General features: G+C 37.9%; 1 protein-coding gene across 3 annotated transcripts; it reads right to left on the reverse strand.

Moving 5' to 3' along the window:
- Nucleotides 1–24,475: 24,475 nt before the first annotated feature.
- LOC103973012 (7-hydroxymethyl chlorophyll a reductase, chloroplastic) lies at nt 24,476–59,564 on the reverse strand. 3 transcript variants are annotated; one of them, XM_065148946.1, is made up of 20 exons: nt 59,430–59,564; nt 59,266–59,356; nt 59,082–59,166; nt 57,028–57,136; nt 56,459–56,543; nt 56,324–56,365; nt 56,087–56,165; nt 55,691–55,742; nt 55,529–55,591; nt 55,210–55,307; nt 54,981–55,016; nt 54,828–54,889; nt 53,770–53,797; nt 53,274–53,353; nt 52,870–52,939; nt 52,710–52,767; nt 52,461–52,522; nt 52,279–52,373; nt 52,101–52,205; nt 24,476–24,693 (listed from the first exon to the last, which is right to left on the reverse strand). In XM_065148946.1, exons 1-19 carry the CDS (start codon nt 59,500–59,502, stop codon nt 52,112–52,114), a joined length of 1,362 nt encoding a protein of 453 aa, XP_065005018.1. In that variant the 5' UTR covers nt 59,503–59,564; the 3' UTR covers nt 24,476–24,693; nt 52,101–52,111. The 3 variants fall into 3 exon arrangements, with proteins under 3 accessions (XP_065005018.1, XP_009385745.2, XP_018676791.2); XM_009387470.3 differs by lacking the exon at nt 24,476–24,693 and having other exon boundaries at nt 51,883–52,202; XM_018821246.2 differs by lacking the exon at nt 24,476–24,693 and having other exon boundaries at nt 51,883–52,205.
- Nucleotides 59,565–72,089: the final 12,525 nt, after the last annotated feature.

Consider the following 72,089-nt stretch of genomic DNA (forward strand, 5'->3'; position numbering starts at 1 on the left):
CACGACCAGACTAGCCATAAAAATTGTAGATTTTCTACTAAGTGCATCAGCTACAACATTGGCTTTGCTCGGGTGATAACGAATGACACAATCATAATCCTTCCGAAGTTCTATCCATCTTCGCTGCCTCATGTTTAACTCTTTCTGAGTGAAAATATATTTTAAACTCTTGTGATCAGTAAAGATTTCAAATTATCGACCATACAAATAATGTCTCCAAATCTTTAGAGCAAAAATAATTGCTGCAAATTCCAAATCATGAGTTGGATAATTCAATTCATAACCCTTTAGTTGCCTAGAAGCATAAGCAATTACTCTCCCTTCTTGCATCAAAACACATCCAAGGCCCTTTCTTGAAGCATCAGTATAAACTACAAATCCCTCACTATCACTTGGAATAGTGAAAATAGGGGCACTAGTCAATCTTCTTTTTAACTCTTGAAAACTTTGCTCACAATCATCACCCCATACAAATTTCACATTCTTTTTAGTGAGGTTGGTGAGAGGTTGAGCGATTCGAGAAAATCCCTCCACAAATCTCCTGTAATAACCTGCCATGCCTAAGAAGCTTCTAACTTATGTTACATTTGATGGTACATTCCATTCAACTACAGCTTCCACTTTCTTTGGATCAACAGATATACCCTTCCCTGAAATCACATGGCCTAAGAAAGCAACTTCATTCAACCAAAATTCACATTTGCTGAACTTTGCATACAACTTCTTTTCTCTTAGTATGGACAATACATTTCTCAAGTGTTCCTCATGCTCCTGATTACTCCTTGAATACACCAATATGTCATCAATGAATACAATTACACAGTCGTCCAAGAGCGGTTGAAATATCTTATTCATTAGTTCCATAAAAGCGGCAGGGGCATTAGTCAAACCAAAAGGCATCACCAAGAATTCATAGAGACCATATCGAGTTCTAAAAGCTGTTTTTGGAATATCCCCCTCCTTGATCTTCAACTGATAGTAACCTGACCTCAGATCAATCTTAGAGAATACTTGTGCACCCTACAGTTGATCAAACAAATCATCAATTCTGGGTATGGGATACTTGTTTTTTATGGTCACCTGATTCAACTGTCTATAATCAATACAAAGCCATAATGTTCCATCCTTCTTCTTCACTAATAATACCGGAGCACCCCACGATGAAACGCTGGGTCGTATGAAGCCCTTATCTAATAATTCTTATAGTTGCTTCTTTAATTCCTCTAGCTCGAGTGGTGCCATTCTGTAGGGAGGCTTAGATATTGGGGTTGTACTGGGGACCAGATCAATAACAAATTCACCCTCTCTATCTAGAGGTAAACCAGGCAAGTCATCTGGGAATACATCAGGGAATTCTTTAACCACTGAAATTTCATCTAGATGGGTTTCCTGATTTGAATGCTCCTTTACACACACCATATAACAAAGAAAACCCTTCTGCATAAAACGATAAGCTTAAAGTGCTGATATCATGCAAGGAGGCAAATCTTGCCTAATGCCCTCAAAGTAAAATATAGACTGTTCTGGTATGCAGAAAGTAATTATTTTTGTGTAACAATCAATACTAGCATGATACAAAGATAGCCAATCCATGCCAAGTATAATATCAAAACCCTGGATCTCTAGAAGAATCAAATCAGCAAGGAGTTCGTGTTCTCCAATAGATATCAAACAAGATGGGTAAACCGAGTTAGTTGCCAAAGAATCCCTAATAGTAGTTGTTACATATAACATATAATCCAGGGGTCTAGGTAGAATATCCAAGTGACAAGCGAAGTATTGTGAAACAAATGATAAGTTGGAACCGGGATCAAACAAAACCTTTGCATTTCTTTTAGAAACATAAAGAATACATTCAACCACAGATTTTGAAGCTTTAGAATCTTGTTCAGTGATAGTATACACTCTAGCATAGGTTGAGGGTCTAAGAGGCAGTGGCTCTTTCTTCCTGTTCAGTGGGCAATCACTTACTTGATGATCTAACTTTCCACAAGCAAAACAGGCTCCAATCGTCCGAAAACACTGACTTGTCTCATGATTCAATCCACATTTTGCACATGATTGTGTGCTCCGCAGTGGTTTACCTTTCTCAAATCTAGATGTCTTGATCCTCTTATTACTAGCTTCATATTAAATTTCTCTCTTGCTTTTGCTAGTAAATTTGTCCTTTTTGTTCTTGCACATGATTTCTTGAATTTCCTCCAAGTCTCTTTCAATTTTCAAAGCTCTTTCTACCGTATCCGCATATGTTTGTAGTTTTAAAGCTGACATTCGACTTCTTATCGCTGGTCGTAATACCCTTTCAAACCTTCTTGCTTTTCTAGATTCATCATCAGTCATATGTGTGGCAAACCTGGAGAGCTCAGTGAATTTAGATTCATACTTTGTAACCGTCATAATTCCCTGGATAAGATTCAAGAACTCCAATTCTTTTTGCTCTCTCATACAATCTGGAAAATATTTATCGTTAAACTTTTCTTTGAATAACTTCCATGTCATTGGCTCATCTTTGATTTCAAAAATCCTCTTAATCATTCTCCACCAGTATTCAGCTTCTCCTTCCAGCATGAAGGTAGCAAGAGAAACTTTCTGATCATCAGGGTAATTTAAGACATCAAATATTTTCTCTATCTGCATCATCCATCGTTCTACCACCATTGGATCAGACTCACCACTAAAACTGGGAGGACTAAGCTTCTTAAACTGTTCAATTCCCAACCCCGTCTGATTTGATGTCCCTATTCCATCATTTCTTCCTTGTTGACCATGTTGTTGTTGTTGTTGCATCACTTGTGCCATAGTCTCCAAAGTCGGCATGATACCACTCAATTGATCAGTAGTAGATGCAACAGGAGAACCAGATGATCTCATCATCCTTGCTTCCTAAAACATCAAAAGAAAATTTTATTTGATCAATCTCTAAATGAAAGTCAATAAACCTCAATTTTTCTTTTTCATCAAGTACATAAAAAAATATTCTTAGTGATTCTCAAATCATGCTCTAATACCACCTTTGTCATGCCCCTCAAAATATCGATAATATTAAAGATTTTTCAACACAAATCCATCCAGGATCCAATCACACATTTGAGGTCACTAAGAAAATATTCAAATCAAAACTCACCTCTATAATCTACAAATTTATAAACCCTGTGCAATTCATAAACATACAACACATCGCTCGATGATTCATAAAATCTAAACCCAACTCACCAAAATAATAACTACAACATAAATTCACAAGTATGGGAGTCTATACAGTCACAAAACCAACATTTACCATAAGTTCATATCATTACACAAATTAAACTTAACATTCCAGAATCCTAGACACGAGAGGTCCTTTAAACTTATACAAAATCCACAAGTTTAGATTCATCGTCAACATTTCATTAGATGCAAAGTGTGCTTATACAACAAAAACATATATACTAATAAAGATATGCCCAAAATCTTTTAGCTTTCCACTGCCTCAGCCCAACCTTAACATTTAAGCGAGCGACAAGCTATCCTGAAAAATTTATATAACAGCGGGGTGAGCATATAAAGCTCAGCAAGTGACTAACATATCCATGGTAAAAGAGGGCAATTTCCAAACAAATAAGGTTTCAAAATGCAAGGCAGAATATAATAATTCATAGACGTAATCTCATTAGGGCAGAATCACAAATGTCAACTCAATCAAACATATTTGGTTCATAACAGATGGAGCATAGAGTAATTGGAGCATATCAATAGCATATAAAATGTTCCGGAGCATATCAATAACCTATGGAACATTTCAAAGCATATCAATAACAAATGAAACATTTTGGAGCATATCAAAGGCGTACGAAATGTTTCGAAGCATATCAATAACAAATGAAACATTTTGGAGCATATCAAAAGCGTACGAAATGTTTCGAAGCATATCAATGATAAATGAAACATTTCGGAACATATCAATGGCGTATGGACCATTTCGGAGCATTTCAAAGATGAATATGAAACAGAAGCTCAAATGTCAAATTTGACGTTGCATTCATATCATTCATATCCAAAGCATGTATAGAAACACATAACCAAAGCTCTGGATACCCTATCAAGCATACAAAAGGTGAAGTGGGACCATAACATAATATGGTACGTCCATTTCTGAATGACAACCAAACATAAGTCTCCTACGTTTGGGAGGTCCATCCACCCACGTCTGAGTGAAGTAATAGGGGCCGACAGAGCATCTCAGGCTCTATGCATAACTCCCTTCACCATTTCTGGTGAAGGTTCACAATATCCCACAAACACCATAGTACAAAAGCATAGTATGAACAATGAATAGCACATATTGGAAGCACACGCGGAACAACAAAACGTACATGTGCCTTTACGAGTCAATACGAAGTAAGAAATAATCTTTCACAATTATATTCAGATTTGAAAGGAAATGAAAGCAAGGCCACACATGGAATCCAAGCAATCACATACAACTCAATTCAAATAAGAAGGTTAGATGAATTCGATATCCAAAGGAATGAAACTAGAATAGGCACACATCAAAAACAAATGTGGAACAATGGGTTATACATGTGCCTATATAAGTCAATGTGATATAGCATAAACGTTACACAATATGTTCAGGAATGGAAATAATTTATAGACAAGAGCAAACGAGAATTCAAACATTAATATAAGCCACAATTGAGTGAAGGGAACTGAACAAAATATATTTCCAAACGAACGAAAACAGAAGATGCGAAATCGATCAAAGCTCGATTTCTGACAGAATTCGAGAGGCTCATTGGATAAATATTTAAGATCGTCAATTATGCTCCAATACCCGCAAGAAGGCTATTATTGAAAGATATACCAATCTATTTTCTGATGAAATAAACTTCGTACGAATCATGGTCTCCAACAATGAGTTACCTTTGATTTGGTAACACAAGGTCAAAAACAAAATCACTGTTTTGCAGAATTCATAGGGTCGGATTCAACAGATAAGAGGATAGGTATTTGAATTCCAAATTTTTCAATCTATGTGTCAAAAGAAAGGACCACGAGTCTAGTTTCGAATGAAGTCAGTTTAGTAAAAATCAGAATTTCCAACAAGGACTTATAAGTAATTTAGTATTGAAAGGTCAGAAATTTTGATCCCTGTTCTGCAGCATATATAGGCTCATTTGAAACAGACGTTTAGGTAAGTATTCAGTATCCAAATTCTACAAACTGAGTGTCAAAAGAAAGATATAAGAGTCTAATTTCAAACGAGCTACGTCCTGCCTGAATCCACATTTGGTGCTAAAAATTATATCTGAAACATTGTATAGGGGTCAGTTTACCGAAAAAATTCTAGATCCTTGGTTTTTTGTCCAAAGAGAGAAATATCAGGTTCTAAGTAGAAATCTTTCATAATCAATATAAGAATAGAGACTAATACTTCTGTAGGATGGGGTTAGAACACTTGCCCTTGAGAATTATGACCCCAATTGAGATGATTTGAGATAAAAACCTCAAAGCCCCAATTTTTTTCTTCTTCTTCTTCCCCCTTTTTTTTTCTTCCTCTTCTTCTTTCTTTCTTTCTCTGTTCATCCACGTAGCTTCCTTCTCTGGTTCCTTAAGAACGAAGGCAGAGAGGCTTAAACGGTGGGATTTGTATTTTTGTGCATTTTGTAGTTTAGTCCTTGTATTATTATATTTACGATTAGGTCCTCAGGGTTTACATATAGTTCCTCAGAATTTTTTTTTCTTTTTGAACAAATCCCCCAAATCTTATGAATAAGTTCTCAGATTCTTATTTTTATTATTTTATCAAATTTAAAATAGATACTTACATTACAACTAGAAAAATATACGAAAATTCAGAAACGAGGGATGTTACACTCTCCCCCCCTTAAAAGAAAATTTTAGTTCTCTAAATTTATCATACCTCTATCGATGAAAAGATGAGGATAAACATTTTTCATTTCCTCCTCTAGCTCCCAGGTTGTTTCCTCTCCAGAATGATGTCTCCAAATTACTTGCACCAGAGTGATGACCCGATTCCTTAGGATCTTTTCCTTCTTATCAACAATTTGAGTGGGCTCTTCCACATAAGATAAATCTTTTTCAATCTCCATCTGCTCATACTCAATATAATATGAGAAGGATCAGGTATATACTTCCTAATCATCGAAACATAAAATATATTATGGATATGGCACAATGCTGGTGGCAAGGCAATCCTATAAGCGACAGAACCAACCCTCTCAAGAACCTCAAAAGGTCTAATAAATCTTGGGCTTAACTTTCTTTTCTTCCCAAACCTAACATTGCCTTTGGAAGGGGAGACCTTTAAGAATACAAAATCTTCTATTTCAAACTCAATATCTCGTCTTCTATTGTCAGCATAAGTCTTTTGACGACTCTAAGCAGTTTTTAACATTTTCCTTATAACTTGAATTTTCTCGGTAGTTTCTTGCACTTTGTCCGGTGCTAACAACTTTCTGTCACCAACATCCTCCTAACATATAGGTGTTATGCACTTTCGCCCATATAAAGCTTCATAAGGAGCCATCTGAATACTTGAATGATAACTATTATTATAAGTGAACTCAATAAGTGAAATATCTTTATCCCATTCACCTTTCCAATCCATAACATAGGCTCTAAGCAAATCCTCAAGTGTTTGAATTGTTCTTTCTGACTGACCATCAGTCTGAGGATGATATGCAGTACTAAACTTGACTTTAGTGCCCATAGATTCTTGTAATCTTCTCCAGAATCTAGAGAAAAATCTGGAGTCTCTATCAGAGATAATCTCCTTTGGAATACCATGAAGTCTTACTATTTCATTGACATATAAATATGCAAGTCTATCAAGCGAATAAGTCATATTAATCGGGAGGAAATGTGCAGATTTTGTTAACCTATCAATGATAACCCAAATAGCATTATGCTTTTTAGAGGTTCTGGGTAGTCCTGAAATAAAATCCATAGTAATTCATTCCCATTTCCATTTAGGAATATCTAAAGGTTGCAACAACCCTCCAGGTCTTTGGTGTTCTACTTTGATCTACTGACAAGTCAAACATTTTGAAACATACATTGCAATTTCATTCTTCATGCCTCCCACCAATAAAGACTTTGAAGATTTCTATACATCTTAGTGCTCCTAGGATGCATGGTGTACTTTGAAGTATGACTTTCCTTTAGGATTCGATTCTTGATATCTGGTTCATTTGGTACACATACTCTCTCCCCAAATCTCAATAGGCCATCCTTTGAAACTTGAAATTTTGGCTTCAATTCCTTTTCTACTTCATTCCTCAAGTAGATTAAATGTGGATCTCGTAATTGTCCTTCCTTAATTTGTTGAATAAGATCAGATTGCACTTGAATGGAGGCCATCAATATCATCGAGTCTTGCTCTTTCCTCAAAGCTTTCAAATCAAAATTTTCTTATAATAACTTCCATTGCTTCACGACCAGACTATCCATAAAACTTGTAGATTTTCTACTAAGTGCATCAACGACAACATTGGCTTTGCCCGGGTGATAACGGATGGCACAATTATAATCCTTCAGAAGTTCTATCAATCTTCGCTGCCTCATGTTTAACTCTTTCTGAGTGAAAATATATTTTAAACTCTTGTGATCAGTAAAGATTTCAAATTGTCGACCATACAAATAATGTCTCCAAATTTTTAGAGCAAAAATAATTGCTGCCAATTCCAAATCATGAGTTGGATAATTCAATTCATAACCCTTTAGTTGCCTAGAAGCATAAGTAATTACTCTCCCTTCCTACATCAAAACACATCCAAGGCCCTTTCTTGAAGCATCAGTATAAACTACAAATCCCTCACTACCACTTGGAATAGTGAGAATAAGGGCACTAGTCAATCTTCTTTTTAACTCTTGAAAACTTTGCTCACAATCATCACCCCATACAAATTTCACATTCTTTTTAGTGAGGTTGGTGAGAGGTTGAGTGATTCGAGAAAATCCCTCCACAAATCTCCTGTAATAACCTGCCATACCCAAGAAGCTTCTAACTTATGTTACATTTGTTGGTACATCCCATTCAACTTCAGCTTCCACTTTCTTTGGATCAATAGATATACCCTTCCCTGAAATCACATGGCCTAAGAAAGCAACTTCATTCAACCAAAATTCACATTTGCTGAACTTTGCATACAACTTCTTTTCTCTTAGTATGGACAATACATTTCTCAAGTGTTCCTCATGCTCCTGATTACTCCTTGAATACACCAATATGTCATCAATGAATACAATTACACAGTCGTCCAAGAGAGGTTGAAATATCCTATTCATTAGTTCCATAAAAGCTGCAGGGGCATTAGTCCAACCAAAAGGCATCACCAAGAATTCATAGTGACCATATCGAGTTCTAAAAGCTGTTTTTGGAATATCCCCCTCCTTGATCTTCAACTGATAGTAACCTGACCTCAGATCAATATTAGAGAATACTTGTGCACCTTGCAGTTGATCAAACAAATCATCAATTCTGGGTATGGGATACTTGTTTTTTATGGTCACCTGATTCAACTGTCTATAATCAATACAAAGCCTTAATGTTCCATCCTTCTTTTTCACTAATAATACCGGAGCACCCCACGGTGAAACGCTGGGTCGTATGAAGCCCTTATCTATTAATAATTGTAGTTGCTTCTTTAATTCCTCTAGCTCGAGTGGTGCCATTCTGTAGGAAGGCTTAGATATTGGGGTTGTATTGGGGACCAGATCAATAACAAATTTACCCTCTCTATCTAGAGGTAAACTAGGAAAGTCATCTAGGAATACATCACGGAACTCTTTGACCACTGAAATTTCCTCTAGATGGGTTTCCTGATTTGAATGCTCCTTTACACACACCATATAACAAAGACAACCCTTATGTATAAAACGATAAGCTTGAATTGCTGATATCAAGCAAGGAGGCAAATCATGCCTAATGCCCTCAAAGTAAAATATAAACTGATCTGGTATGCAGAAAGTAATTATTTTTGTGTAGCAATCAATACTAGCATGATACGAAGATAGCCAATCCATGCCAAGTATAATATCAAAACCCTGGATCTCTAGAAGAATCAAATCAGCAAGGAGTTCGTGTTCTCCAATAGAGATCAAACAAGATGGGTAAACCAAGTTAGTTGCCAAAGAATCCCCAACAGCAGTTGTTATATATAACATATAATCCAGTGGTCTCGGTAGAATATCCAAGTGACAAGCGAAGTATTGTGAAACAAATGATAAGTTGGAACCGGGATCCAACAAAACCTTTGCATTTCTTTTAGAAACATAAAGAATACCTTCAACCACAGATTTAGAAGCTTTAGAATCTTGTTCAGTGATAGCATACACTCTAGCATAGGTTGAGGGTCTAGGAGGCAGTGGCTCTTTCTTCCTGTTCAGTGGGCAATCTCTTACTTGATGATCTAACTTTCCACAAGCAAAACAGGCTCCAGTTGTCCGAAAACACTAACTTGTATCATGATTCAATCCACATTTTGTACATGATTGAGTGCTCCGCAGTGGTTTACCTTTCTCAAATTTAGATGTGTTGATCATCTTGTTACTAGCTTCATATTCTATTTCTCTCTTGCTTTTGCTAGTAAATTTGTCCTTTTTGTTTTTGCCCGAGATAGTACCTTGATAGTGGATGCTCAAGGCATATGACCGGAGATCCATCTCAATTCTCTAAGCTCACTAGCATAGACGAAGGCTATGTCACCTTCGGAGATGTTTAAAGCAACCATAGGTAACAAATCCAACTTCTTTATTGAAGATGTTTTGTTAGTTGATGGTTTAAAGCATAACCTATTGAGCATTAGTCAATTATGTGATAAAGGATATATTGTTAGATTCGAATCTAATGCTTGCATCATTGAAAAATCATACAAAAACACGTCTATGATTACATTAAAACAAAATAACGTATACACTATTGACATCAATGATTTGTGTAATGAAATGTGTTTTTCGGTTTTGAATGAGGATGCTTGGCTATGGCATAGAAGATTAGGTCATGCTGGCATGAAACTAATCACCCAAATATCATCTAAAGAACTTGTAAGAGGAATTCCTCATATCAAGTTCATCAAAGATAATGTATGTGATGCTTGCCAATTAGGTAAACAAATTAAGGGTAGTTTCAAATCTAAGAATCAAATAAGCACCTCTAAGCCCTTACAATTGATCCATATGGACTTGTTCGGACCAATCTCTACATCAAGCCTAGGAGGTAGCAAATACGTCTTCGTTATTGTGGATGACTATAGCAGATACACATGGACTTACTTCTTAAAATAGAAAAATGAATGCTTTAGATATTTTACTAAGTTTTGTAAACTTGTTCAAAATGAGAAGGGTTCTATGATTTCGTCAATTAGAAGTGATCACGGTGGTGAATTTCAAAACCATGATTTCCAAGAATTTTGTGAACTCAATGGATACAACTATAATTTCTCTACTCCAAGAAATCCTCAACAAAATGGAGTAGTAGAAAGAAAAAATCGAAATTTACAAGAAATGGCAAGAACCATGTTGAATGAACACAGCCTACCCAAATATTTTTGGGCCGAAGCCGTAAACACTGCATGCTATATTTTAAATAGAGTTCTAGTAAGACCCTTACTCACCAAAACTCCCTATGAGTTATGGAACAATAAAAAACCCAATGTTTCATATTTTAAAGTCTTTGGGTGTAAGTGTTTTATCTTGAATGAAAAAGATAACTTAGGAAAATTTGATGCTAAATCCGATGAAGGAATCTTTCTTGGTTATTCTTCGATTTCTAAAGTTTTTTGTATCTTCAACAAAAGAACTTTAATTATTGAAGAATCCATTCATGTTGTTTTCAATGAGATTTCCGAAATCAGGAAAAACGAACGATTTTGATGATGATGTTAATTTTGATTCCTTGAATTTAAATGAAACCCCATCTCCAACTAGCAACTTGGATGCATCCACTTCCGAAACATCCTTACCCAAGGATTGGAAGTATATAGATGCTCATCCTAAGGAGCTAATCTTAGGAGACACATCAAAGGGGGTTCAAACACGTTCTTCTCTTAAAAATTTTGGTGCCAACGCCGCTTTTCTCTCCCAAATTGAACCCAAATGTGTTGACGAAGCCATGAAAGATGATTCATGGATTATCACAATGCAAGATGAATTAAATCAATTTGAGAGAAATGAGGTGTGGAAGCTTGTTCCTAGGCCAAATGACCATTTAGTTATTGGTACTAAATGGGTTTTTAGAAACAAGCAAGATGAATATGGTATCGTGGTTAGAAACAAGGCTAGATTAGTGGTCAAAGGTTTCAACCAAGAAGAATGTATCGATTACGAAGAAACCTTCGCTCCTATGGCTCGATTAGAAGTCATAAGGATGCTCCTTACCTACGCTAGTCGCAATAATTTAATTTGTTTCAAATGGATGTTAAAAGCGCTTTTCTTAATGGCTTTATTTCCAAAAACGTCTATGTTGAACAACTTCCTGGATTTGAAAATAATAGCCTCCTTAATCATGTGTTTAGATTAACTAAAGCTCTCTATGGTTTAAAACAAGCTCCGAGGGCTTAGTATGAGAGACTTAGTTCTTTTCTTATTGAAAATAATTCCACAAAAGGAAAGGTTGATACTACATTGTTCATCAAGAATTTTGAAAATAATTTTCTCATTGTTCAGATTTATGTTGATGATATTATCTTTGGTTCTACGAATGAATCTCTTTGTGAATCTTTTGCTAAAACTATGAGTCTTTAATTCGAAATGAGTTTAATGGGAGAATTAACATTCTTCTTAGGCTTACAAATCAAACAACTAAGCAATGACATCTTTATTAGTCAAACTAAATATGCTATGAATTTGCTAAAAAAGTTTAATATGAATAACTCAAAAGCTATTAACACTCCTATGAGCACCTCCACTAAGTTTGAAATTGATGAAAGTGGAGAAAGCTTCGATCAAAAAACTTATAGGGGCATGATAGGAAGTTTACTTTACCTCATTACAACTAGACCAGATATCATGTTCAGTGTAGGACTTTGTGATATATTTCAATCAAACCCTAAGATATCTCATCTCAAAGTATTTAAAAGAATACTTAGATATCTTAATGGTACCACAAATCTAGGATTATAGTGCCCAAAATCAGAGAATCTTGAGTTAATTGCTTATGCTGATGCAGACTTTGCTGGTTGTAGACTAGATAGAAAAAGCACATCAGGAACATATCAATTTTTAGGACATGCCCTTGTTTCCTGGTCATCTAAGAAACAAAACTCGGTTGTACTATCAACAACCGAAGCTGAATATATTGCAGCAAGTGCATGCTGTGCACAAGTTGTATGGATGAAAAACACCTTAGAAGATTATAAAGTTAATCTTAAAAATATTCTCATTAAATGTGATAACACAAGTGCAATATACTTAACGAAGAATCCTATACAACACTCAAGAACAAAACATATTGATATTAGACATCACTTTATACAAGATCATGTTACTAATCATGATGTAATCATAGAGTTCATTGATACTAAACATTAACTAGCTGATATTTTTACAAAACCTCTAAGTGAAGAACAATTTGATTTCATAATAAGAGAATTAGGAATGTTGATGTGTCCGAATACATAAACTAGTTAAAATTATTTTTCAGACTTTATTGAATGATCAAATCACTTGATTGCCATTACATGCCTAAATAACATGTTGGAAATTAAGTGTTGAATACAAATATTTTCATAACAATAAGCATGTTTTGTCTTCATGATTGTATTTGAAAATCTATAACATAGTCTTGTCCGAATGCATGAAAGTGTTAATTTCATTTTCGGAGTCGCTTAACAATTGGTATCCTAACAATCGAATTTTCTCACACACTTATTATATGAAAAATATTTTTCTGAAATGGATTTGATGAAATGATTCCTGCTTATAAATTCCATCTTGAAATATGGATGATAGTGTTTTTACTTGCAAAGATTTGTTTCACATACATATCTTGATCCTTGTAAAAATGAAGCATGATTTAATCTCTCATCGATTTTAACTTCACTCAAGTAAACTCACAAATAGCTGGTATCACAAATGGCCTTCCTCCTTCATGCAAAACGATTATAACAAATAAAAAGGAAGAAGTATTCAAAGCGATCTACATATCATGCTTTCCTTTATATGCTTGTATAATTAATTTCCTATCACTCACTATTGGAAAATAACATAGTAAAGACATGAACAATTATCACACTTATGCTCAAAATTTGCTTATATTATTCTCCTGGTATCACAATTACCACACTTTTTGTTGATGACAAAGAGGGAGAAATATATGAGTATTAATGTCATGCTTGCATCACCAAGAGATATATGAATAGATGCTATGATTGCTAAAATTTGCATTATGCCTTGTTAGTATCGTGTCAAGATATCAAACAAAAAACTTCCATCATAATTTTACGTATTGATATCTTACCATGTGATGAAATGCAATACTTGCTAAAACATTTGAAATGTGTGCATCATGTAATGATTTCAAAATCTTACTTCGAAGTTTTACATGTTGATATCTTACAATATGATGAATTGCTACTATTACCATCATTCAAACTTGTAATGTAAAATTTGAAAATGAATGTCAAGTCTTGACATCATCTTCAGAGAGATACATCATGATGGGAATCATGATGCGAGTATTGATAAGTTTAAATGATTTTAACTTAAAGGTTTTGAATTCAAGAATGACTTATCTCAAGTATGACATATAGACAGGGGGAGTTAAGGTTAACTCCATTATCAATTGATTGTCATCATCATAAAGGGGGAAATTGTTGAATCTCGGATTTTGATGATGAAGTCAATTGTCATTTGTTATCTAATCTATATGTTGAGATAAGTGTGCAGGATTAACTACGATGAAAGTAAGATATGCAGCAAGAGTTGCGCCGGAGTCAAGACAATGATCACGTTGGGAGTTCGAGAGTTCGATGGAAGTTCGGACAGTCGTCGGAGGTTCTGCGGAAACAAATCTGAGAAGTCCATGAGCTTGCCAAAGAAGCTCGTCGGAACTCGCCAAGTGGATCGTCGCAAGTCCAGGAGTTTGTCGGAAGTCCGTAGGAGCATCACCGAGGGTTCATCGGATGATCGACGGAAGTTCGTCGGAAGCTCACCGGAAGAAACGATTGACGCACCGGAGCAAGTTACAGTAAATGTCTAAGGGAATATTGTTGAATCTCGGATTTTGATGATGAAGTCAATTGTCATTTGTTATCTAATCTATGTGTTGAGATAAGTGTGCAGGATTAACTACGATGAGAGTAAGACAAGCAGCAGGTGTTGCGCCGGAGTCAAGATCATGATCACGTTGGGAGTTCGAGAGTTCGACGGAAGTTCGGACGGTCGTCGGAGGTTCAGCGAGAATAGATCCGAGAAGTCCAGAAGCTTGCCAAGCGAAGCTCGTCGGAACTCGCCAAGTGGATCGTCGCAAAGTCCAGGAGTATGCCGAATGTCCGCAGAAGGATCACCGAGGGTTTATCGGATGATCGACGGAAGTTCGCCGGAAACTCGCCGGAAGAAGCGATTGACGCATCGGAGCATAGCTGCAGAAGTTGTCTTAGAGTTAATCGTAGTTAGCACGATGATTAAGCTTGAAAATGGGAGGTGATCCCATTAGCTTAATCTTGGGGCAATTGGGCCCCTGAAAAGATTCAAATTGGGTCGAATGGAGCGAACCATTCGGACCCTGATTGCACCAGGCGGTGCAACCGCCTAGGACAGGAGGTGCAACCGCCTGGGCTGCGGGACTGGGCGGTGCAACCGCCCAGGCCATGTCTTCCAGCAAGACTGGGCGGTGCAACCGCCCCAGCCAAGAGGTGCTACCGCCCAGGGCTCTGTCTCCAAGCGAGACTGGGCGGTGCAACCTCCTCTGTCAAGAGGTAGCACCGCCAGAGCTCAAGTTTCGAGCTCTGCCAAGAGGTGCAACCACCGAGCTCGGTCTTCGAGCTCTGGCAGAGAGGTGCAACCTCTTTGGACAGAAGATGCATCGCCTGAGCTCGGTCTTCGAGCTCTGGCAGAGAGGTGCAACCACCTCTGGCAGAGAGGTGCATCAGCCTGAGCTCAGTTTCGAGCTCTGCCAGGTGATGCAACCACCGAGCTCAGACTTCGAGCTCTGCCAGGCGATGCAACCACTGAGCTCAGTCTTCGAGCTCTGGCAGAGAGGTGCAATCGCCTGAGCTCAGTCTTCGAGCTCTGCCAGGCGGTGCCACCTCTCCAGTCAAGAGGTGCAACCGCCTGATCCCGGAATTCCGGGATTTGATCGTTTTGAGCTCCAAATTTGAATTGGGTTGGGGCCTATAAATACCCCACCCATTCAACACTGAATCGACAATAGATCCACACCGAATTCTTGATCTTTTCAGTGATTCTAAGAGCTCAAATTTGTGTAAAGTCCTAAAGTTCTCCTCCTTCTGTTCTTCAAGTCTTGAGTTGTAAAGAGAGGAGAGAAAGGATCTGTAAAGGTTGTCTCCTGAGCCTGTCAAAAGGAGAGAAACTGTAAAAGGGCAGTTAGCCTTCGCCCATTGAAGGAAGGCAGCTAGTTGACGTCGGTGACCTCGTCGAAGGAGGAAGCCAAAAGTGGAGTAGGTCAAGACTGACCGAACCACTCTAAATCTCTGGTTTGCTTTTACCTTGAGCACTTTATCATTACTGCAAACCTCCTACATTGCTACTGCCCTCTGCGCCTTTACGAACGAGTTTCTAAGCTCTGATCTTTCAGAATCTGCATTCAAACGTAAATCGTGTTTTCGTACGATCTTCACACTGCAGTTTACGCTTACATTCGGATTCCATTTATAACTGCAAATTGCTTTCTACGTAAAACACTTTTCAAGGTTCAAAACTGCTTTTAGACGCAAAACTACATTTAGACGTAAAATTACGTTTAGACATAAAACTGCGTTTAGACGCAAAACTGCGTTTAGACGCAAAACTGCGTTTAGACGCAAAACTGCGTTTAGACGCAAAACTGCGTTTAGACGCAAAACTGCGTTTAGACGTAAAACTGCGTTTTAACGTAAAACTGCGTTTGAACGTAAAACTGCGTTTAGACGTAAAACTGCGTTTAGACGCAAACTGCGCTTAGACGCAAACTGTGCTTTGACGCAAACTGCGCTTAGACGCAAACTGTGTTTAGACGCAAACTGTGTTTAGACGCAAACTGTGTTTAGACGCAAACTGCGCTTAGACGCAAAACTGCGCTTAGACGCAAACTGCACTGTGATTCTGCTTTTATATCGAAATCACTTTTTATCGGACGAACGCAGCTTTAGCTTTTAAATTGCTGTAAGATTTCCGCTGCACTAATTCACCCCCCCCCTCTTAGTGCTCTCGATCCTAACAATTGGTATCAGAGCAAGGTTAACTCTCTAAAGGATTAAAACCCAAGAGAGATGGCTTACGCCGGAAACCAAGAGGGGCATTCTATTACACGTCCACCCATGTTCAGTGGAACGGACTACACCTACTGGAAGACCCGAATGAGGATCTTTCTTATTTCTATGGATTTTGAACTGTGGAACCTTGTTGAAAATGGATTTTCAAAATCTTCTCTTCCAATGATCGATTGGAACGATTCGGAGAAGAAGGCTTTCGCTCTTAATGCAAAGGCTATGAATGCCTTATTTTGCGCACTTGATAAAAACGAGTTTAATCGTGTTTCAACTTGCGAAACTGCATTTGATATTTGGCACACACTTGAAGTGACCCACGAGGGCACAAGTAGAGTGAAAGAGTCAAAAATCAATCTGTTGCTGCATTCTTTTGAACTTTTTCGAATGAAACCGAGTGAAACCATTGGCGACATGTTTACCCGTTTCACGGATGTTGTCAACAGTCTAAAAGGACTCGGAAAAAGTTTTTCGGATTTCGAACTCGTAAATAAAGTACTAAGATCCCTTCCTAAAAGTTGGGATCCTAAAGTCACTGCCATTCAAGAGGCAAAAGATCTGCGCAACTTCCCTCTTGAAGAACTAATCGGGTCATTAATGACCTACGAAATGACTTGCAAAGCTCATGAAGAGCAAGAAGACATCCTTCCAAAGAACAGGAAGGATATGGCACTTAAAACTTCTGAATGCCACTTGAGAGAAAACTCAAGTGATGAGGACTGTGATGATGACTTAGCACTTTTGACAAAAAAGTTTAAGAAATTCTTCAAAAGAAACAAGTTTAAAAACGATGTGAAAAACAAACTTGAATCCAAGAAGGACCAAGTGATCTGCTACGAATGTAAAAAGCCGGGACACTACAAGAATGATTGTCCCCAAGTCAAAAGAAGAACATCAAAGAAGAAGGCTCTTCAAGCAACATGGGATGACTCGAGCGCATCTGAAGAAGAGGAGTCCAACACCGAGCAAGTTGCTCATTACGCCTTAATGGCTATCGGAGAGGAGGTAACGGATTTATTAGATGCTGATTTATCTTTCGATGAATTATCAAATGCCTTCCATGATTTATTTGATGAATGCAAAGTTATAAATAGAAAATACAAATTGCTAAAAAAGGTACATGATAGTCTTACTTGTGATTTTAATAAGTTAAAAATCGAATATCATGATAGTTTAAATTCATGTATAAAATGTCATGATCTAGAAATCTGTCAAAAAGAAAACTTGCTACTTAAGGACACCTTGAAGAAATTCGAGGTTGGTAGCAAGTCATTAAACATGATCCTTACAAACAAGGGTCATGCTCCCAAAAGAAGTGGGATTGGATTTGTGAGGAGTCCTCACCGAAATCCAACTACCTTTGTAAAAGGCCCCATCTTACATGTTAGAAGCAAATGCAACTTTTGTTGCAAGTTTGGTCACAAGACACATTATTGTCCATTCAGGAAATTGAGTCCAAACAAATTGATATGGGTTCCTAAAGGAACCATGACAAATTCTATGCAACATGATAAAAAATGTAGATCTATTTGTGAGGAACCCAAAAGCAAATGGGTACCTAAACATCATCCTTTCTTGTAGAAAACTAAACCATCGCAAGCTAGGAGCAAGAGATGGTACCTTGACAGTGGATGCTCAAGGCATATGACCGGAGATTCATCCCAATTCTCTAAGCTCTCTAGCATAAACGAAGGATATGTCACCTTCGGAGACAACAACAAGGGTAAAATCATTGGCAAAGGAACCATAGGTAACAAATCCAACTTTTCTATTGAAGATGTTTTGCTAGTTGATGGTCTAAAACATAACCTCCTAAGCATTAGTCAATTATGTGATAAAGGATATATCATCAAATTTGAATCTAATGCTTGCGTCATTGAAAAACCTCACAAAAACATATCTATGATTGCTTTAAAACAAAATAACGTATACACTATTGACATCGATGATTTATGTAATGAAACATGTTTTTCTGCTTTAAATGAGAATGCTTGGATATGGCACAGAAGATTAGGTCATGCTAGCATGAAGCTAATCACTCAAATATCATCCAAAGAACTTGTAAGAGGAATTCCTCATATCAAGTTCATCAAAGATAATGTATGTGATGCCTGCCAATTAGGTAAACAAATTAAGAGTAGCTTCAAATCTAAAAATCAAGTAAGCACCTCTAGGCCCTTACAATTGATCCATATGGACTTGTTCGGACCCATCTCCACATCAAGCCTAGGAGGTAGCAAATACGCTTTCGTCATCATAGATGACTATAGCAGATACACATGGACTTACTTTTTAAAACAGAAAAGTGAATGCCTTAGATCTTTTACCAAGTTTTGCAAACTCATTCAGAATGAGAAAGGTTCTATGATTTCGTCAATTAGAAGTGATCATGGTGGTGAATTTCAAAACCATGATTTCCAAGAATTTTGTGAACTCAATGGATACAACCATAATTTCTCTACTCCTAGAAACCCTCAACAAAATGGAGTTGTAGAAAGAAAAAATCGAAATTTACAAGAAATGGCAAGAACCATGTTAAATGAACATAACCTACCCAAATATTTTTGGGCCGAAGCCGTAAATACTACATGCTATATCTTAAATAGAGTTCTAGTGAGACCTCTACTAACCAAAACTCCCTATGAGTTATGGAACAATAAAAAACCCAACGTTTCATATTTCAAAGTCTTTGGGTGTAAGTGTTTTATCTTGAATGAAAAAGACAACTTAGGAAAATTTGATGCTAAATCCGATGAAGGAATCTTTCTTGGTTATTCTACAGTTTCTAAAGCCTTTCGTATCTTTAATAAAAGAACTCTAATTATTGAAGAATCCATTCATGTTGTTTTCAATGAGACTTCTGAAATCACGAAAAATGATCTTGACGATGATGTTAATTTTGATTCTTTAAATTTAAACGAGACCCCGTCTCCAACTAGCAACTTGGATGCATCCACTTCTCAGATTTCCTTACCCAAGGATTGGAAGTATATAGATGCTCATCCTAAGGAGCTAATCTTAGGAGACACATCAAAGGGAGTTCAAACACGATCTTCTCTTACAACCTTTTGTGCAAATACCGCCTTTCACTCCCAAATTGAACCCAAATGCGTTGATGAAGCCATGAAAGATGATTCATGGATTATCGCAATGCAAGAAGAATTAAATCAATTTGAAAGAAATGGAGTGTGGAAGCTTGTTCCTAGGCCAAATGACCATCTAGTTATTGGTACTAAATGGGTCTTCAGAAACAAGCAAAATGAAAATGGTATCGTGGTTAGAAACAAGGCTAGATTAGTGGCCAAAGGTTTCAACCAAGAAGAAGGTATCGATTACGAAGAAACCTTCGCTCCCGTGGCACGATTGGAAGCCATAAGGATGCTCCTTGCCTACGCTAGCAGTAATAATTTTAAGTTGTTTCAAATGGATGTTAAAAGCGCCTTTCTTAATGGCTTTATTTCCGAAGAAGTCTATGTTGAACAACCTCCTGGATTTGAAAATAATAGTCTCCCTAATCATGTGTTTAGATTAACTAAAGCTCTCTATGGTTTAAAACAAGCTCCTAGGGCTTGGTATGAGAGACTTAGTTCTTTTCTTATTGAAAATAATTTCATAAAAGGCAAGGTTGATACTACATTATTCATCAAGAACTTTGAAAACAATTTTCTCATTGTTCAAATTTATGTTGATGATATTATCTTTGGTTCTACAAATGAATCTCTTTGTGAATCCTTTGCGAAAACTATGAGTCATGAATTCGAAATGAGTCTAATGGGAGAGTTAACATTCTTCTTAGGCCTACAAATCAAACAACTAAGCAATGGCATCTTTATTAGTCAAACCAAATATGCTGTGAGTTTGCTAAAGAAGTTCAAAATGAATAATTCAAAAGCCATTGACACTCCTATGAGCACCTCCACTAAGTTAGAAATTGATGAGAATGGAGAAAGCTTCGATCAAAAAACCTATAGGGGTATGATAGGAAGTTTACTTTACCTCACTACCACCAGACCAGACATCATGTTCAGTGTAAGACTTTGTGCTAGATTTCAATCAGACCCTAAGATATCTCATCTCAAAGCTGTCAAAAGAATACTCAGATATCTTAATGGAACTACCAATCTAGGATAATGGTACCCAAAATCAGAAAATTTTGAATTAACAGCTTATGCTGATGCGGACTTCGCTGGCTGTAGACTAGACAGAAAAAGCACATCAGGATCATGTCAATTTTTAGGACATGCCCTTGTATCCTGGTCATCTAAGAAACAAAACTCGGTTGCTCTATCAACAACCGAAGCTGAATACATTGCAGCAAGTGCATGCTGTGCACAAGTTGTATGGATGAAAAACACTTTAGAAGATTACAAAGTAAATCTTAAAGATATTCCCATTAAATGTGATAACACGAGTGCAATATGCTTAACTAAAAATCCTATACAACACTCAAGAACAAAACACATTGATATTAGACATCACTTTATACGAGATCATGTCACTAATCATGATGTAACCATAGAGTTTATTGATACCAAACATCAACTAGCTGATATCTTTACAAAACCCCTATGTGAAGAACAATTTGATTACATAAGAAGAGAATTAGGAATGTTGATGTGTCCGAATACTTAAACTAGTTAAAATTATTTTTCGGATGTTATTACATGCCTTGACAACGCTTGATCAAATAATATGTTGCAAATTATGTGACAAATATTTTTAACCAAATGCATGTAAGAAGTTCATTTTTCGGTTTGTATGCTAAAAATGGGATGTACCTGTACATTCTTATGAAAACTTTTTGAAAAATGACTTTCCTCCTTCAAGCAACAAACAATAAAGAGATATTCAAAGAATTATATGTGTCATGACTTCCTTTATATGCTTGATAATGCTATCATGCTTTTTGTTGATGACAAAGGGGGAGAAACATATGAATTGATAAACACTATGTCATAGCTGAACTGCCATAATCATGTCTATGCCATAGTTGCAAATACTTGAGTGATGCTATAAACAATGTTATAGTTATGCCATCCTTGCATCACCAAGAGATATGTGAACATGCGCTATAGTTTGCATCATGTCTTGATTTGATATTCTATATTGTAAAGAAAATGCAAACTTGCTAGAAAATCTCAAAAGTGTGCATCATGTAAAAAGTTCTTCGTAGCTTTATATGATTACATGATGAATAGTTACAAACACTATCATACAAACTTAATGATGTATGTCATGCCTTGACATCATTCTTGAAGAGATACATCATGATGGGCATCATAATGGGAGCATTGATAAGTTTAACTGATCTAACTTATCAATACGTCACTTGAATTCTTAGGTCTTGAATTCAAGGTTGACTTATCTCAACTATGGCATATAGATAGGGGGAGTTAAGGACAACTCCTTTATCAATTGATTGTCATCATCAAAAAGGGGGAGATTGTTGAATCTCGGATTTTGATGATGAAGTCAATTGTCATTTGTTATCTAATCTATGTGTTGAGATAAGTGTGCAGGATTAACTACGATCACGTTGCTACTGCCCTCTACGCCTTTACGAACGAGTTTCTAAGCTCTGATCTTTCAGAATCTGCATTCAAACGTAAATCGTGTTTTCGTACGATCTTCACACTGCAGTTTACGCTTACATTCGGATTCCATTTATAACTGCAAATTTCTTTCTACGTAAAACGCTTTTCAAGGTTCAAAACTGCTTTTAGACGCAAAACTACATTTAAACGTAAAATTACGTTTAGACGTAAAACTGCGTTTAGACGCAAAACTGCGTTTAGACGTAAAACTACGTTTAGACGCAAAACTGCGTTTAGACGCAAAACTGCGTTTAGACGTAAAACTGCGTTTAGACGTAAAACTGCGTTTTAACGTAAAACTGCGTTTGAACGCAAAACTGCGTTTAGACGCAAAACTGCGTTTAGACGCAAACTGCGCTTAGACGCAAACTGTGCTTTGACGCAAACTGCGCTTAGACGCAAACTGTGTTTAGACGCAAACTATGTTTAGACGCAAACTGTGTTTAGACGCAAACTGCGCTTAGACGCAAAACTGCGCTTAGACGCAAACTGCACTGTGATTCTGCTTTTATATCGAAATCACTTTTTATCGGACGAACGCAGCTTTAGCTTTTAAATTGCTGTAAGATTTCCGCTGCACTAATTCACCCCCCCCTCTTAGTGCTCTCGATCCTAACAAATATCGTAGTTAGCACAATGATTAAGTTGGAAATGGGAGGTGATCCCATTAACTTAATCTTGGGGCAATTGGGCCCCTGAAAAACCCAAATTGGGCCGAATGGATCAACCCATTCGGACCCTGATTTCTGCCAAGCGGTTGAACCGCCCAAGCCAAGCGGTGGCACCGCCTTGGCTCAATCTCCGAGCGAGACTAGGCGGTGCAACCGCCCCAGCCATGAGGTGGCACCGCTTGGGCTCGGTCTCCGAGCTCTGGTTGAGCGGTGCAACCGCCTTAGTCAAGCGGTGGCACCGCCTGAGCTCGGTCTTCGAGCTCTGGCAGGAGGTGCAACCGCCCCTGACAGGAGGTGGCACCGCCCAGAGGCTCAGTCTTCGAGCTCTGCCAAGCGGTGCAACCGCCTCAGTCAGGCGGTGCAACCGCCAGATCCCGGAATTCCGGGAATTGACAATTTTGAGCTCCAAATTCAAACTGGGTTAGGGCCTATAAATACCCCACCCTTTCAGCACTAAAAGGGCACTCAAAACACACCGAAATCCTGATCTTATTCTATGATTCTTAGAGCTCAAAATTGTTGTAAAGGCCAAAAGTTCTTCTCCCTATTTTCTTCCAAGTTTTGATCTTTAAAGAGAGGAGAGAAAATTCTGTAAGGGTTGTCTCCTAAGCCCGTCAAAAGGAGTGAAACTGTAAAAGGGTGGTTGGCCTTCGCCTATTGAAAAAAGGCCTCTAGTTAACGTCGGTGACCTCATCGGTGGAGGAAGCCAAAAGTGGAGTAGGTCAAGATTGACCGAACCACTCTAAATCTCGGTTTGCATTTACTTTGAGCATCTTATCCTTACTGCAAATCTCCTCAAAAGCTTACTGCTTTCTGCGCATATACGATCGGGTTTCAAGCTTTGCACTTTCCGAATCGGCGTTTAGACGTAAATCAGTTTTATCGTACGAACATCATATTTCAGTTTGCGTTTACGTTTTGATTTCAATCATAACTGCAAACTGCCTTTATATCCTTACTTTAACTGCATCTCGCTTAATCAAGTGATTTATGAACCAGCATTTAGACGTAAATCAGTTTTTTCGTACGAATATCATATTTCAGTTTGCGCCTACTAACTGATTTGAACCATAACTGCAAACTGCATTTATATCTTTGCTGTATCTCCTTTAATCAAAAGTTAAAATGATTTACGAATAAGGCTTTCTTACCGAAATCACTTATATCGAACGAACGTAGTTTTTTTAATCGTAGAAGGTTTTCTGCTGCATCAATTCACCCCCCCCCCCCCTCTTAGTGCTCTTGATCCTAACAAGTGGCGATGCCACTGCCTGACCATCCAAGTGCTGGGCGGTGCTACCACCCAGTCCAGCGGTACCACCGCCCGATCCTCGGGTCATTAGATGGGCTTCAAATCTAGCCCAAACCAGGATTATCCATTAATCCTAACCCTAATTACATGCAAACTATGCAACTAAAAACATAGTCCTAAGTAAGTTTTTAACCGGCAAACGTCGAGTCTTCTTCTAGCGAGCTTTCTGGCGATCTTCCGGCGGACATCCGATACACCCTCTGTCACGCCCCTCAAATAATATCGATGATTTTAAAATATTCATCACAAACCAATCCAGGATCCAAGCTAACATTTGAGGACACTGAAAAACATTCTATCAAATTCACATATATAAAACCTGTGCAGTTTATAATCATATATCACATCACTCGATAATTCACATTTATAACAACCCAAGCCAACTTAACAAACATGAATAACATTTATAAATCCACAAGCTAAGTAATTTATACAATCAGAACTCCAACCATTTACCACAAGTTCATATCGTCGTAAATTAGACTTGACATTTCGAAATTCCAAATAAGAGAGATCGTCAACACTTTTACAAGGTATATCCATTTCGGTTCATCGACAACATTTCATTAGATACAAAATATGCTTATACAACAATAACATAATAACCAACAAGACTTGCCCATAATTCTGAATAGCTCTCCACTGCCTTAGCCCAATTCAAACATCTCAAAGAGTGACAAGCTGACCTGAAAGATTTATATAACAACGAAGTGAGCTAAAAATAGCTCAGTAAGTGACAAAGCATATTCAGAACAAAAGGAACGGTTTCAAACAAGTAAGTTATCATAATGGAAGGCAGAATACAAGAATTCTCAAGGATACCATCTCATTAGATACAAAATCATATCTGTCATGTCATTCAAAACCTATTCGGTTCATAACAGATGAAGCATAGAGTAATTGGAGTATATCAACAACATACGAGATGTTTCAGAGTATATCAATTGCAAATATGACATTTCAGAACATATCAGTTCATAGCAAATGGAGCATAGAGTAATTGGAGCATATCAATAGCGTACGAGATGTGCCGAAGCATATCAATGGCAAATAGGACATTTCAGAACATATCAGTTCATAGCAAATGGAGCACAGAGTAATTGGAGCATACCAATAGCGTATAAAATGTTCCGGATCATATCAATGACAAATGGAACATTTCGGAACATATCAATGGTATGTGAAGCATTTTGAAGTATATCAATGGCATAGGAAATATTTTGGAGCATATCAAACAAAATACGAAACAGAAGCTCAGACGTCGTACCCTAGCATAGTGCATGTGAGGTTTAACTCAATGGTGGCTCCACGCCGTGATGAGTTCTCGACTCCATCCACGGGTAGCCCTTTCCTACTCGAGCCCTCTCACCCTACCCAAGTGCTAGGTTGGCTCTGAATTTCATATCAAACTGATAGATGGTGAAGTGGGATTCCAAACATAATATGGTCCATCCATTTCTGAATGACCACCAAACATAATCTAGAGCATCGCGGGCTCTAAGCACATACCCTTTACCATTTCTGGCAAAGGTCCAAATAATCCCACAAACACCAGAGTACAAAAGGGTATTGTGAACAATAAATTGGGACATATCGGAAGCACATGCGGAACAATGAAATGTACATGTGCCTTTATGAGTCATTACGATGCAAACATAATCCTTTACAAATGTATTCAGATTTGAAAGGAAATGAAAGGAAGTGTATACAAGGATTCCAAGCAATCACATATAGCTCAATTCAAATAAGAATGTTAGATGAAATCAATTTCCAAATGAATAAAACCAGAATATGTGAAATCGACCAAAGCTCGATTTCTGGCAGAATTCAAGAGGCACATTGAACAAATGATTCAAACTATCAATCGTGCTCCAATATACTCAATAAAGCTATCAAAAGAAAGGTTTATGAGTCTATATTTCGATCAAATAAGTTTTGTCTAAATCAAAGGTCAATACATGAAGTTATAATCATAACAAGGTAGAAATGTCAGAATCTCAAAAGTTGCACAGATTCAGATCGATATGCCTAGACAAGAGATATATCAAATGCAAGGCTAGAACAATTCAAAGTTCCTCATATTCAAATCAAATGTAGAGATAAAATTACAGTAAGGAAAGATCAGGACATTCGCAATAGGAAAGATTAGAATGCTTGCAATAGGAAGGATCGGAACACTTGCAATAGGAAAGATAAGAACACTTGCACAAGGAAGATCATAATACTTGCAATAAGAAAAATTAGAACAATTACAGGAGAAACGATCGGGAAACTTGCCTTTTGAAGGTTTTGATCCAAAGATTCGAAAAGGTGTACGCTCGAATCCTTTTTCTACTTTTCCTCCGTCCCCTCCTTGTTTCGTTTTGTGCACTCATTTTCTTTCTTTCTTCGCAACTACACCACGTGTCGAACATCAAGGCACAGTCACATGCTCTCTCTTACTCTCATTCCTTCTTTTTCTTTCCCAAACACAACTGCCACAACCACCACCGCTGCCGCTGCCACAGTCGCAGCCCCTTCCACCGCACTACCTTCCTTCCTCCCTTCTCTCGTTCCTTCTTTTTCTTTCCCAAACACAGCTGCCGCAGACGTAGCCACCACCACCACAGTCGTAATCACGGCCACAGCCCCCTTTTTTTTCCCTTTCCTTTCTTTCTCTTTCCCAAAAGCAGCTACTGCAGCCACCACCGCTGCCGTAGCTACCGCAGCCAACGTCGCAGCCGCAGCCACAGTCGCAGCCACGGCCGCAGCCACCATAGCCGCAGCCTCTTCTTCCTCCCCTGCTCTGTTTCCTCTCTTTCCATCCAGCTACAGCTGCCACTGCCGCAGCTGCCTCCCCTTCTCCTCTTCCTCTCTTCTTCCCTTTTCCTTTCTCTTCTTCTTCCTTTCCTTCTCTTCTTTCCCAACTGCACTGCTGCAGTCGCAGCCTCAGACACGGCCGTAGCCTCTTCTTCCTCCCCTGCTCATCTTACTCTCCTTCTTCTCTTCCAGCTGCAGCTGCCATCGCCGCAGCCGCAGCCCCTTCTTCCCCTTCTCTTCTTCCTCTCCTTCCTTTCTTCTTCTTCTCTTCTTCCTCACCTTCTCTTCCTCTCCTTCTCTTCCAGCTGCAGCTGCCACCACCGCAGCCGCAGCTCCTCCTTTCCCTTCTCTTCTTCTTCTCCTCTTCTTCTTCCCTCCTCCTCCCCGGCGTCACACACACCCTCTCCTCTGTTTCCTCTACAGGAAACAGAGGTATCACAACCTCTTCTCCTGCTTCCTCTTCTTCTTCTCTTCCTCTTCCTTTTCTTCTCCTCTTCGAACGCCCCACACCTCTCCTCTGTTTCCACTTGCAGGAAACAGAGGTGCTGCAGCCCTAGCTGCTGCCACCTCTCGCTCCTCTCCCTCTTCCCTTTCTTTTCCCTTTTCTTCTCCTTCTTCCTTCTCCTACCTTTCTTCTTCTTCTCTTCTTCCTCACCTTCTCTTCCTCTCCTTCTCTTCCAGCCGCAGCTGCCACCGCCGCAGCCGCAGCTCCTCCTTTCCCTTCTCTTCTTCTCCTCTTCTTCTTCCCTCCTCCTCCCCGGCGTCACACACACCCTCTCCTCTGTTTCCTCTGCAGGAAACAGAGGTATCACAACCTCTTCTTCTTCTCTTCCTCTTCTTCTTCTTCTCCTCTTCGAACGCCCCACACCTCTCCTCTGTTTCCACCTGCAGGAAATAGAGGTGCTGTAGCCCTAGTTGCTGCCACCTCTCGCTCCTCTCCCTCTTCCCTCTCTTTTCCCTCTTCTTCTCCTTCTTCCTTCTCCTACCTTTCTTCTTCTTCTCTTCTTCCTCACCTTCTCTTCCTCTCCTTCTCTTCTAGCCGCAGCTGCCACCGCCGCAACCGCAGCTCCTCCTTTCCCTTCTCTTCTTCTCCTCTTCTTCTTCCCTCCTCCTCCCCGGCGTCACACACACCCTCTCCTCTGTTTCCTCTACAGGAAACAGAGGTATCACAACCTCTTCTTCTTCTTCTCCTCTTCGAACGCCCCACACCTCTCCTCTGTTTCCACCTACAGGAAACAGAGATGCTGCAGCCCTAGCTGCTGCCACCTCTCGCTCCTCTCCCACTTCCCTCTCTTTTTCTTCTTCTTCTATTCTTCTCTTTTCCCTCTTCTTCCTCCTCTCTTCTTTTCCCTCTTCTTCTTCTTTTCTTCTTCTCCTCTTCTTCCTTTCTCCTCCCCAACGCCCCACAGCTCCTCGCTGCAGCCCTTGCCGCAGCCACCTCCTCTTTTCTTCTTCTTCTTCTTCTTCTTCTTCTTCTTCTTCTTCTTATTCTTATTCTCTTCTTCCTCTCTTCTTTTCCCTCTTCTTCTTCTTTTCTTCTCCCTCTACTTCTCTTCTTCTTCTCCCCACGCCCCACAACTCCTCTCTCTGTTTCGGGAACAGAGAACGTGGGAGGCAGTGGGATAAAACCGAAATATTCGATTTTCTTTATCTTTTTCTTTTTTCAACTTAACAGTTTAGTCCTTGAAATTTCTATATTTACATATAGGTCCTCTAATTTACATATAAATCTTTATTAATAAATTTTCAAAAGTGAGGGATATTACACCCTCAGATTTCTTTCAGCGGACTCCTAGTAGGCTCCCGATCTTGTGGTGAGTTCAACGAGTAGCCGAGCCTTCTCGGTGATCTCCACGAACCTCTGATGATCTCTTCGGCGGACTTCCGAAAACTCCAACAAGTCTCTGATTTCTTCTCGGTTGGTTCCAGTAGCATCTCCGACAAATCTTCGGACTCTCGAACACCCATCGAACTTGACTCGGTAGACTTGCTTTATGTCTTCAAGCTACCGTATTTAATCCTGCACATGTAAAATAAAAGTTCGATCTAGACAATTACTCCTATGCAGTTAATCAAGTTGTCCGGCATGTCATTGGTCCCTCGATGCTTCATCCGATTCTTCGGCGCATTGTCCTCTCTTGCGGCCTATTGCCCAATCGGCCAGTTAACTCTGCAATTCCGACATCCTTGACGCAATACCCACTCTTCTTGGCCCGATGCCCGAATCCATGGCCCGAAGCCTTCTGTCAATACGTTGAATGATCTAATGGCCCGACGTCCAATCTTCTGACATATTCCTGTTGAATCTCGGATTTTGATGATGAAGTCAATTGTCATTTGTTATCTAATCTATGTGTTGAGATAAGTGTGCAGGATTAACTACGATGAGATTAAGACAAGCAGCAGGAGTTGCCCCGGAGTCAAGATCATGATCACATTGGGAGTTCGAGAGTTCGACGGAAGTTCGGACGGTCGTCGGAGGTTCAGAGAGAACAGATCCGAGAAGTCCAGAAGCTTGCCAAGCGAAGCTCGTCGGAACTCGCCAAGTGGATCGTCGCAAAGTCCAGGAGTATGCCGGATGTCCGCAGAAGGATCACCGAGGGTCATCGGTTGATCGACGGAAGTTGGCCGGAAACTCGCCGGAAGAAGCGATTGACGCATCGGAGCAAGCTGCAGAAGTTGTCTTAGAGATAATCGTAGTTAGCACGATGATTAAGCATGAAAATGGGAGGTAATCCCATTAGCTTAATCTTGGGGCAATTGGGCCCCTGAAAAGATTCAAAGTGGGTCGAATGGAGTGAACCATTCGGACCCTGATTGCACCAGGAGGTGCAACCGCCCCAGCCAGGAGGTGCAACCGCCTGGGCTGAGGGGTTGAGAGGTGCAACCGCCCCAGCCAGGAGGTGCAACCGCCTGGGCTGAGGGGTTGAGAGGTGCAACCGCCCCAGCCAGGAGGTGCAACCGCCTGGGCTGAGGGGCTGGGAGGTGCAACCGCCCCAGCCAGGAGGTGCAACCGCCAGGGTTGCAAGGCTGGGAGGTGCAACCGCTCCAGCCAAGAGGTTGCACCGCCAAAGCTCAAGTTCCGAGCTCTGCCAGGCGATGCAACCACCAAGCTCAGTCTTCGAGCTTTGGCAGTGTGGTGCATCAGCCTGAGCTCAGTCTCGAGCTTTGCCAGGTGATGAATTCACCAAGCTCAGTCTTCGAGCTATGGCAGAATGGTGCATCAGCTTGAGCTCAGTTTGGAGCTCTGCCAAGTGATGCAACCACCAAGCTCAGATTTCGAGCTCTGCCAGGTGATGCAACCACCAAGCTCAGTCTTCGAGCTCTGCCAGGTGATGCAACCATCGAGCTCAGTCTTCGAGCTCTGGCAGAGAAGAAGCAATCGGCAGAGCTCAGTCTTCGAGCTCTGCTAGGCGGTGCCACCTCTCCAGTTGAGAGGTGCAACCGCCTGATCCCAGAAATTCTGGGATTAGATCGATTTGATCGTTTTGAGCTCGAATTTTGAATTGGGTTGGGGCCTATAAATACCCCACCCATTCAGCACTGAAAAGACACAGACCTATACCGAAATTGTGATCTTTTCTGTGATTCTAAAGAGCTCAAAAGTGTTGTAAAGCCTTGAGTCTCCTCCTTCTGTTCTTCAAGTTTTCAACTGTAAAGTGAGGAGAGAAAGGTCTGTAAAGGTTGTCTCCTAAGCCTGTCAAAAGGAGAGAAACTGTAAGAGGGAAGTTTGGCCTTCGCCCATTGAAGGAAGGCAGCTAGTTGACGTCGGCAACCTCATCGGTGGAGGAAGCCAAAAGTGGAGTAGGTCAAGGCTGACCGAACCACTCTAAATCTCTGGTTTGCGTTTATTTTCGAGCACTTTATCATTACTGCAAACCTCCCTCATCACTACTGCTCTCTGCGCTTTCACGAACAAGTTCTAAGTGCTGTTCTTCCAAATCTGCATTCAGACGTAAACTTGTATTTTCGTACATTACAGTTTACGTTTACGTTTGATTCTGCAGAACTGTTTTCCGCGCTTTTACGAACGAGCTTCCTTGCAGTTTACGCTTACATTTTAATCCTATTAATAACTGCAATCTGTCCTCTACGATTTTACGAACGAGTTTCAACATTTAGACGTAAAACTGCATTCGGACGTAAATCGGCTTTCTTCGCTCAATCATCAGATTTCAGTTTACGTTTACGTCTTGATTTCAACTGCATACTGCCTTCTGCGAATATACAAACGAGTTTCAAAGTTTAGACGTAAATCTGCGTCTAGACGTAAAACTGCGTTTAGACGTAAAACTGCGTTTAGACGTAAATCTGCGTTTAGACGTAAAACTGCGTTTAGACGTAAAACTGCGTTTAAACGTAAATCTGCGTTTAGACGTAAAACTACGTTTAGACGTAAAACTGCGTTTAGACGTAAATCTGCGTTTAGACGTAAATCTGCATTTAGACGCAAAACTGCGCTTAGACGCAAAACTGCGCTTAGACGCAATCTGCGCTTAGACGCAAAACTGCGCTTAGACGCAATCTGCGCTTAGACGCAAACTGCACTTAGATACAAACTGAGAATTTGCTTTTGCATCATAATCGTTTTTGAACGAACGCAGCTTTTTGTTTTTAAATTATTATAAGATTTCCGCTGCACTAATTCACCCCCCCCCTCTTAGTGCTCTTGATCCTAACAATTGGTATCAGAGCCCGGTTAACTCTCTAAAGGATTAAAACCCAAGAGAGATGGCATACGCCGGAAACCAAGAGGGGCATTCGATTACACGTCCACCCATGTTCAGTGGAACGGACTACACTTACTGGAAGACCCGAATGAGGATCTTTCTTATTTCTATGGATTTTGAACTATGGAACCTTGTTGAAAATGGATTTTCAAAATCTTCTCTTCCAATGATCGATTGGAACGATTTGGAAAAGAAGGCTTTCGCTCTTAATGCAAAGGCTATGAATGCCTTATTTTGCGCACTAGATAAAAACGAATTTAATCGTGTTTCAACTTGCGAAACTGCTTTTGATATTTGGCACACACTTGAAGTGACCCACGAGGGCACAAGTAGAGTGAAAGAGTCAAAAATCAATCTGTTGCTGCATTCTTTTGAACTTTTTCGAATGAAACCGAGTGAAACCATTGGCGACATGTTTACCCGTTTCACGGATGTCGTCAACGGTTTAAAAGGTCTCGGAAAGAGCTTTTCGGATTTTGAGCTTGTTAATAAGATACTAAGATCCCTTCCTAAGAGTTGGGATCCTAAAGTCACCGCCATTCAAGAGGCAAAAGATCTGCAAAATTTCCCTCTTGAAGAACTAATCGGGTCATTAATGACCTACGAAATGACCTGCAAAGCTCATGAAGAGCAAGAAGACATCCTTCCAAAGAACAGGAAGGATATGGCACTTAAAACTTCTGAATGCCACTTGAGAGAAAACTCAAGTGATGAGGATTGTGACGATGACTTGGCACTGTTGACAAGAAAGTTTAAAAAATTCTTCAAAAGAAACAAGTTTAAAAACGATGTGAAAAATAAACTTGAACCTAAGAAGGACCAAGTGATCTGCTATGAATGTAAAAAGCCGGGACACTACAAAAGTGATTGTCCCCAAGTCAAGAAAATAACAACAAAGAAGAAGGCGCTCCAAGCAACATGGGATGATTCGAGCGCATCCGAGGAAGAAGAATCCAACACCGAGCAAGTTGCTCATTACGCCTTTATGGCCATCGAAGGGGAGGTAACGGATTTATTAGATGCTGATTTATCTTTCGATGAATTATTAAATGCCTTCCATGATTTATTTGATGAATGCAAAGTTATAAATAGAAAATATAAGTTGCTAAAAAGGGTACATGATAATCTTACTTGTGAGTTTGATAAGTTAAAAGTCGAACATCATGATAGTTTAAACTCATGTATCAAATGTCATGATTTAGAAACTATACAAAAAGAAAACTTGCTGCTTAAGGACACCTTGAAGAAATTCGAGGTTGGTAGCAAGTCATTAAACATGATCCTTACAAACAAGGGTCATGCTCCCAAAAGAAGTGGGATTGGATTTGTGAGGAGTCCTCACCGAAATCCAACTACCTTTGTAAAAGGCCCCATCTTACACGTTCAACACCAAACCAAGTGCAACTTTTGTTGCAAATCTGGACACAAGACACATTGTTGTCCATTCAAGAAAATAAGTCCAAACAAATTAATTTGGGTTCCTAAAGGAACCATGATAAACTCTATGCAACATGATAGAAAATATAGATCTGTTTATGAGACACCCAAAAGCAAATGGGTTCCTAAAGATCATCCGTTCCTATAAAAACATTAAAAGTCTAGGCCGGAGCAAGAAATAATATTCTGCTCCTTGACTCTCAATGGTCATAAAATCAAAAAGGAACTCGCAACGCTTAAGTAACAAGCGGAAGCTATGAAATCACAAATACGATACAATTAGAAACATATGATATCCAAATTCACATACCCCTGATCTTCAAAACCTGTTCATCTACGAATCAATTCTTGTAGAAACTAAACATGTCATAAAAGGGACACCAAACAAACATTCGTATACACCTTAAAAGATCTATCTTACAAAGAGCTTCTTCCTTAAATGAAAATTCATACGAAATCATGTAACAAACATCAATTGCTCTGAAACTCTCCTCAAGGCAAAGGCTCCCTAAATCAAAACATCCTAAAATGCTCACCTGCTGCAGGCGGTGGCACCTCTCCAGCTGGCGGTTGCACCTCCAGCCTTCACGGGTTGCCAGAGGTTGCACCGCTCCAGCCAGAGGTGCAACCGCCAGCAGCTCTGCCCCCTTAAAATCACGCTAGGGTCGGCTAAGGAACCGACCCCAACTCACCCCCATTCCCTCCTCTACTCTTCCAAGACTCCTCCATTCCCACTTCACTCCTCTAAGCCTTCCAAATACCTCCCATTTCGGAGCAAAACATCAAGAATCCTTCCTTCTCTTGAAGATTTCACAAAGGTATTCTCTAAGAAGCTCTTAAATTCTGTTTTGTTCTTCATTTTCTTTAGCTCATCATCATCCCTTTAAAACAGCAGTAGTAATGGGATCTAGAAGATCCTCAAGGGACAAGGGAAAGAGGAGAGTAGTAGAAGAGTTTGATCTCACTCTTTTTGATTCCAAAAACCATGCTGAAAAATTTCTCTCCTTCGAACTAAGAAGCATCAATAAGGGAAAATATGTAGATCTGAATGAACTAAGAGATGTAGAGACTATCCATTGGTTTGCAAACCTAAATCTACTTCCCATTTTGCAGATCAACGAACCCATTTATCCTAGACTAGTTCGATTGTTTTACAACAACATGCAAAAAGATGATGAAGAAAGGATATCAACCTATCTCTTAGGACAACACATTTCAATCACTGATAGATTCATTTGTGATATAATAGGTATCCCCATGAAAAGCATAGGACTTTACTTCAAAGGATCATGGGATGAAAATACTATTGGAACATCTTACGTTGACGCCTTAGGAACAATCCTTGCCAATCCTAACATAGAATCTATTTCTAAAAGTTGTGAACATCTAATGCCTTTTAACACTAAGATACTTCATCATATCATGACTAGTATAATTCTTCCTAAGAAATATCATCATGATGAAGTGAGTCAATTGGAATTAGGAATTATGTACCTAATTATGAAAGAACGTGACATTTGTCTTGGCTATCTGATCCAACAAAACATGTTGGAATTATCTACAAAAGATATGATGCTCCCATATGGTGGAATTATTACTAGAATAATGAAAGCTTACGACATTCAAATACCACTAGAAGAAGAAGTAATGAAATCAGATAGATACAGCATAATAAACAAAAATCTACTTCACCGACTGAGATGTCACTATAGAAACGGTAACTGGGTAAGAATGCCTAGAAGAACTAATCCCCCTGAACCTGAACCTGAACCAGAGCCGGAAACCCCAGTCTTTATGAGTACCCACTCTCCTCCAATCTGTCCCTTTGAGGAAACACATCCGGTTGAGCAAACTCACACATCATCCATCGAAGATATCGGGATTCGGATGGACCGATTTGAGCAACGACAAGAACGGCTTGAACTTCGACAAGATCAAATCCTAACCGAGCTACAACAAATCCATCGACAATTTGACTCTTTATTTAAGCACTTTAATCTTCCACCTCATGAATAAGCTTGTATAAACATCTGATGTTTTTGATATGACATGTTGTAAACTCCTTATGTTATTCATGAAGGACTTTGTCTTTATGGTTACCTGATATGCTACCCTGATATGGTTATCTTTTTCTGTGTAAGCATATTTGCAAACATCTCTCGTTGTTTATCTCGTTTTTGCACTAAAACTAAAAAAGGTTTAAAAGCCTATGCCTTGAAAATATGAAGCAACATACCAATGTAAGTTGATAAATCAGCAGTATGACATTGATATGGTTGCTATTGCTAATATGATTGCTATCATGCCATGTATCAAACAAAAATTTGCATCATACGAGCTGATATCTTACCATGTGATGCAATGCTACACTTGCTGAAATAAAAATCCTGCTATGCAATATGATATAATGCTGCACTTGAAATAATTGTGTTACTACATCAAAATTATTTTTCGGATGCTATTACATGCCTTGACAACGTTTGATCAAATAACATGTTGCAAATTATGTGACAAATATTTTTAACCAAATGCATGTAAGAAGTTCATTTTTCGGGTTGTATGCTAAAAATGGGATGTTCCCGTACACTCTTATGAAAACTCCTTGGAAAATGACTTTTCCTCCGTCAAGCAAAAACAATAAAGTGATATATGTGTCATGACTTTCTTTATATGCTTGATCATGCTATCATGCTTTTTGTTGATGACAAAGGGGGAGAAAAATATGAATTGATAAACACTATGTCATAGCTGAACTGCCATAATCATATCTATGTCATAGTTACAAATACTTGGTGATGCCAGAAAAATATGAATTGATAAACACTATGTCATAGCTGAACTGCCATAATCATATCTATGTCATAGTTGCAAATACATGTGTGATGCCATAAACAATGTTATGCCATCCTTGCATCACCAAGAGATATGTGAACATGTACTATAGTTTGCATCATATCTTGATTTGATATTGTGAAGAAAATGCAAACTTACTAGCAAATCTCAAATGTAAGCATCATGTAAGAAGTCCTTCGTTGCTTTATATGATTACATGATGAATGGTTACAAACACTATCATACAAACTTGTTGATGTATGTCATGCCTTGACATAATTCTTGAAGAGATACATCATGATAGGCATCATGATGGGAGCATTGATAAGTTTAACTGATCTAACTTATCAATGCGTCACTTGAATTCTTAGATCTTGAATTCAAGGTTGACTTATCTCAACTATGGCATATAGATAGGGGGAGTTAAGGATAACTCCTTTATCAATTGATTGTCATCATCAAAAAGGGGGAGATTGTTGAATCTCGGATTTTGATGATGAAGTCAATTGTCATTTGTTATCTAATCTATGTGTTGAGATAAGTGTGCAGGATTAACTACGATGAGATTAAGACAAGCAGCAGGAGTTGCCCCGGAGTCAAGATCATGATCACATTGGGAGTTCGAGAGTTCGACGGAAGTTCGGACGGTCGTCGGAGGTTCAGAGAGAACAGATCCGAGAAGTCCAGAAGCTTGCCAAGCGAAGCTCGTCGGAACTCGCCAAGTGGATCGTCGCAAAGTCCAGGAGTATGCCGGATGTCCGCAGAAGGATCACCGAGGGTCATCGGTTGATCGACGGAAGTTGGCCGGAAACTCGCCGGAAGAAGCGATTGACGCATCGGAGCAAGCTGCAGAAGTTGTCTTAGAGATAATCGTAGTTAGCACGATGATTAAGCATGAAAATGGGAGGTAATCCCATTAGCTTAATCTTGGGGCAATTGGGCCCCTGAAAAGATTCAAAGTGGGTCGAATGGAGTGAACCATTCAGACCCTGATTGCACCAGGAGGTGCAACCGCCCCAGCCAGGAGGTGCAACCGCCTGGGCTGAGGGGTTGAGAGGTGCAACCGCCCCAGCCAGGAGGTGCAACCGCCTGGGCTGAGGGGTTGAGAGGTGCAACCGCCCCAGCCAGGAGGTGCAACCGCCTGGGCTGAGGGGCTGGGAGGTGCAACCGCCCCAGCCAGGAGGTGCAACCGCCAGGGTTGCAAGGCTGGGAGGTGCAACCGCTCCAGCCAAGAGGTTGCACCGCCAAAGCTCAAGTTCCGAGCTCTGCCAGGCGATGCAACCACCAAGCTCAGTCTTCGAGCTTTGGCAGTGTGGTGCATCAGCCTGAGCTCAGTCTCGAGCTTTGCCAGGTGATGAATTCACCAAGCTCAGTCTTCGAGCTATGGCAGAATGGTGCATCAGCTTGAGCTCAGTTTGGAGCTCTGCCAAGTGATGCAACCACCAAGCTCAGATTTCGAGCTCTGCCAGGTGATGCAACCACCAAGCTCAGTCTTCGAGCTCTGCCAGGTGATGCAACCATCGAGCTCAGTCTTCGAGCTCTGGCAGAGAAGAAGCAATCGGCAGAGCTCAGTCTTCGAGCTCTGCCAGGCGGTGCCACCTCTCCAGTTGAGAGGTGCAACCGCCTGATCCCAGAAATTCTGGGATTAGATCGATTTGATCGTTTTGAGCTCGAATTTTGAATTGGGTTGGGGCCTATAAATACCCCACCCATTCAGCACTGAAAAGACACAGACCTATACCGAAATTGTGATCTTTTCTGTGATTCTAAAGAGCTCAAAAGTGTTGTAAAGCCTTGAGTCTCCTCCTTCTGTTCTTCAAGTTTTCAACTGTAAAGTGAGGAGAGAAAGGTCTGTAAAGGTTGTCTCCTAAGCCTGTCAAAAGGAGAGAAACTGTAAGAGGGAAGTTTGGCCTTCGCCCATTGAAGGAAGGCAGCTAGTTGACGTCGGCAACCTCATCGGTGGAGGAAGCCAAAAGTGGAGTAGGTCAAGGCTGACCGAACCACTCTAAATCTCTGGTTTGCGTTTATTTTCGAGCACTTTATCATTACTGCAAACCTCCCTCATCACTACTGCTCTCTGCGCTTTCACGAACAAGTTCTAAGTGCTGTTCTTCCAAATCTGCATTCAGACGTAAACTTGTATTTTCGTACATTACAGTTTACGTTTACGTTTGATTCTGCAGAACTGTTTTCCGCGCTTTTACGAACGAGCTTCCTTGCAGTTTACGCTTACATTTTAATCCTATTAATAACTGCAATCTGTCCTCTACGATTTTACGAACGAGTTTCAACATTTAGACGTAAAACTGCATTCGGACGTAAATCGGCTTTCTTCGCTCAATCATCAGATTTCAGTTTACGTTTACGTCTTGATTTCAACTGCATACTGCCTTCTGCGAATATACAAACGAGTTTCAAAGTTTAGACGTAAATCTGCGTCTAGACGTAAAACTGCGTTTAGACGTAAAACTGCGTTTAAACGTAAATCTGCGTTTAGACGTAAAACTGCGTTTAGACGTAAAACTGCGTTTAAACGTAAATCTGCGTTTAGACGTAAAACTACGTTTAGACGTAAAACTGCGTTTAGACGTAAATCTGCGTTTAGACGTAAATCTGCATTTAGACGCAAAACTGCGCTTAGACGCAAAACTGCGCTTAGACGCAATCTGCGCTTAGACGCAAAACTGCGCTTAGATGCAATCTGCGCTTAGACGCAAACTGCACTTAGATACAAACTGAGAATTTGCTTTTGCATCATAATCGTTTTTGAACGAACGCAGCTTTTTGTTTTTAAATTATTATAAGATTTCCGCTGCACTAATTCACCCCCCCCCTCTTAGTGCTCTTGATCCTAACAATTCCTCCGGCACAACATGATTTTCTTGCTTTAATTGTCTCATCCTGAACGAAGCACCCTGCGTCACTCAAAACATAGATTAAATCATAAACACATATCAAGTAGTTTCATCATCAAAATACGAGATTCAACAATCTCTCCCTTTTTTATGATGACAACCACTTGATGATGGAATTAACCTTAACTCCCGGAGTTTAAATAAACTCCCCCTATCAATATGCCATATTGATAGAACCTTAAATTCAAGCCAAATTCAAGTCATTGCAAATATTTATTATGAATATTTGCAATACGTCATCATGCATAACATGATCATACTTCTCCCCCTTTGTCATCAACAAAAAGGAGAAGATAGAAAGTTCAATACATTACATGAAAAAATATAGTGTTAAATTTTATCATCATGCAATCGAGCAATTAAATATGTGAAAGTTTAGCATGTTTGCTTTTCTTGAGATAGCAACTGTTTGCTTCTCTTTAGACTAGAAGTTAGCAATTTTTATGATATGCAAGTTTTGCTACATGCAAGCTAGCAAAAAATTTCGAAAGCAAATGCAAGATAGCTTTCTTGTATATCATGATTCTTGCTTCCTATTGCAATATGCAAGTTGCAAGTTTTTAAAATGTCCAAGTTCAACACATTGCATAATTAATATAATCTCCTAGTTTTATCATCATACAATTTTGCTATTATCATCGATATGCAAGGTAGTATGATAGTAATTACTACAACATATAAGCTAGCAAATTTTACAACACTTTTAGAACATGCAAGCTAGCAGTTTTGAGATGTTCAAGAAAGCATCCCTTGCTTCTTGAAATACACAAGTTTGCTAGATGTGCAAGTTAGCATGTTTTGCTTCTTGAGATAGGCAAGATTGCATATTTGGTATGCAAATTTATAGTATGCAAGTTATCAACTTTTACATATAAAAAGTTAACAAAAAGATGTGCAAGATGGACTATTTTGCCTCTTTTCAAAATATGTAACTTGGCACATATTGCTTCTTTAAGATTTGTAAGATAGCACTTTTGCTTGAGATTACAAGATAGTATTTCTTGCTTTTGAGTTGAGCAAACTAATAAGTTTTGCCCCTTTTTGCGATATGTACATTTACAATTTTTGCTTCTCTTATCTTGTGCAAGCTAGCTATCTCCCCTTTGTCATTGTCAAAAAGAAGGGAAGACCCTTTACATCAATTTCTAAATCATGACAAAGGTAAGTATCAATCTTATTTGTGCATCATTATGTTTTCAAATTAAAATATGCACAACTTCAAAACTTTACATTTGTATCCTTACTTCATGCATTATATAAATAAATTAATCACTATGGGCATATCATACATGATACATCATTTTGATAATAAATCATAGCATTTATCAATATTTTGATCATGATACCAAGCATTCATCATTTAGAGCATTCATGATATACATTATATGCATATATCATCACAATAAAAAGCAATTGCATGCATAATTTCAAATCATAAATGTTTCAAATCATGATGGTATTAATCATTTCATCACATTAGGAGTATCAAGAGGAATTAATTGGGTGATGAGATAAATATTTCATGAATACATGGAATTGTATAAAAAATCATATCATAAATGTTTCATACATTCATATCATCACATGAAGGAATATAAACAAAGATTGGTGATGAGACATTACTTCATGAATGCAATAAAATTCATATTGCATATCGTGGTTTATTAGAACTAGTCTTTTTTTTTTGTGAATAGAAAAATTAGTATGAGAGCAAGATCTCAATTCATGCATATAAAATATTCAATCATCAAAATCATGATTCATCTAGAAAATGCTCCTCTTTAAATATTCAAAGAGAGATCTTAGGAGATCAAATAATAAGATACTTTCAAATAAAATTTTAAGTCAAGAATTTTAGAAAAAGATATTCTCTTTAGTAAATCACAAAAGGAAACGTAGGAGAAAAAGATTTCAATTCATACATAAGAACTCTTATGATTCATACTGAAAATTTTCTCAAAATGTAAGAGAATAAAAAGTAAGAAATCTTGATTCATAAAGGATTTCATGTTATAAATTTTAAGAGATCAGGATCATAATTTCGATAAAAATTTATTCAAATTTAAATCATCAAAATCATTATCAAAATCCAAGATATTCACAAAGATGATACAAATGGATTCATCAAAATCAATAAGATAGAGCAAAATAATTTTCAAGAAGAATGTTTTCCTCTTTTTGGTTGTTTCAAAACATATGATTTTATTTCATTTATGTCAAATAAAAACATGTATCATGTTTAAAACCGAAAGTGTAAAATTTATTATAACAAAGATCAATAAGGCACTTTTATTATGGTAAAAATCAATAATCCGTAAATCGCAAGATTCATCATGCATAATTTCAAATTTTATTAAGCATGATCATTATGCATGACACTAAAACATGGTTTCAAAATGTTTACTATTTTCATTATACAATTTCATCATTATGCATTATCATATTTTGAAATTCGAACATGCACAATTTCAAAACTATATCTTTCATTTTTCATGCATGATACAAATAACTCAATCATTATGAGCATATTATATACGATATTCAAGCATTCATGATAAATCATTTTGGCAACATGATCATAGTTTTCAAATGATGATATCTAAATGTCAAAGTTCATTATATCCTATCATGAATGATCATTAACTTCTCATTTATATTTCATATATTATTCAAATTATCAAGAGAATTTTGGTGATGAAATATACATTTCATGAATATAAGAAATTTTACATAATAAAATTCAAGTCATAAATTATCAAGATGTCGAGTAGCATAGGTTAATTTGAATAAATCATTTTTAGTGAATACCAAGAAGAATCACATCATGAAAGAATTTTGATTCATGAAAAAGTTTTATGTATCGAGAAATCAAGAAAATTGAATATCACACGTTACATTCAAGAAAAAAATCATCATTCATTTTCAAATCATTCAATTTGTCAAATCAACATTTCTTGGTATGCATGATATCAAAGCATGATTTCAAATCTTCAACATATAACATGCATGAATTCAAAAATTGAAAGGAGAAGGAAAGAATTCAAAGGTACAAAGATTTCAATCATCTCATAAACAAAAAGGATCAAGTCATGAATCCAAAATTCTATGAATCATTTCGACAAATCTCCTTTTAAATAATCAAAATGATCGAAAATCTCATATTATTCCAAAAAATCAAGATCATGATTTCGATAAAACTCATTTCGAATTCAAATTATCAAAATCATTTTTATGATTCACAAAATTCATAATATAAGTAGATTCATGATTTCATTGATAATAGATTTTTCCTTTTTTTTTTTAAGAGTGTTTAAGTGATTGATTTCATGTTAACATGCTTTTCAAATATGCATCAACGTTTAGGATCAAAAAAATAAATTTCATCATAAAACCATCAAGACCAATTAATTATAAAAATCATTATGTATTACTTTAAAATCTCATGCATAAAGTTATCAATCATGGTATTAAAACTTCAATATTTTTATTACAACATCAAACACTATTAAGTATACAATCGTCATGCATGACACTTATACTATTTCATATAAGCATGCGTATTTCATTTATGTCAAATCAAAACATGCATCAATTTTTTTTTTAAATCGAAAAAGTCACTTTTAATATCATGAAAATTGATAATCCATAAATCATAAAAATCATTATGCATTATTTCAAAAGAAAACTCATTAAGCATGATCATTCTGCATTACTTCAAATCAAACATGATTTCATTTATTTTTAAAATATTTATCATGATAGGACATACAAGCCAAAGAAATCATTAAACATAAAGTATATTCATCAATCATTGTTTCATTGAGCATAAGGTATTTTTAACCAAAATAATTTTGTTATTTGTTATAGTCATGCATTTTTCTTTTTAGATTAATCTATCTTTTTATGCTTAGTTTTCAATACAAAAGCCATGCATCATCATTAAGCATGATGTTAAATTTCTTAATATTTTTATTAAGATATCAAGCATGGTTTCAATCAAAATCGAAAATCATCAAGATACATATTTTTTCTTCTTAAGAAAAACATACATATGATCATTAGATTTAAATCTAACGTTTTATTCTATAAACATAAAACATGCAATTTTCAAGAAAAATAATTATTCAAAAAAAAAAAAATGCATCACGAAAAATATCAAGTAATTTAAAAATGAATTAAGGGGGTTTCGATTATCTCATTATTGAAAGCCGTTAAGGCAAAGTTTGCCACCTTGTCTTTCTTGATTTTCTCCTCATCTTCAGAGGAGCTCAATTCATCCCAATTTTTGTTCTTCTTACATTCAAAGCAAGTAGTTCCGTTCTTTTTGCTTTTTAATTTTTGTTTCATTTGTAGTTAAAGTTCACCATCACTTGAGCTTATGTTTCAGTGGTCTTCATGTGTTCTATGTCTCAAATCCTTCCTGTCCTTTGGAAGGTTGTTCTCGAGTTTTCTTTTTGTCACATTGTTCATTTCGTAGGTCATTAAAAACCCAATAAATTCTTCAAGAGAATATGTTTTAAGGTCCTTGGCCTCTTGAATGGCCATAACTTTTGGATCCCAACTTTTAGGAAATGATCTTAAGATTTTAGTTACAAGTTCAAAGTTAGAAAAATCTTTACCAAGAGCTTTGAGTCCATTGATGACATTCGTAAAATGGGTGTACATGTCTCCGATGGACTCACTTGGTTTCATTCAGAAAAAGTTCGTAAGAGTGCACAAGAATGTTGATTTTGGACTCTTTTACTCGGTTAGTGCCTTCATGAGTGACCTCAAGAGTTCTCCAAATATCAAAAGCCAAATCACAAATTGAAACACAATTAAATTCATTTTTGTTAAGTGCACAATATAAGGCATTCATAGCCTTTGCATTTAGAGAAAACATCTTCTTCTCCAAATCATTCCAATGGTTCATTAGAAGAGAAGACATTTCAAATCCATTTTCGACTATATGTGCCATAAATTCAAATCCAAAGAAAGTAAGAAAACTCTCATTCGAGTTTTCCAATAAATGTAGTCCATCCCATTGAAAAAGGGAGGACGAATGAGAGAGTAACCCTCTTGAAGGCCGAAAAGAGCCATTTCTGATGGAAATCTTCAACTTAGCAACCATATACCCCGATAGCTAAAGAGCTATGATACATATGGAATGCAAATTGACCCCCTCTAACGAATTGAAATAAGATGGATCATTCAAGATTGAAGTTAGGAAAACTATTCAAATCACATAATCAATGAAAATTTGATAAAGTAATTAGAATAGCACTTTGATTCTCTTAAAACGCCACAAACTAAGAAGCTTGATAAGTTGAAAGGAAAACCAATATTTTTGGGTTTTGAATGCTACAAACAGAAATGCTTGATAAGTTTCAAAAACACTCACCGTTGTTGTAAGTTGAATACACTTCTCAATTTTTGGATTCTTACAAAGAGAGTCAGCCTTGTTTATATAGTACAAAGGCCAAGTACAAAGGGAATGAATCCATTAAATATATTAAATGACATTCATATTCCTAATGCATGAATGTAGATTACTCATGAATCTACATTGAATTGATTTGAATAATTATTCATGAATAAGCCCACAATTCCTAATATGGTCCAATATGGCTGAATGACATTTATTCTTCAAAGATGACTAAAAATTCATCCTTCTCTCAAGGTTGAACTTTCTCTTCATGATGTTGACTTATTTGAATCAGGTTGATTATTTTAGGCTCTACTTGTATCCATAGAACCTTTACCAAGTTTTGACTAGCTTGCTCCTTCCAAATGCCTTCTAATAAACAAGTTAAGGCTTCTTTCATCCTTTTAGTTTTTGCTCTTGTTATTGGTCCTCGATGAATAGTTAAAGGGTCTTTGGCATAATTATAATCAACTTGATCATTCATATCAATTTCTATTTGGGTGTTAAACCAAAGTAAAAAACCGTGGCTCTGATACCAATTGTTAGGATCGAAACGGCACAAAGAGTCGAGGGGGTGAATTAGTGCAGCGGATTAAAACTTGTAAGTTTGAAAACGAATTCGTAAATGCAAGGATATTTCAATTCGATAGTAACTTGAGTAAAGTGAGAAGATGAAAACGAAAGCTTGCGGTAGTGTAAATAACAATTTCAGAAAGGTAAGTACTCACACATTCAAGGAACACACTAATTTAAAGTGGTTCGGTCAAATGACCTATATCCACTTACGAAGCCTTCTTCGATGAGGCTCCCAACTTCCACTAGCAAATCACTTTAAAGGGAAAGGACAAATACCACTTTTACAACGTTTTACAAGTGGTTCACACTCTTACAAATTTTCAAAGAAAAAAAAGGAGGTGAACACTCAAGCAATTGAAAACAAGACTTGCTAAAGACTTTGCTAAGGCTTTTTTTCTCAATCTATTGCTTCTCAAAAAGTTGTATTCTCTGTTGAGAATTGAGGGGTATTTATAGACCCCAAAAGGATTTAAATTTGAGCTTCAAATTTGAATTCTCTTGGGTTCCCGAAGCTGGCGATGCCACCGCTTGTTAATATCACATTGACCGTTTACTGGCGGTGCCATCGCCTATGGGTGGCGGTGCCACCGCTCGACAATTCTAGTGCTGGGCGATGCTACCACCCAGTCCAGCGGTACCATCGCCCGATCCTCGGGTTATGGGCGGTGCCACCACCCGGTCCGGCGGTACCACCACCCGATCTGATGGTTCCACCGCCCGACCGTACGAGTCATTAGATGGGCTTCAAATCTAGCCCAAACCAAGTAATATCGGGCCTAGTTGGCCCCTAACTAGGATATAAGATTATCCCTTAATCCTAACCCTAATTACATACAAACTACGTAACTAAAAACATAGTCCTAAGCAAGTTTTTAACCGGCAAACGTCGAGTCTCCTTCCGGCGATCTTCCAGCGGACTTCCGATACACCCTCAGATTTCTTCTGATGGACTCCCAATAGGCTCCCGATCTTCTGGTGAGTTCAGCGAGTAGCCGAGCCTTCTCGGTGATCTCCGCGAACCTCCGACGATCTCTTCGGCAGACTTCCGAAAACTCCGACAAGTCCCCGATTTCTTCTCGGTTGGTTCCGGCAGCATCTCCGACGAATCTTCGGACTCTCGAACACCCATCGAACTTGACTCCGGTAGACTTGCCTTATGTCTTTAAGCTATCGTAGTTAATCCTGCACATGTAAAGCAGAAGATCGATCTAGACAATTACTCCTAAGCAATTAATCAAGTTGTCTGGCATGTCATTGGTCTCTCAACGCTTCGTCCAATTCTTCGGCGCATCGTCCTCTCTTGCGACCTATTGCCCAATCGGATAGTTGACTCTGCAACTCTGATATCCTTGGCACAATACCCGCTCTTCTTGGCCCAATGCCCAAATCCATGGCCCGAAGCCTTCTATCGATACGTCGACCGATCCACCGGCTCGACGTCCAATCTTCTGACATGTTCCTCCGGCACAACATGATTTTCCTACTTTAATTGTCTCATCCTGAACGAAGCATCCTGCGTCACTCAAAACGCAGATTAAATCATAAACACATATCAAGTGGTTTCATCATCAAAATACGAGATTCAATAGTATCGACAGAAGGCTTCGGGCCGTGGATTCGGGCATTGGGCCAAGAAGAGCGGACATTGTGCCAAGGATATCGAAGTTACGGAGTCAACTGGTCGATTGGGCAATAGGCCGCAAGAGAGGACGATGCGCCGAAGAATCGGGCAAAGCGTCGAGGGACCAATGACATGCCGGACAACTTGATTAATGCTTAGTATTAATTTTATAGATCGAAGTTTGTTTTACATGTGCAAGATTAACTACGATAGCAAGACATGAAGCAAAATGAAGTCCCGAAGTCAAGATCGAGATCACGTTGGGTGTTCAAGAGTTTGTCGGAAGTTCTGCGGGAACCAGCCGAGAAGTCACGGAGCTTGCCAGAGAAGCTCGTCGGAACTCGCCAAGAAGATCGTTGTGAAGTCCGGGAGCTTACCAGGAGTCCGCCGGAACATTACGGAGAGTTCGTCGAAGGTTCGTCAGAAGATCGCTGGAAGCTCGCCGGAAGAATTGACATAGGGATTTGTTTAGCTTAGAATATGTCTTAGGAATCGTAGTTAGCACGTAATTGGGATTAGATTTGGGCCAACCCAATTAGGGGCCAACTAGGCCCATGTAAGAACTGTGTTAGGCCCAATAAGAAGCCCAAATAATGCCCCAAGAAGACTCACCGTCGTGGCACAGTCTTTGAGACTGTGTCAGGCGGTGGTACCGCTAGTTTGGGTGGTTGTACCACCCCTAGCAGGGTGCCAGGTGGTGGTATCGCCCAGCACAGCCTCCCAAGCGGTGGTACCACCAGACCTGGGCGGGGCAGTGTGAGCCAGACTGACACTGGGCGGTGGTACCGCCCGTGCTAGAGGAACCCGAGATGAGATGTTTTTAGGCTCCAAGTTTGAATCAACTTGAAGCCTATAAATACCCCTCTCATCCCTGGTTGAAGAACACAAGTATTGAGAGCAAAAAAGTAAAACGTTGTTGCAATCTTGTGTGAGCTCCTCTCATAGTTCTAAGTGTTAGAATAGTTTGAGAGAGGAGTGAGTGGGGTGTAAGGGTTATCTCCTAAACCCGGTAAACGAAGAATTGAGTTGTAAAAGGGTGTTGGCCTTCGCCTATTGAAGGAAGGCCTCTAGTGGATGCTAGTGGCCTCGACGGAAGAGGAATCAGAGGAGTGGATGTAGGTCACGATTGACCGAACCACTATAAATAGATGTCTTCTCTGGTTTGCATTTATTCTTACTATTACCTTACTACAAACCTCTTCAATAGCTTACTGCCTTCAATACTTTTTCGTACACTTTCAATCTAAGCATATTTTCGGAATCGACTTTTACGTCGTAAACACTTTTATCATACAAAACATTTTTGAAGACGTGGTTTTATCTGCTGCACTAATTTACCCCCCCCTCTTAGTGCCGACCCTGATCCTAATAATCCTAATCGAAGTATCCTGCGTCACTCAAAACGCAGATTAAAATATAAACACATATCGATTGGTTTTATCATCAAAATCCGAGATTCAATAATCTCCCCCTTTTTTATGATGACAACCAACCGACGATGGAGTTAACCTTAACTCCCGGAGTTTAACCTAACTCCCGGAGTTTAACCAAACTCCCCCTATCAATATGCTTTATTGATAGAAACTCTTGGATTCAAAAATTTATGCAACATGTCATGATAAAATCCTGACATATAATCAATCAACAAACTTCTCCCTCTTTGTCATCAACAAAAAGGAGAAGTTCCAACTCTCATGGGTTTAGAGATATCTAACTTTAAATCGTTGCATGAAAAACATAATATCAAGTTTTATCATCATGCAATTTGAAAGCTAGCAAATTTAAGGATGTTCAAGAAAGCAACTCTTGCTTCTTGAAATATGCAAGTTGCAAGCTAGCAAATTTTTGCTTCCTTTGCAATGTTTGAGCTAGCAATTTTGCTTCCGTTGCAAAGTTCAAGTTAACATGTTTTACATCTTGAGATAGGCTAGATAGCACTTTTGGTATGTAAATCTATAGTATGCAAGCTATCAAATTTTACAAATAAATGGTTAGCAAAATTTTACATCTTTTGAGATGTGCAAGATGGACTATTTTGCCTCTTTTTGAAATGTGTAACTTGGCAAACATTGCTTCTCTTGAGATTTGCAAGATAGGACTTCTTGCTTCCCTTTTTAGATTAGCAAGCTAGCAAGTTTGCATCTTTTCGAATTGTGCAAGCTAGCAAATTTTCTTTCTAGCACGTTTTGCTCCCACTATGTCATTGTCAAAAAGAAGGGAAGACCCTTTATTTCATACATTCAAATTATGACAAAGGTAAGGTAACAAAAGATGAAAAAATCAAGATGTGAATATCAAAACAATTTTTCATCATGAATATTTTATCATTGCATGCATCATTATCATAAGTTAAAGTATTACATGCATAATTCCAAATCATCATGTATATAGAATATAAAATCATCATTACATACATGATTCCAAATCATCATTTATTTCACATCATGATGGTACCAATTTTGTCAAATTACATCCTGCCATACATGATCGAAACTTCTTATTTGTATACATCAAAACAAATTAATGAATATTTCATGTATTCATATCATCACATAAGGAATATCAAGAAGAATTATTGGGTGATGAGATAAATATTTCATAAATACAAGGAATTGCATAAAAATCATATCATGAAATATTTGAACAAGTGAATACGAAAAGGCATGATTTCTTTTGAAAAAACCTCCTCATAAATAATCAAAAGAAAATCTTAGGAGATCGATTAACGAAAAAATCTTGATTCATAATAAAGTTTCATATATTGAATACTGAGAAATCAAGATGATAATTCAAAAAAAAACATATCACAAGTTATATTCAAGAGAAAAATCATCATTCATTTTCAATTCATTTAATTTGTCAAATCAACATTTCTTGGGTATGCATGATATCAAAACATGGTTTCAAATCTTCAACATATAACATGCATAAATTTAAAAATCGAAAGGAGAATGGAAGAATTCAAAGGTACAAATATTTCAATCTTCTCATAAACAAATGAAGGATCAAGTCATAAATCCAAAATTCCATGAATCATTTTGATAAATCTCCTTTTAGATAAAAAGATCATCAAAGAAAATCTCATGTTATTCCAAGAAATCAAGATCATGATTTTGATAAAACTAATTTCAAAATCATTTTTATGGTTCACAAAATTCATAACATAAGTAGATTCATGATTTCATTGATAACATATTTTTCCTTTTTTATGTGATACATTTTAAGTGATTGATTTCATATAAGCATGCTCAAGTTTTTCGTATGAAAACCATATGTATATACACATCATATGTATATATACATATCAGACTAACTAGGTAGTAATCAATTAAACTCTTTAATTAATTTTAGATTAACTTTTAATCAATTGGACTTGGATTAACCCTTAATCTAATTTGGCAAACCTTCGCAGAACCATGGCACAAGGCGCCACTAGCGACTAGGAAACCTTAGCCGTCAAGGTTCCCCTTATAGCCAAGAAACCCGAGCCACCAAGGCTGCCTTCGGCTAAGTAGCCCTCGACCAAGGCTATAGGGCAGTTGTTGCCATCCTGTTTTGTCATATCTTATGTCGAGAAATTTTTAAATGACTAAACACTTCATACGCCACAAACTACGCTGTTCTAATGTCAATTCGATGAAAACATAACTAGTTTACGAGAAACCGATTCAACACAACATGTAATCAATAATCTATCATCGCACGAGCAGCCTGGCTTTGATACCACTATTGAGAAACCTTAGATAGCATCACATGCACAGTGAAAAGTAAAAACAAAAACTGGTTTCTCAAAACAATTTTATCGAATCATCGTGCGATGAACGAGAGCGTAAAACTCAAAGCGACAAAAACCGTGTAAGGGGTGTAAGACGTTCTCACCTAGGGGAACTCGCATATCCCTTAATATCACTGATCCTAGACTATGGATGAAAGAGCTCTCGCAAACTCCTCTCTAGCAATGATCCACACGATGGACGTAGCAACAACGCACCTCCTCGCACATCATGTTCTTTCCTTGTGATCGCGCACCACCACGCAACAGCACACAAGGAGGGATCGATCCCTTTTGTTGTCCTCTTGGCACTGAAGAGGGGCAATCGATTGGAGGAATAAGGGGGGAGGAGATGAGGAGGGTGGCTAAAGGGGTCCAGCCTATGACCCTTAAAGTCTCAACTCCTATTTATAGAGAGCCTCCTTTAACTAATCCCAATCGATCCTGCCTTAACGGGTATTGGATCTTCATCCAATTACTATGGCTTAATAGATATTAGATCCTCATCCAAGAACCAATCTAAGCTCTATCGGGTCTCTCCCAATGATCCATTAAAATAGGGGCTTATCAGATATCTCATATCAAATCCTCTATTCGTCGCATTGTTCATTATAAGTGTATGATCCTCTAGGCCTAATATCGAATTGGTCGTGAGTTGCACTTGTCATAACTCTTTTTGACTCAATGAATTATTACCCTCATAATAATTCGTTGAACTCATCGACTATGGACATACTATGCCACTAGGCCATAATCCCCAAATGGTACAAAGGATCTAATCTACTAGACTTGTTTGCCCTTAATTATCGTATATACATAGTTCATCATCCATCTAATATCCTAGATATCATATACCTTGTATAGTACTATCAAGCCCAAATAAAATCTATCCGAGTCTCACTCTAATCAGATTCTCCCAAAGAACTCCTACTCTCTCAATTTGAATCTCACGCTTATCGAAGTCATCATGATCCGACTGACCCTAATCAGGGATTTGCTTAAGTGAGAACATACGAGATATTCCTTTTATGATACTAATAGTGGATAATCCTCTATTAACACCTAATTGCCCATGTAAAGTTGATTATCATTCTCAATGATCGTCTATACTAGATCGGGAACTTCCAAACCAATAAGTCTAATAATAAAGAATGGAGTACTCAAATAAGGCATCTTTGGTATCTCAAATCTAAGAACTAAATAAACAACTGAGACTAAGACTATAGAATCGTCGTATGACGATGAGGTATCATTAATTATCCAACATTTTTAAGCGGATCATTTAGTGAACTCATTTTTTAATAAGCACCTGCATTAACTATGAGACTAGTTGCCTCTATCATATTAACAAGTATATAGCACACTAATATGTTTGATTATCTCGATATCACTCTTTAATAACCTATGATCGAAAATATTTAAGATCTATATTTAAATATGAATTGATCTCGTTATCATGATTTCATCATGATCCAATTTTCATTGCATAGATCTAAGGATATCATAATATATTTATCATCAATATAAAATAAAAAATATGGTTCATTTGTTATAGTAAACTTGTCGAATAAAGTTTTTATCAAGTAAGCGAGTGGAACCTCATGTTTATTCCATGTATTATCTCACGACATTCAAATAGTTGAGAAGTTTTATATTGCATAATTATGCAATACTTGTATACAGAGGGAGCAAATTTTCTAAACACTAATCACATGTACTGTACAATTTTGTTTAATTTAAAACAAAAAAAAACAAACATAAGATTTGATATACCATTTTAGAGATATAATTGGACAGCAAGTTCAATTATATGTTTTAACTTAATGTTGAGAATACACTGCACGGAAAATTCTTGGACATCATCTAAAAACACAATATAATGCAAATGCATGCAGCACACAACCATGACATATAGTTTAAAACCTCGACAAAACACTACTGATCAAGAAGACTAGCACAGACGACTGTACAGATTCTTAATCATGCTTTATATTATGCAGAAATTACCATCCATGGGATCAATCTTGTGAAAGCATCTCATAAATTTGTCCATCATCATTATAGCTTTCAACAATTTTCTTGGCGTATGAGGGAATGTGCCTTTCAGCTCTGCTAGAATTGAGATAATGTATATATAAGTAATGGTTACCTCATGCATTGTGGTGGCAATATAACGAGTTTATACCTTTGTTTTCCCCACTGTCGATGAACATACAAGTAGTTCCTTATTGTGTGGTAATCCAACGAGTAGCGACCAAATTCCAAACCTTTTGGGCCAATCTGAATCAGAACAAGTGTACATATGAGCTTTGAAGTGTATATAATTCGGATCAGCATATGACTGTCACACAGCAAAGCCACACTCACCAAGTTGAGCATAAATGTTATGATATTTCCAATGAATTTGGGAGCTGGCTCAGGACCTTTCCCTTTAAAAGTATCAGAATTGAAACGGATGTTAGTGATTTACATTTTAGTTCTCCTGGAGATCCACAAAATATCACATAATTCGGAACTCTAAAATAGGATAAGAACACATCAACATGGACGTTCTCAATTTACCATTTCTAGTCATAAGGAGGCATAATGGCTAACAAACACTGAGCAACAACATACCAGATTTTGCTTTGTCATCAGCTTTAACTGTCTCCATAACAAATGGTTTTCGGTTACCCTGAAACAAATATTCAAAATTGGGGGAAAAAATATCAGCTTGATTTACTGTAGTTTCGTAGATTAATTTTTCCGATATTTGAAAAGAGCCAGCCAGGCATACACTGCTTGTTGTTGGAGTAATCTCTAAAAGTTTCTCCACCAGTTTTAGCATCTCCCTTCCACGTTCATTCCTGTCATGGAAGCTCCAAACAGTTAGTTGGTAAAGACATTTTGCAGCAGCTAAGTATTTGGCAATCCACAATTATATCCAACATCTTTGACAGACAGAAAAGAGGGGAAAAAAAGGACTATGGAAGCCACCCAGTTGGCAGAATAAAACTTTGAACTAGGATACAACCTTACCAACAACTATTACTTATAAAGCTTGTTTTAGAATTTTCAATTTCCATCAGCAAATGATTCCAAAATTGTACCGAATAAGCAAATCAGAAGTTTGCTATTTACACACTTTTGATTATTAACGATGCTGCTTTTGACAATGCATATGTACTTTTTCTACATTACCTAACAGTAATATATTGTGGATGTTCAGTCATGCTTATTCCGGCATACTTTGGCACACCCATATAGCCCACCACTAAGTCCTGCAATGATTCATCAATTTCATGCCAAAGAAATGGTAAATGTAGTGTCAGAAGTTTCTTCACATATAGCTGACAGATGAAAGAGCATATAAGATGAAATTGAGACTAAAAAAAATTTATTGAAGATATAGCAAGAAACCATTACTAATAAACTAAATCCATAGAGAAAAATAAAATAAAACTAGATCCAACATGGTCACCGCCTACTAGAACCAGCATATGATTCTATGTATAGAAATAATTTCCTTGAATGAAAATTTAGTGATCATGACGAATTGAAAGAAAGTCCACAATGCAAACACTGAAAGAACTCGACAAGGTGCAATCCAAAATTTTTATCATATCAGACACTGAATAATTTCTTACAGGGAAATTTAGAATGTAAATATTTTCCAAACAAGAAAAACCAAACTTACCGCTAATGCATTTGTGTAGTCAAAGCAGCTGCAGAACATACAGGTAAACAATTAGCAAGATTCTTTAATTATGCTGCAAAAGCGCAAAGATATGTACAAGTAGGCAATGCATGTTCACTTCATGGTTAATGAAACAAGCCTACAAATGAAATCATTCATCCTAACATGCAGGCTCAAGCAAGTCGAACAAATGGAACTAACCTACTATTTGTAACAATATCATAGAGTAAAACCAGTTAAAAATAAGCATGTCATTCAGAACATGTTGAGCATTTGGCAGAAACTAGGCTCTATATGAAATTAAGATTTTTTCTCGATAACACAACATTCAGAAAATTACAAAAATCAAGGCTTCTCAAAAGTAGAATTTTTATTTTTCATAATAATAAAACTTTTTCCAAGAAAAAAAAAACAGAGAGTATGTATTCAAGTACACTATTCAACTATGGTTGTGACTGACCCATTTAAACAAGTCACTAACCATCTCCACTTAGTGCAAGACAAGATGCTTTGTATAAGAATATTTTTGCTCTTAACTTGCCCACTCCCTATAGGATTCTGCTCTTACTAGATAATGGGTTACCTTCACATTTACCACTTGTATAATATCTCAGTATTGAGCCTCAAGGGCAAGCTTAGCACCATAGTTAGGTTGCTCTAAGAGAACCTATTGGAAACAGTCGAGCACCATACAGGTTACTCTCACGAAACACTGGATTCCTTGTATACTGGACCACACTTGTTTTAGTATAACTAGAGCTTATTTTTCAGAAAATTAGATGATATACACACCAAGAGCACCACTAGGAAGTGTCACCGACATGCACACGGTGTCCCTCAAACTACCTTAAATAACTCATATATTCAGTGGTGCTGGAACTTGCTTGTCTTTGGTTCCATAAAGTGATTGGTTAATTCTAACTAATTCAGAATTTCAAAGTAATGCAATGTTCTATACCTCTACAAGAATCTAGAACCTCCAATTCGAGCAAACTCTAAAGTTATCACAATTACATTAATTAGCAGAATGCCACAAAGAGAGGAAAGAAATGACGTACCTGTAGCAGGACGGTGCAATAACATCGACCAGTTCATTTGCTGGCAGGGAAAAGTAAGGCACCTGTTTTAAAGGAAGATTTAAATGCTAGTATATAAATAGCACAACCATTGAAATTATATGGTCAGGCTACCTCAAAGAAATAGCATTTTACCTCTTCAATATGGCCATCCAAATGCTTTAGGTGAACCTGATAAAACACTAGGTTATGTAATGTATAATAAGATTGTGACTAGAAAGTTAATTTGCCTACAGGTTGTTAATACTGTTTTCCTGATGACACATCATAATAAAAAAATTACTAATGCAAGCTACGAGGTATAGGAAAACTTCTTTCTTGTTGCTATTCTAGAAGGCACAATTGCTGAAAAAGAATAAGAAACCTTGTAATCTTGCATGAATTCATAATGCAGGACTGTCTCTGGCTCACTACTTGCTGCATTGAGGAATTTTTCTAGGCCTTCCCGAGTTCCATTATCCACTATGAATAAACAAAAATGAAATCAAAATTTTGAACTATTACATAACTGCACAGCCCTAAATTTGTTCCATATAAAAAAAATCTGCAGATGGAAAATGCAGGAGCTAAGTATCATGGACACTAGGTAGTGAGTTTTATCAAAACTGACATTTTAACCCAAAAAAGAGCATGCATCATAAGAAACAAACAAAAATTTAAAGATACAGGAAACTGCCAAATACCACAATTGGTGCCAAGAACATAAAGCTTGTCCAAGCTAAGGTATTTTTCAACAGATCTTAATGCTGCATCAAGAAATCAGTCTGCATCTCAATATTAGTGAGTTATAACAAAGCATGAACTACAAGTATTAAATCAAAACCTAAATAGAAAAATATATATACCTTGCACTTGACAACCTACTCCACAGAAAAGAAGGCGTTTTACTCCTGCAGCCTGTTACAAATTAAAAAACATAAAAAATGGTTTAGAACTACCATATCAAAAGTTTGTAATAATGGTATTTAAGTGAAATTATGCAATTATTGTTTAAAATCAGATCTGATTTTTGGATATATATGTGAAATGATGTATATTCAGAAAAGGTAAGGATGATCACACAAGGGAAAGCTTCATTTAATTGCATTAAATACATCTTTATTAAACGACATTCTGAACCCTAGGCTTTTTTAATAAAGCATATCTGAATTCAGTCAGGGTGAAGTAGAAAAAGTGTTAGATGAGATAACCACATAAGAAAAACATATTTCCTCAGGGTAATAAAGAGAGAAATACATCACCTCCACTAGGGCAAGGGTATCAAGGTTAGGAGATAATGTCGGCTTGACACCTTTTGCTGCATAAACTTCATCAGGGGTCCTGCCAAAAAGAAGTTCCATCAATTAACTACTTTTATAGAAACCAATCAGGAAACTACAATCTCCTAAGAGAGGTCCATAAGTTTATATCTCTAACAACAAAAAGAAAAGACCGAGAATGCAATAGATTCAACCGAACGTGATGCTTAAAATTCATACCTGGCTAAAATTGGCCTCGGAGTAAGCCTGTCGTCTGGATCACTGCAGCATTTGAAGGAGTTTTAATCTCAGTCCACTAAACACATCCTAAATGAATAGCTATTCTTTGGCATGAACACAATTTTATGCAACTACCTTTGCACACAAATGACAGCATCTACCATATTTGCTTTAAGCATTTCTACAGCAATTGTTGTCACAATCCCCGTCCATTGAGCTCCTAAAGATAAAATGATGAAACAAATTTGTATTCTGGAGAATTAATTAGGGTGCATACAAACAAATATGGACCCTTCAAGTGTGGAGAAAAAAGGAGTCACTACAGTTATATACTCACATTACAACCTGAAGGCAACTAGATGTAAATTATCAGAAACCAGTATCATTCTTTCAAAATATTGAGTTAACTGAGAGATCACCAGATAATTTTACTTTTTATGTTCCTAGCATGAAGTACAATAGCAACTAATATCAAACCAATAAAGAGCAGATTTAGTCTAATCAATAACCAAGTCAAATAAGTATATATAGAAACAGTTAGTCATTATGAATATTAACATGTCACTTGTGTGAAATGGAACTGCAGAATTATGCAAATGACAAGTTGAATTAGCATGATAGTAGGATATATGTAATAAAAGATATGATAAGAAGAAAACACTGCTTTGTTATATCTACTAGAAATACTGGACATGCAACAGTACCTTCTACAGGTTTTATCTTCTTAGCATACAATAATTGCTCATGAACGCCAAAGTAGATCTCATCAAATTCCACTGTTCTGGCTCGTCCATGTACTGTTGGTTCCAAAACCTGATGCAGGAAACCTTTATTCATAAAATTAGTCCACAGTGCATCAGAAATCTGAGCAATGATGCACTTTAATCACTACAATCATGTTTATTTTTGTCTCTTGTCCAATATGTATTCTGATAAAAAGGAAGGTCAACCAATGATTCAGACACCACAAATTTCGCGAGATAATATCACTATTCAATTATAAGCCAGTTTTAGCAAAATAAAAAGGAAAAAAAATAAAGCTTCAATTGAAGAGGAGCATATCATCCAAAATCCATCTCTTTGAGGCCTCCAGCCCCTTAACACTGCTCATAAGCAAAAGCGATGCAGGAAAAAGAATCTGTATATTCGTATTAAAGGTATCTTATGTTTTTACACAAAATTATAAACTGAAAATATGTGTCAATGTCAATCTTTTTTCCCAAAAATATTCTCAACAAATACCTCACTAAACATTTATGCTCCAAGAATATAATTTAATGAGAGTGGTGATCCTATATAAGCAGCAAGTTTCTTTTTTCAATTTACAAATCACATCAATCAGCTAAGTGATGAAAATTTTAAGGAATATCAACCAATTCTAGCAAATTCCTGCTTCATTTTATACTTCATTCAGAGTATTGAATGACATTATTACACATCTACAGCTATTTCAACATGATCTATGAACTCCGGTCATTGTTTAGGAGATGACTATTGATGAATCAGGCTTGATCAGCTAGTTGAGACATAGTGCATTAGCAAATCCAATTAAGTTTCATTTCTTCATACCTTAACAAACTGACAAATTATCATCAGAAAATCTATTTAAGATTCCTTTCTTCAGACCTTTAACAGATTGAAAAATTACAAGAAAATATGACCAAGAAAAACAGATAGATGGAAACATAAATTGAATCTCTTTTGATGCATTAGAAGCTAAAAAGTATCTCCATGGAGTTTACAGTTCCTCTCTTTGTAAAATTTATTAAAAGGAAACTAAAAAATATTTCCTTCCAGATGGAAATGCTTGTGAGAAGAAAATAAATACTCTCTTAAGTTCATGAAGAGAACTATTTCATCAGTTGGGTTCTATCTAATTTCTCAACTTTGCTCTTGGCTCAGAATACTCACTTGCAAGCCCCAAAACAAACTTGTCATAGCAAACTCAAAGACTGTATATGATAAACTAAGGCTTCCACTTGCTACAGTGGTAGCAAGCATTTCCAAACCAGCAAACAAGGCAACTTTCAATCATGATTATATGAGCGAAGTCACTATGCTAGAAGTCAAATCACTCAAATATTTGAATAACCGGATCCAGTAATAAGCAAACCCAAGTTTTGCATGTATAAAGACAAAATGAAAACAAGAGATACTGAAACCAATAACAACCAAATCATACAAGACATTCACATTGTTCATCCGCATGTGGGTTATGTCCAAGGACACAGAAGACATCAAAATTCAGTAACAAAAACATAAGATTACAAGGTTGGAATACCTTTCCTTATAACAACGAGCAAGCAACACTAGAGGGGACAGCTCCATTGCCGCCAAACCCTCCACAATGGTGAAATCACACCTATGGATTACTGTAGATGCATGATCTCTTAGAGTAGCATCCGAGTAAGGGATCGACCTAAATCCTTCTTATTGAGAATGTGAACATCTGAACCTGACTCTCCTATGGGAAGTTTTGTGCATTCACAAAATACCGCTTAACACTAGGTAGAATTTATGTTGATGGATAATGGAGATTTTGGTATCATGAAAACAAAATTAAAAGCAGAACATGGAAATTACTAATAATTATTGAATTCTTGCAGCCCTCTAACCACAGAATCTAATTGAAACTCCTTCGATGGAGACACGATCATCCGAAGTGGGGAAATAAGCCAAGAATATTTATCCCCAACAACGAACTGCTAATTTTGAGGTCATTCAAAGCGGTGGAAGAGAAAAAATGGAAGCCGATCACCTCAATCCTGGACATGCCGTCGCCTAAGAACGCACACGCATCCTTCACATGGGCAATGTAGTAGGTATCGCAGAGCCCGCAACGGCTGCCCAAATCGACATCAACGACGGATAGAACCCGATCAAGAAATGAAATCGATTACGAGGTAGTAAAGAGAACTGAAGAGAGAAGAGGGAAGAGAGACCTGCAGTGGTCTTTCGCGGGGTACACGCCGCCGGGACGAATGGGTTTGGAGCGCTTCCGCCAGTCGTCCCTCAGCTTGGAGGTCTCTTTCTCTGTATCAAAAGATCGATCGTAAGAATAGTCGAGAGAAGGCAAAGAAGAAGAAGGGATGAATTGGAGTAGTACCTGCTGGTGAGGAGGAGGAGCAAGCGACGGAGAAAGGACGGGTGAAGGAGGAGGAGCAACACGCCGCGGCCATGGCTGAACGCGGGAGAGGGATCGAAAGCCGACCCCGTACGCTATCTTCTACACCAAAGGCAGCAACGTGTGGCTACAAATAGTTCGAGAAAACTTTGAACTCCGCTTGCTCAACGGAGCGGATGATGTTGATTGAACCCGTTAACCCGACCCGAAAAGTCGGGGCGCTACAAATCTGTCGACTGCGCTTCCAGCTTCGTTTGCTCGACGGAGCGGAAGATGTTGATCGAGCCCGATAACCCGACCCGAAATGGCCGAATCTTTTAACATTTTCTTGAAATACTTTCAATTACTACAAATTAATAATTTCATGTTATATCAATCATTATCTACTGTAATATAGAACAGAATAAATGAGTTACCAAAAGAAACATTCTCCATATTTGACACATTTACGTTGAGATTTTAAGATATTTTTATGATTCACATATATCGTGCAAATATGTGATTTTAAGATATTTTTATGAATATATAAGATGATTTTCTAAAAACTTTTTCTTTTTATGAATATATAAGATGATATTTTTATGTTTTTTTTCTTTTATGGTGCCCTTATTTTTCTGCAGTAATGCATCTCATCATCCTCACCCTTGGCTTCGTAAATCGATATTGTCATGCTCTCACCCTTGTCTATTGCTTCGGGAGTGCATATAGTCTATGTTGATAGCATGTTATCATGGTTAAATTTGTACAAAAAAATGTTCAATATAATGCTTGTATATGTTTGTATCTTTCAATTTAGTTAATATTTTGCATAGCAAGTAGAGGACTTGTATAGGTTTGACAATCTTATTTTAGTTGGCTTTTGTGATTTTTTTAGTCTTGTAAATACAGGTTGTATATAGTCGTCATGTAGAGACAAAACTATCCAAAAATATATCATCAATATAGTCATTTTGAGGATTTTCTAGCTCCAAAGAATAATATAGAGTGTTAGCTAGTACAACACCATGGGTTAGCTAGCACATAGCTAGATAGGCTTTGGGGGTATTGTCTAAGGTTAGTTTGTTGTTTTATTTTGTAATAGTGTCATGTGGGCACTTTTAGGGATTTTTGACTATAATAAACCACCTTGGACCCTTTGTCGCATGAATGTTTAGAGCTTACGATTTCTATGTTTATAATTTATATTACCTATCAAGTATTTATTGGAATGTTTACTTATGGAATCCTAAGTTAAATAATTTCTCTAACTCATCTTCTCTTTTACAGGTTCTTATGGGACCATAAGATGTTTTAAGGAGGTTAACCCTTTGTCGATAGACATGAAAGGGTGCTACACAACTTAAGCAAAATCAGCTAAGTTTATAACATATGGTATTAGATTGAGAAAAGTATACTTAGAAATACTTTGCATGCAAATGTGAGGGACCTAGCAGAGCTATGTTAAGGGCAACCAACATGCACGATCGTTTGAGGGAAATATACATAGAGATGGAGGGAAAGAAGTCACTTAGAGAATCGGATATCCGAGATTAGCATTCAAAGGAACGACCAACCCATTGTTGAAAAATTTGGGGTAACATCACATGCATAATGGAGGAAAAAAAATAAAATCCCATAATTTCCCACAGAAAAAGAAGGTTTCATCATCGTGCGAAGATTATTATGCAAAAACCCGTAAAATCGAAAACTACGCATATAAGAAAGATATGTTACCTAGAGATATCGTATATCCTTGAAAACCTACAGATCTCTGGGAAAGGATGAAAGAGGTGAACCATCCTCCTCTCTTGTGGTGATCCACATGGCAAGGGTGTTGAATCTCGGATTTTGATGATGAAATCAATTAGTAAATTAATGATCTAATCCATGTGTTGAGATAAGTGATGTAGGACTAACTATAATTATGAGAAAGGCAAAATGATTAAAGAAGAATCAAAGTTGCGCCGGAGTCAATGATCGGGCATCGGGCTAGATGAATCAGGGGATAGACCGAAGGATCGGACGATGCAGTGAAAGCTCGTCGAAAGTTCGTATTGAATCTCAAATTTTGATGATGAAATCAATTGATAAATTATTTGACCTAATATATGTGTTGAGATAAGTGTGCAAGATAAACTACGATAGCAATAAGACATAAAGCAAATGATGAGTCGGAATCAAAGATTCGAACGATGTACCAAGAGCTCGCATGAAGATTGTCGAGAGTTCATTGGAAGATCGCAGAGAGTTCATTGCCAGAAGCTCGTTGGAAGATCACCGAGAGCTCGTTGGAAGATCATCGAGAGTTCGTCGAGAGTTCGCCGGAAGTGCGCCAAAAGACTCATCGAGAAGTTCGTCAGAAGATCGCCGAGAGAAATCGACATACCGGACTAATCGCTTGCCTTAATTGTAGTTAGTACATTAGTTGAGTTAGGATTGAGAGGTAATCCCATTAACTCATATAGGGGCCAACTAGGCCCTTAACAAGGCTGATTTAGGCTGGATTGAATAGCCCATTCAGCATCTGAAATCATGGTCGACGATGGCATCGCTAGGGCCGGTGGTGGCACCACTTGGGACTCGGTCTCCTATGTGTTCTAGGTGGTGGTACCACCGATAGTTAATGCTATCAGGAAGCCATACCACTAGAGCTCGGTCTCCGAGCTTTGTCAAGCGATCATACCACCCAAACTGAGTGGTGGTACCATCCAGCGTTAGTCTACAAGCGATAGTACCGCCCAATAATGGTAGTGGTATCTCCAATACCCCAAAATCCGGGGAAGTGACACTTTTTGGCTCCAATTTAGAAGCCATTGGGGCCTATAAATAATACCCCACACTTTTTTGCATGAAAGGGTAACAAAGTGCAATTGATAGTGTGAAAAATTCTAAGTGTTTGGGGTGTCAAAAGTGTTGTAAAAGTGAGAAGTGTCCTCCTCCTCCCTCTCTTAGATTTGTAACCATTTAAGAAAGAGGAGTGAGACTTGTAAGGGTTATCTCCTAAACCCGGTAAAAGGAGAAAGAGCTGTAAAAGGTGGTTGGTCTTTGCCTATTGAAGGAAGGCCATTAGTAGACGCCGGTGACCTCGACGGAGGAGGAATTCAAAAGTGGATGTAGGTCACAACGATCGAACCACTCTAAATTCTGGTTTGCATTTTGTCTTGAGCAATTTACTTTTCTTACAAGCTACTTTATCTTCTTACTGCCTTCTCTTCGCTCCAATACGCTTTCGAGTTAAAATCTTTATGAACCGATTTTCGTCGGAATCGAGTTTAATTGAAATAAAGACTTTTGAAACGAATAATTTTTCCACCATACTAATTCACTCCCCCTTTTTAGTGCCGCTCTTAATCCTAACAATTGGTATCAGAGCGAAGTCACTCTCATTTGGTTTGAAACCCAAGAGAGATGGTATTTGCCGACAACCAAGAGAGTCACTCAATTACATGTCCACCCATGTTCAATGGGACGGATTACACATATTGGAAGACTAGAATAAGGATCATCCTAATTTCAATAGATTTTGAATTATGGAATATTATAGAAAATGGGTTTCAAAAGTCTTATCTTCTAATGAACGATTCAAATGAGTTGGAGAAAAAGACTTCGCTTTAAACGTAAAGGCTATGAATGTCTTGTTTTGTGCCTTAGATAAAAACGAGTTTAATCGTGTGTCCATTTGTGAAATTACTTTTGATATTTAGCACATACTCGAAGTTACTTATGAAGGCACTAATAGAGTGAAAGAGTCAAAAATTAATCTTTTAGTGCATACTTATGAGTTGTTTCGAATGAAACCGAGTGAGACCATTGGAGACATGTACACCCGATTTACGGATGTCGTCAATGGTCTAAAAGGACTTGGTAAAGGTTTCTCAGATTTTGAACTTGTTAATAAAATTTTAAGATCCCTTCCAAAGAGTTGAGACCCTAAAGTCACGATCATTCAAGAGACCAAAGACCTAAATAATTTTTCTCTCAAATTACTAATTGGATCACTAATGACCTATGAGATGACTTGTAAAGCTCATGAAGAGCTTGAGGACACCCTTCCAAAGAACAGGAAGAATATGATACTAAAACCCAAGAAGACCACTTGAAATAAAACTCAAGTGATGAGGACCTTGACGAAGACTTGGCACTCTTAACAAGGAAATTTAAAAAATTCATAAAAAGGAATAAATTTAAAAATGATACTAAAAATAAATTTGAACATAAGAAAGATCAAGTAATATACTACGAATGTAAGAAGCCGGGATATTATAAGGGTGAATGTCCCCTAGCCAAGAAGAGGCCACCAAAGATGAAGGCCCTTAAAGCAACATGGGACGACTCAAGTGCATCCGAAGAAGAGGAGCCTACCAACACTGAACAAGTTGCTCACTATGCACTAATGGCCATTGGAGATGAGATAACAAGTTCATTTGATGCAAATTTATCCTTCGATGAACTATTAAATACTTTTCATGATTTATTTGATAAATATAAATCAATTAGTAAAAAATATAAATTGTTAAAAAAGGAGCATGATTCTCTTGTTAGTGATTACAATAGATTAAAAGTTGAGAACAATGATAGTTTAGCTCCATATACGAAATGTGATGAATAAGAAATACTTCAAAAGGAAAACTTGCTTCTTAAAAAAATCTTAGAAAAGTTTGAGGTTGGTAGCAAGTCCTTGAACATGATCTTTGCCAACAAGGGTCACATTTATAGAAAAGGTAGAATCGGATTTGTGAGTAGCTCTCACCAAAATCCAACCACCTTTGTTAAAGGTCCTACTTTGCATGTTTCACCCCAAAACAAATGTAACTTTTGTTACAAATTTGGGCATGTAGCTTATCATTGTCCATTTAAGAAATGCAGTCCACACAAATTGATTTGGGTTCCTAAAGGAACCATAAAGAACTCCATGCAAAATGATAAGTTAAAACGATAGATTTTTTAGGCACCCAAGGTCAAATGGGTACCTAAAAATCATCTTTTTTGTAGAAATGTATACCATCACAAGCTAGGAGCAAAAGATGGTATATTGATAGTGGATGCTCAAGACTTATGACCGGAGATCTATCTCAATTCTCTAAGCTCACTAACATAGACGAATGATATGTCACTTTCGGAGACAACAACAAGGGTAAAATCATTGGCAAAGGAACCATAGGTAATAAATCCACATTTTCTATTGAAGATGTATTGTTAGTTGATGGATTAAAGCATAACCTTTTGAGCATTAGTCAATTGTATGATAAAAGAAACATCATTACATTTGAATCCAATGCTTGCATTATTGAAAAACTATATAAAAACAAATCTATGATTGCTCTAAAACAAAACAATGTATACACTATCGACATTAATGATCTTTGTAATGAAATATATTTTTCAGCTTTGAATTTGACTTGGTCCAAATCATTTCATGAATTTGGTTCTTGATGAATTCCTCCCTTACTCTTCTTCTTATATTTTTATGACAAAGGAACAAAGAAACTTGCACATCTCAAGAAGAACCAAAAAGCTTTTGCACATCTAAAGTAAAAAATGTTAGCTTATCCATTTTGAAAACCAAAAGTAGTTATCATGCAAAGTTTTTGCTTATCTTCCTTTTTGGCTTAGATAAATTGGTGTGGAACTTGCGTGAATTTTTTTTAACACACTTGTATTATTGAATGGTTTTCTTTTTTGTTGATGACAAAGGGGGAGAAATATAGCAAATTGATGACAAATTGGTATTATGAATGTTTGAAATAATGTGTAAAATGTATCTTATCGTAAATGCTTGAATATTTTGCAAATGCTTGAAATATGATTGGAATCGTCAAATATATCACAACATATCGCAAATACTTGAAACATATCAAAATGCATTTCATATGCATCATATGTATCGTAGATACTTGGAATGTTTCTTGAATGCTTGATAAATGTCTATCATTATGATAAAGTATCATTAGCTTAATTTCCTACTTACAATTAATATCATTTCTCAGATTGATGAATTATCATCTTTGAAATTTGAATCTTGCTAAATTTCATATTTGAAATTTGTATCATACTTGGAAATGATTATTGTCTATCATTATTATATATTGGACTTAAAAATGGATGTCATGTCTTAACATCATTTGTATTATGATAAATACGTGGTATCATATTTTGATATGGTAAATCATGATTAGTATCATGATGTGCATATCGATAAGTTTAAATGCATATAACTTATCGGTTTGATACTTGAATTCATATGCCTTGAATTCAAGAGTGTCTTTTCACAAGTTTAACATATAGATAGGGGGAGTTAAGGTTAACTCCATCATCAATTGATTATCATCATAAAAAATGGGAAGATTATTGAATCTTGGATTTTGATGATGAAATTAATTGATAAATTACTTAATCAAATTTATATATTGAGAAAAGTATACAGGATTAACTATAATAGCGATCAAGATATAAAGAAAAACAAAGTGCTAGAGTCAAGATCGAGATTTCATTGGGAGTTCGAGAGTTCATCGAAAATGCTATCGGAATTGAGCGAGAAGAAGCTCGTTGGAACTCGCCAAGAAGACCATCATGAAATCTAGGAGCTTGCCACAAGTCTGTTGGAAGATTGCTGAGAGATCATCAGAAGTCCACTAGAAGATCACTAGAAGCTTGCTAGAAGAAAACTAGACTTATCGGGCTTGTTTTGTTTAGTGTATGCCTTAAAAATCATAGTTAGCATATAATTAGTATTACGTTTGGGAGATAATCCCATTAACCCTATTAAGGGCCAATTGGGCCCATCATTGGACTAGTTTTGGTCAGATTCAAGGCCCAACTAGGTTTTTGGTGTTGGTAAATCTTTGGGGGTGACATCACATGCGTAGCGGAAGAACAGAAAACAAAATCCTCTATTCCTAAAGAGATGTTCATCGTTGTGCAAAGATTGGTGCGCAAAAATTTGTGAAACTTAAAACTACGTATAGAATAGACTATGTTACCTAGGGAGATTATATATCCCTATTTCCTTGTAGATCACTAGGAGAGAGTGAAGGAGGTCAAGTGCCCTCCTCTCTAATAGTGATCCACACAGTAGGGCTGCCACGACACTCCTCAAAACTCTAGGCCTGCTCTGAGGTGGAGAGGGGGAGGAGAATAGGAGAGGCAAGCAAAAGCTCTAGCCTATGAACCACTGAATCCCTCCTATTTATAGAGGTCCCTTGTCAAACCCTAATGGATCCTCCCCTATTGGGTATTGGATCTGCATCCAACTACCCAAGCCTCTTAGATTAGTGGATCTCTATCCAATCATCTCTTATAGGCACTTATTGGATCTCATACATATGACCCAATAATTCAAGGGCTTATTGGATATCCAATAAGACGGGGGCTCCAATGGATATCTCATATCCGTACCTCTACTCATCGTAGTGCCTACCATATATGTGTGACCCTTTAGGCCCAATATTGAGCTGGTCGTGAGTCATAATTGTTAAAACTCCTTCTAGCTTAGTGAATTATTATCTCCATAATAATTCACTCGAATCATCGACTACGGACGTACTAGGCCACTATGCCGCAGTCTCCAAACGATACAGGGGAATCTAATCCATTAGATCTGTTTGTTCTCAGTTACCATGTACCTATAGTCTCTCATCCATCTAGTATCCTAGAAACCGTATAACGGGCATGGTGTTGTCAAACCCATACGGTTTCTACTCGAGTCTCACTCTAATCGAATTCTCCCGGAGAACTCTTGTTCTCTCAATCCGAATAACCCTATCCAGGGATTTGTTTAAGCAAGAACACATGGGATATTCCTCTCATGACACTGAGAGTGGATGATCCTCTATCGACACTCAGTAGCCCTCGTAAGGTTGACTACCACTCCCAATGACCGGTTGTACAAGATCTGAGACATCTAAACCTATAATTCCAGTATCAAAGAATGGATCACTCATATAGGAAATTCTTGGTGTCTCAAGTCTAAGGACCAGATACACCACTAGGACTACGGAGTCGGTGTCTGACAATAAGGTATCATCAACCATCCAGCATTTTGTAAACATATTAATTAGTGAACTCATTCTCCAATAAGCACCTGTACTATATCCCTAGTGTCCCCACATGAGCAACTATGAAACCAATTTTATCCATCATATAGATGGGTATACAGCACACCGGTCTGTCTGGTTATCTCGATGTCCCTCTCGAGTAACTTATAACCGAAATTATTTAGGATATGTGTTTAAAGATGAACCGGTCTCATTATTGTGATCTCATCACAATTCGATTTCCATTGCACAGATCCAAGGACATCACAATATTTACATGCATATATGTAATAGTCAATATAAAGTAATAAATGCCAAAATATAATAAGCAAAATGATTTCGTGTCAAGTCACATATGCTATCACTCACGTGATTGGCTTGCTGGGCACCTATGACTAGCAATCTCTCACTTTACCTAAAGCCAATCACCAATATGTCTGATCTCCATCAGACCCCTATGACGCTCAAAGACAATCTGAGATAATGGCTTTGTCAGTGGATCTGCAATGTTATCTTCGGATGGAACTCTTTCCACTACTACATCTTCTCAGGTCATGATCTCTCTAATAAGTTGGAACCTCCTCAGAACATTTCTGATGAGACCTAGGTTCCCTTATTTAAGCAATCGCCCCATAGTTGTCGCAATATAAGGAATCGACTCCTTGCTACCCGGCATGACTCCCAGATCTATGATGAACTTCTTCATCCAAACTCCCTCCTTTGCTGCCTCTACTACAGCAATGTACTATGCCTCTGTGGTCGAGTCAGTAGTAATATCTCACTTGGAACTCTTCTGGCATACTGCTCCTCCATTCAGGGTATACACAAACCCCGAATTTGATTTGCTATCATCGACATCGAACTGAAAACTCGAGTCTGTGTAGCCTTCAACCTTGAGGCTACTACCTCCACATACTAGTAAAAGATCCTTAGTTCTTCTCAAGTACTTAATAAAAATGATTAAACCAAAAACATGTTAATCTAAAATGAGAGTTTCAAATCAACATTTACTTCAAAAGCTTATGCATGACATAAAATCATCAAAATACACATGCATGGATTAATCTTAAGCATTATCACATATCATATAACTATCATTCATAATGTTGCATACATCATTCAACATTTCAAAACATAATATGCATGAAACCTTAGCAATATACTTTTCATGATCAAATTTTTAGTTCTTCAAAGATGCTAAAAAGAAAAACATGATATAATTTTTGAAAAACAAAATTTTTTTTATTCCTACTATCTAAATTAAGCACTCATGAAAAACTTCAAGTAATTTCAAAATAATTCAAGAGAGTTGAGTTACTTACCTTGTAGTCGAAGCCCGTCAAAGCCCAATTCGCCATTTCACCTTTGGAAGTTCTTGATTCATCCTTGGTTGCATTCCTCTTCTTTGGCCTCTTCCTTCGTTGAAGTTCATTGTCTATTTTAGATTTTTGTTTAATAAACTTATTAAGATTTAGTGTTCGAAGTTCAAGTTCATCATTGTCCTCATCACTCAAGTCATCGCTCAAGTGGTATTCATTTGTCCGAAGTTCCAAATCCTTCATGTTCTTTGGAAGGTGATTTTGTTCATCATGTGCATTGTGCACCATTTCATACGTCATCAACGAACCAATTAGTTCTTCAAGTAGTAAGTTGTTTAGGTTTTTAGCTTCTTGTATTGCAGTTACTTTTGAATCCCACTTCTTAGAAAGAGAACGCAAAATCTTGTTTACGAGTTCAAAATCCAAAAAACATTTTCCAAGAGCTCTTAAACTATTGACGACATCCGTGAAACGGGTGTACATGTCGCCTATAGTTTCGCTTGGTTGCATTCGAAAAAGCTCAAAATCATGCAATAAAAAGTTAACTTTCGAGTCTTTGACTCTACTAGTTCCCTCGTGCGTGATTTCAAGTGTTCGCCAAATGTCAAAAGCCGTTTCGCACGTAGAAATCCGATTAAACTCATTTTTGTCCAAAGCGCAAAATAAGGCATTCATAGCCTTTGCGTTTAAAGAAAAATACTTCTTCTCCAAATTCGACCATTCGTTCATCGGTTTAGAGGGAAGTTGAAAACCATTTTCAACGATATTCCAAAAATCCAAATTCATAGAAATCAAGAAAACTCTAATTCGAGTTTTCCAATAAGTGTAGTCCAATCCGTTAAACAACGGTGGACGAACAACCGATAAGCCCTCTTGAAAGCCATGAAGAGCCATTTCTCTCGTGTGTAAATCCGAAATGAGAAATATCGGGCTCTGATACCAATTGTTAGGATCAAGAGCACTAAGAGGGGGGGGGGTGAATTAGTGCAGCGAAAAACCTTCTACGATTAAAAAAAAAACTGCGTTCGTTCAATAAAAGTGATTTCGGTAAGAAAGCTGATTCGTAAATCACTTTAACTTTTGATTAAGCGAGATGCAGCAAAGATATAAATGCAGATTACAGTTATGGTTCAAATCAGATAGTAGGCACAAACTGAAATATGATATTCGTACGAAAAAATTGATTTATGTCTAAATGCTGATTCGTAAATCACTTGATTAAGCAAGATGCAATTAAAGCAAGGATATAAAGGCAGTTTGCAGTTATGATAGAAATCAAAACGTAAACGCAAACTGAAATATGATGATTGTACGATAAAACTGATTTACGTCTAAACGCCGATTTGGAAAGTGCAAAGCTTGAAACCCGATCGTATATGCACAGAAAGCAGTAAGCTTTTGAGGAGATTTGCAGTAAGGATAAGATGCTCAAAGTAAATGCAAACCGAGATTTAGAGTGGTTCGGTCAATCTTGATCTACTCCACTTTTGGCTTCCTCCACCGACGAGGTCACCGACGTCAACTAGAGGCCTTCCTTCAATAGGCGAAGGCCAACCACCCTTTTATAGTTTCACTTCTTTTGACGGGCTTAGAAGACAACCCTTACAGAATTTTCTATCCTCTCTTTAAATATCAGAACTTGGAAGAAAAGAGGGAGAAGAACTTTTGGCCTTTACAACAATTTTGAGCTCTAAGAATCACATAATAAGATCAGGATTTCGGTGTGTTTTGAGTGCCCTTTCAGTGCTGAAAGGGTGGGGTCTTTATAGGCCCCAACCTAGTTTGAATTTGGAGCTCAAAATTGTCAATTCCCGGAATTCTAGGATCTGGCGTTTGCACCGCCTGACTGAGGCGATTGCACCGCCTGGCAGAGCTCGAAGACTGAGCCTCTGGGTGGTGCCACCTCTGTCAGGGGCGGTTGCACCTCCTACCAGAGCTCGAAGACCAAGCTCAGGCGGTGCCACCGCCTGACTGAGGCGGTTGCACCGCTCAGACAGAGCTCGGAGACCGAGCCCAGGTGGTGCCACCTCTTGGCTGGGGTGGTTGCACCGCCCAGTCTTGCTCGGAGACTAAGCCCAGGCGGTGCCACCACCTGGCTTGGGCGGTTCAACCGCCTGGCAAAAATCAGGGTCCGAATGGGTTGATCCATTCGGCCCAATTTGTGTTTTTCAGGGGCCCAATTGCCCCAAGATTAAGTTAATAGGATCACCTCCCATTTCCAACTTAATCATTGTGCTAACTACGAAATTTCCTAAGACATTTACTGCAACTTGCTCCGGTGCATCAATCGCTTCTTCCGGCGAGCTTCCAGCGAACTTCCGTCGATCATCCGATGAACCCTCGGTGATGCTCCTGCGGACTTCCGGCAAACTCCTGGACTTGCGACGATCCACTTGGCGAGTTCCGACGAGCTTCTTTGGCAAGCTCATGGACTTCTCGGATTTGTTCCCGCAGAACCTCCGACGACTGTCCGAACTTCCGTCGAACTCTCGAACTCCCAATTGTTAGGATCGAGAGCACTAAGAGGGGGGGGGTGAATTAGTGCAGCGGAAATCTTACAATAATTTAAAAACCAAAAGCTGCGTTCGTTCAAAAACTATTATGATGCAAAAGCAAATTCTCAGTTTGTATCTAAGTGCAGTTTGCGTCTAAGCGCAGATTGCGTTTAAGCGTAGTTTTGCGTCTAAGCGCAGTTTTGCGTCTAAGCGCAGTTTTGCGTCTAAACTCAGATTTACGTCTAAACGCAGATTTACGTCTAAATGCAGATTTACGTCTAAATGCAGATTTACGTCTAAACGCAGTTTTACGTCTAAACGCAGATTTACGTCTAAACGCAGTTTTACGTCTAAACGCAGTTTTACGTCTAAACGCAGATTTACGTCTAAACGCAGTTTTACGTCTAGACGCAGATTTACGTCTAAACTTTGAAACTCGTTTGTATACTCGCAGAAGGCAGTATGCAGTTGAAAACAAGACGTAAACGTGAACTGAAATATGATGATTGAGCGAGGAAAGCCGATTTACGTCTGAATGCAGTTTTACGTCTAAATGTTGAAACTCGTTCGTAAAATCGTAGAGGACAGATTGCAGTTATTAATAGGATTAAAATGTAAGCGTAAACTGCAAAGAAGCTCGTTCGTAAAAGCACGGAAAACAGTTCTGCAGAATCAAACGTAAACGTAAACTGTAATGTATGAAAATACGAATTTACGTTTGAATGCAGATTTGGAAGAACAGCACTTAGAACTTGTTCGTGAAAGCGCAGAGAGCAGTAGTGATGAGGGAGGTTTGCAGTAATGATAAAGTGCTCG

This window comes from Musa acuminata, chromosome BXJ3-4 (assembly GCF_036884655.1).
Source record: "Musa acuminata AAA Group cultivar baxijiao chromosome BXJ3-4, Cavendish_Baxijiao_AAA, whole genome shotgun sequence".
Taxonomy (NCBI): Eukaryota; Viridiplantae; Streptophyta; class Magnoliopsida; order Zingiberales; family Musaceae; genus Musa; species Musa acuminata.

Excerpts from the sequence above, each read along its gene's own strand:
- LOC103973012 (XM_065148946.1), bottom strand. The coding sequence starts at position 59,502 with ATGGCCGCGGCGTGTTGCTCCTCCTCCTTCACCCGTCCTTTCTCCGTC. Across the intron at positions 55,743-56,086 it reads ATACCCTTGCCCTAGTGGAG|GCTGCAGGAGTAAAACGCCT; the intron begins GTGATGTATTTC and ends AATTTGTAACAG. Across the intron at positions 53,798-54,827 it reads ATTGCACCGTCCTGCTACAG|CTGCTTTGACTACACAAATG; the intron begins GTACGTCATTTC and ends TATGTTCTGCAG.